This window comes from Seriola aureovittata, chromosome 13 (assembly GCF_021018895.1).
Source record: "Seriola aureovittata isolate HTS-2021-v1 ecotype China chromosome 13, ASM2101889v1, whole genome shotgun sequence".
In the NCBI taxonomy this organism is placed as follows: domain Eukaryota; kingdom Metazoa; phylum Chordata; class Actinopteri; order Carangiformes; family Carangidae; genus Seriola; species Seriola aureovittata.
In genome coordinates this window covers 26,016,028-26,088,116 of record NC_079376.1, presented here as the reverse complement: position 1 = coordinate 26,088,116, position 72,089 = coordinate 26,016,028, and the positions used below count along the sequence as shown (strand labels likewise).

At 40.4% G+C, this 72,089-nt stretch overlaps 3 protein-coding genes and 1 non-coding gene across 9 annotated transcripts in view; 1 reads left to right on the top strand and 3 right to left on the bottom strand.

Moving 5' to 3' along the window:
• Positions 1-18,645: 18,645 nt before the first annotated feature.
• trnat-ugu (transfer RNA threonine (anticodon UGU)) lies at positions 18,646-18,718 on the bottom strand. Its single transcript has one exon. It is a non-coding gene; the product is annotated as a tRNA-Thr (tRNA).
• A 1,201-nt stretch (positions 18,719-19,919) lies between these two features.
• On the bottom strand, positions 19,920-28,381 carry hhipl1 (HHIP-like 1). Its single transcript, XM_056393727.1, has 9 exons — positions 27,906-28,381; positions 25,859-26,505; positions 25,578-25,721; positions 25,022-25,350; positions 24,013-24,139; positions 22,465-22,610; positions 22,277-22,358; positions 21,051-21,133; positions 19,920-20,941 (listed from the first exon to the last, which is right to left on the bottom strand). Exons 1-9 carry the CDS (start codon positions 28,197-28,199, stop codon positions 20,373-20,375), a joined length of 2,421 nt encoding a protein of 806 aa, XP_056249702.1. The 5' UTR covers positions 28,200-28,381; the 3' UTR covers positions 19,920-20,372.
• Positions 28,382-29,089: 708 nt separating this feature from the next.
• On the top strand, positions 29,090-66,005 carry ccdc85ca (coiled-coil domain containing 85C, a). Of its 6 annotated transcripts, none has more exons than XM_056393730.1 (6): positions 29,090-30,855; positions 51,297-51,376; positions 51,817-51,903; positions 55,113-55,211; positions 58,480-58,549; positions 65,660-66,005. In XM_056393730.1, exons 1-6 carry the CDS (start codon positions 30,177-30,179, stop codon positions 65,707-65,709), a joined length of 1,065 nt encoding a protein of 354 aa, XP_056249705.1. In that variant the 5' UTR covers positions 29,090-30,176; the 3' UTR covers positions 65,710-66,005. The 6 variants fall into 6 exon arrangements, with proteins under 6 accessions (XP_056249705.1, XP_056249704.1, XP_056249708.1 ...); XM_056393734.1 differs by lacking the exon at positions 65,660-66,005 and adding an exon at positions 57,866-57,889 and having other exon boundaries at positions 29,094-30,855; positions 58,480-58,566; XM_056393729.1 differs by lacking the exon at positions 65,660-66,005 and having other exon boundaries at positions 58,480-62,617.
• Positions 66,006-71,476: 5,471 nt separating this feature from the next.
• Positions 71,477-72,089, bottom strand: part of LOC130180418 (cyclin-K-like) — a 9,304-nt gene continuing 8,691 nt past the window's right edge. The window contains exon 11 of the mRNA XM_056393926.1: positions 71,477-72,089. This exon is cut by the window's right edge and continues 484 nt beyond it. The gene's annotated coding sequence lies outside the window, so the exon portion shown is untranslated.

The window sequence follows — 72,089 nt, the reverse complement described above, 5'->3', positions numbered from 1 at the left end:
AGTTGTAAGTTAGATGGCATTGAACATGCTGACTGTGTGTGTGTGTGTGTGTGTGTGGTTGTGTGTGTGTGTGTTTATACACGTCCTCATGTGTCTTTTGCGTTTACATGCAATCATGCTACATCAGTTTCCTAACTTGCTTGGCAGCTAACTGGCTGTTGGCAGCACACACTCAGAGATTTGGATCTGAACTGGAGGCTGGAGTTGGACTCTGAATCAAAGCTTCTGGTTCAGGAGTTAAAGGGAAACATTTCCTGACTCTTGTTATTCCGCGGTCTCACTTGTCAAACAGGTGTAATTAAAACCTAAAGACTGAAGTCGTTTCAAATTTGTGAAATATTTAAAGCTTATCAACCACAAATCAACACTCTTTTAGCACTTTGTGTTAATCTAGTCTGGTGTAAAGTAGGTACATTTCATTTGTTGCCGAGGAGTTTAGAGTGATCTGTGCAGAAGGAGGGGGGTGGGGGGCTTCAGGCCAGTGCTCAGGGGCAACAGTTAGGAATGTGTCTTTTCACTTTCCCAGTAGTGAGTGTGAGTAATCCAACCCGTGTATAAAGAGTGATGCAAAACCAGAGCAAAGCCAGGTAAATGAGACAAACAAAAGTTATTGTTTCTCTGATACCAGATCAGCATTAAAAAAAAACATCTGTTTTAGAGTTCACTTGTTTGCACTGCAATGTGTTCTGCGTTAAACTGCTGGCACAACATTTCATTGCCAATTTAGCCCTGGCATTGACTTCAGTTCTGTTTCTCAGTTACATGCTTTGTGAGTGTATCTTCCAAACCTTTAATATCCATACAACCATCAGGAGTTTGTTTTCTAAGGAAAATTTGTTTTTTTATACAAACATATATAAAACATAAAATGATATGTGGAGAAATATGTTGCTGAAAATGTCAGTGAAGATCTGGTTTTGTCTGTGAGCAGGAATTTATAATGCATCAGAACTGCTGTATTACTTATGCATTTTGTTTTGTACCCTTACTATAAAATGTTACATGTTTTTTAAATTCATTTTTAAAGGATAGTGAAGTAAAACAAATAAATCTGCATGGGTTTTATTGTGTATGTAACTGAGATAAAGAAGTAACTAGTAGCGTTATTATGAAATGATTGTGTAAAATGAACGGTTATGGAGGCACAGTGTATGTGTCAGTTTCAAGTAAATTACAATATTGTTCATCCCTAAAGCAACATGACTGAGCTGTTCAACTCCCATCCAGCCCCTGGGTTCACAAAGAGGAGAAGCACGCTGTCAGTGTTTTACACCTCTGATGTGGACTTCAAAGTCTGCAGTGGGGAGGACGTGGGCTTAGGTTCAAGATAACCATACCTGCATGGTCATCTGTTTGGACTCAAAATAAAGCACTGTGGGAACACAAGCAGGGGCGGTGTTGGAAGCATTTGCTTTACCTCCTGCCGGGAGATCAAATGAAAAAACAGTAGTGAGAGTCGGTCAGCGGGGCTGAGTACGAGGAGATCTGCTCCTGCAAACAGAAAAACAAAGAGAGGCATTACAGAGCGGCTTCATGGCTGTTTGTGTGTTCTCATGAATTACTGCTGTGCTGGTCTTCAGGGTCCCCAGTGAAAACATCTACCAGTCAAGTTTGATGCTAAACTCACAATTCTTCTAGAGTGGTAAGTAAACAGCTGTTAATGCTAATTTTGGCTATGTAGCAATAGCAAAAACTAGATAGCACACACATGCTGGTGATATTTAACCACTTAAAGGTAAGCTAACACACCGTGAGTGAGTTGAAAGCCCAGTTATCACAGTGTATCTCACTGATTTATTGGCCTCCCCTCTGAAACTTCTGCCTATAAATGCTGTTGTTGTGTTTACAGGACTGGAGAGCAGGGATATATCTTTCTCAGGGAATTCTCTGGGGACAGATGATCAGAGACTGGAGGGAGGAGAGAGATGGAGAGAAGTGATTAAAGAGAGAGAAAAGCAAACAGGAGCTCTGCTGATAAAAGCTTTTTGAACTGACCTTTTGTGTGTGTGTGTGTGTGTGTGTGTGTGTGTGTGGTGTGTGTGTGTGTGTGTGCGTGCGTGCGTGTGTGCGTGCACGTGCGCGTGTGTGCGTGTGTCAGTGTTGTCTCTCTCTTGGCTCAAAGCCAGGCCATAGTGGTAATTATGCATCATACATTTTTCAAAGATTGATAGAAAAAACTATTTGCTTACTGATTCCTTGGGTGACCTCTCCCTCAAAGTACATCCACACCAAACATGTCTTTATTCAACAAATTCTAAAGATCAGGGCCTGTATTCGCAAAGCATCTTTAAAGTATCTCCTAACTTGCTGATTTAGAAGAAACTCCTTAAAGACAATGGGCTTTTTTTGACTAAGAGTAATTCACAAAGCCACTAAAAGTAACTCCTACGTCTGGGAGAACTTAGAAGTAGTCGAGAGGACTCATTACTCATTAAGACCAAAGAATCTTAATCTTAAAGGGCTGATGTCATTCTAAATTGCAATGTTCTTCAAACCTTAAAAGATGCTGAATTACTTAAAAGATACAACTCAGTAATGAGGGAATAATGATAATTGTGGAGTGTGCGAGGGATGCGATAACATCTGTTACCAACTGAAAAAACACAATCAGTGCGGAAATGAAGTGTTTGGCAACGCTGCTATTTGGCAACAGAGAAAAGCTGATGTGTTCACCAAACAATAAATGCGCTCTGACCCGACATCATACGACAATTCATACGATTTCTTTTAGATGTTCAACAACTACAGAGAAATAAAGCAGCTTCATGGCCGGTCAACCAGGTGTGATCGGTGCCACAGATGGAACGCATGTAAAAATGATTGCATCACCAAAGGAGGAGGAGGTAATTGTAAACATAAAAACAAAATCACACCATCAACACACAGGTTGTATTCGATGCTGCCTATACAGTTGTAGACATTGTTGTACAGTGTCCGGGATCTACACAAGATTCATATGGATCTGAATGGGGGGTGACCTGAGGCAGCTGTTTGAAAGGATCATATTCCAGCTGGATGTTACCTGGTGGAAGACAGGGGAAATCTTCTCACACTTCAACCAAAAGCCGGGACCACAGTTACATTAGAAAAGGTGCAGCTACAACAGGCTGTGGCTACTAAACTGCCAGTTAGCTTTAGTTAGGTAGTTCATGACAGGAGAGCTTTTTTTTCACTCTAGAGAATTGAATGCAAGTTTTTACAACAAAATTAAATGTTCCCAGGTCGACACAAACCTGATCATATGGATGTATTTTGGAGAATGCACTACTTTTATAAACAGCACCTAATCTGTTACTATTTAATTTGTATTCGTTTATGTCTCACTGTTTTTTTATTATTACTGTGGGATGTTGCGTAGGTTTAGGGTTAGTGGTGTGTTTTCACCAGCACAGATGGTTTTTCATCAACCAATCGCTGTGCTTCCTGTAAACAAGCTTGTTCATGTAAATTGACATCAGCCATAGCAACGCAGTCACACTCTTAGCTCAGGAGTTTTCGCTCTCTCACAAGTTGGTCTCAGCAGCTTTGTGAAGAGAATTTAATAGAAAACTTTAGTTAGAAACTTTTAGTGCGATTTAGGAGAACTCTTAGTGGTAAGATAAAATGCTTTGTGAATACAGGCCCAGATGTGTCTTGTGTTGTTACTTCTGTCAGCCTGAAACAGTGAATAACTTATTTTGGATTGACTAGTTATCTGCATTGAGAATTAAACCTTCTCACCCCACAAGAACGAACTCCCTCCTTGAGGGTCTGGGAGGTCCAGGTTAGGAGACAGGGGCTTGTCACTGGTGGTCTGCCTCCTCCCTAGGGTCTGGACCATGACCTCTGTAAGGGGTATATTTATATTCTTCTTTTCTCGTTTTTTGTTCTTTCTATCTCTCAATAAGTCAAAATATAAATCTATGATAATACTAATACATCCCTGTTTGTCCAGAGTCATTTCTGAGGTTAACATGACCTTGACCTTTGACCTTTAGCCACCAAAATCTAACCAGTTCGTCCTTTAGTCCAAGTGAATGTTTGTACCAGATTTGAATAAAGTTCCTTCAAGGCGTTACTGATATTGCATTCACAAAGCCAAAATGATGTTTTGTGAGTTCACCCCACCTTTGACCCCCAAAATCTAATCACTTCATCTTTGAGTCCAACTGAATATTTGTGCCAAATTTTAAGAACTGATTCAATTTTGGTGGTCAAGGGTCAAGGTCATTGTGACCTCACAAAACACGGCTTTGGAAAATATCTCAAGGACTCCTCAAGTGAACCCTGTTCAAATTTGGCACAAATGTCCACTGGGACTCAGAAACACCTTGAAGGAATTTCTTCATAATTTGATACAAACATTCACTTGAACTCAAGGATGGATTAGTGATGGTAGGTAAAAGTGGCGGTGGCAAAATGGATACCCCAAACCCGAGGCCTGTACTACAAAGCATGTTCAACATGTCCAGCATAACTTTTAGTTATCTAGGTTAACTAACATTGGCCATCCTGGATAACTGGTACTATGAAGCTGGTTATCAACGGCAACATCGTCAGAACAATGAATCAAGTACTTAATATGATCTGAGAAGAAACGCTGATTACTTTAGATAGATAGATAGATAGATAGATAGATAGATAGATAGATAGATAGATACTTTATTTATCCCCTAGGGCAGCGGTTTTCAAAGTGTGAGGTGCGCCTCCCCAGGGGGGCGCCAGAGGACTTCAGGGGAGTCCCGAAAAGAAAGGAAAAAAAGTGTATCATCTGGTTAGCTAACTACAGCAAATGGATCGATTTTTAGTGCCTCAGGTGAAAGTGAGAGTGGGCACAGAGGCGAGCAGAAAACGGAGGAAGTATGACCCTGATTATTTAAGGTTTGGTTTTTCATGCATTGGTCCTGACGATGCTCCGCTGCCACAGTGTGTTATTTGCAAAGAGGTGCTAGCTAACGACAGTATGCGACCATGTAAACTCCGGCGCCACATTTTAACAACCAAGCCGCGGGAGTTTTTTGATAGGAGGCTTAATGAATTGCAGTCCCAGAAGAAAGCCATCCAGACATTTGGTACTGTAAATACCAGGGCAACCGAGGCATCATACCATACACATACACATACGATTAAAAGCAAGTACCGGTCACGGCTGCGGGTAAAAGACGATCTGCGTTTATTCCTTTCTACAGCGCATCAAAGACACAGACTCACTGTTCCCACTAAAATAAAGGTGAGCAAATGTGTTGCGTGCGGTGTTTCAGGTATGGTAGGATAACGACGGATGAGTGAAAATGTGTTTAAAAAAATCAGTTGAAAAGTTAAATTGTAAATTGTAATTTATTTTTTTTTAAGCAAGGCACATCCCAAGGAAAGGCGACTGCTCAAGATCTTCAGGGTCGGGATCAACAGGAAGCAAGATCAATATTTGCTGTGAGTTAAATTTACATTTACCAACATAAACATAAGGTGCTGCCTCTGTCCCTGCACAGTTTATGGTCCATGTTGTCGTGTTTTACGAGTATTTCATGTTGAAAGAATCAATCTAATACAAAACACAGTGTTCATTTCTTTGCAGTATCTCATCCACATCCACCTGACAGTTAGTCAGGAGTTATCTGCAGCTTTACTATTCCTCATCAGGCCAGTATACACAGCATATGTGTTTTTGTGTGAGCTGCCAGAGACGAGCACTCATCCTGAACACAGCTCCCTCTCATTCAGGCTCAGGTCCGGCCATGAATTATGCCATTAGATGTGTTTACTCCTGAGCCACTTCCCAGAACTTATCTAATTTATTCACTGACCCGCCACACTCAACCCTCATGCATGAAACCAGAGCTTTGAACAACACTATGTCTGTGTGTTTGGCTCTGACATGGAGACCCAAACAGATGTTAAGATATGTGTAAGCAAATATTACTAAGGTAAACAGAGCTCCCCATGCACAGCCAGCATTAGAGATCAGCTGCTGGTTGGTTGAAGATCAAAAGGAACCACTGCGCACTGTTATCATCACTGTGGCTTTAATAAGAGCACACAACATGTTTTACCTGTGGCTTCTTTTACATGAGGGTCACATGATCAATTATTATCACAATCTTTTTCTTGTGTCAGCATATTTTCAAAGGTAAACATTTATCAAAAAACCTGAAAATAATATTAAAACAAGATTCATTTATCACATCAATCAGTCAATCAGACTTTGTATAGCATTTTTCATACAGTGTAACACAAAGTGCTTTACAGCATCAGTAAAAAACATCCTCACCCCCTAACACACACACACACACACACACACAAACACACACACACACACACACACACACAAACGCACACACACACACACAAACGCACACACACACACACGCACACACACACACACACACACACACACACAAACACACACTAAATGCAACACAACAACAATAATTGACCAAGTAATAAATAAAAACAATAAAAACAATACAATAATAACAGGAACTGTGGAAACACAGAGAGCAAAGATAGAGAGAGAGAAAGATAAAATAATGAAATACTAACATAGAGGACATATATTACAGTTTTTTTCAACTGCTAACAAGCATTGGTCAATACTGAAGCCACTTTTTCAAAACATGCATCTTGGCCAAACAGTTACTCTCACCTCAAAAACTCACTCAAACCACCAAAACACTTTATACATGTGTAAATATAAGAGCTAGTTCAACCACAACACTGACAACACTTCTCATTCAGAGAGCATCCACTGTCACTCATACCACACTGACTTAAAAAAAACAAAGGGTACAGTATACAACTGCTTCAAATTGAAATATTGAAAATATTCTGCTGAGATTTTCTATATATTTCAATATGGTTCCTGCAGAAATGCATGAGATTTGCCACCATTCTGTTTTGCATGTGTTTTTAACAGTTTTGAAAACAGTATGTTAGCATTTGAAACGTGTTGTAAATATATAGTGTTTTGATAGTTGTGGAGAATGAATGAGAGAAGAGATCATGGATTTTGGAAAATGTGGTCATTGAATGCATTTTGTGTGAAAGCAATGAAAAATTAGTCACAGTTCGGTCCACATAAAGGTCTCTTTTCAACTCTTTCACTGACTGAAGCGTTTTGACAATGTGACTTCAGTTTTGACAGATGCATGTTAACAATAATAATAAAATGCTAAAAGAGAGGAGATGTTAGGAAAAAATAAAAAACAGAATAACCAGAAATAAAAGTAGGGTATTAAAAGGAAAACAATCCAGAAAGTAATCAAATAATAAAAGGACAGTAAAACAGCTTAAAATATATAAATGAATAGAAAGATAAATAAATAAAATTCAATTAAAAGCCAGACTAAATAGGTAGGTCTTGAATTTGCTTTTAAAAATGGACATGCCTAATTAATATTACACAGAATTACAAGAATGACAAAATTTTACATAATTTTAACATTTAAAAAAATGAATACGATATACAACTGACTGCATAGGAAGAGCTATATTTCTTTAGAAAATAAAGTTACTTGCATATTTATTCATTTGAATACCCATACAATGGTCTTTAGCATCGACTATTTCTACATTCATCAGAAGAACAGGGACCACACTGTCCATGCTTTAGAGTGTGTTCACACACAGAGTTTGTTTGCTCATGGTCTATAAAATAATAATTCATGAACAGAATTGTAGCATACGCAGTCTTTGGTGAAGGTGCACAAGGAGGGTTAACTGTGCATTGATAGTAGTAAGGCCAAGCTGAGGTCAGTTTACAGATGTTGTCAGTCTTACAGTATGTGCTATAGACTGCCTCTACTCCAGATGTCTGGCCAACCCTCTCCCCAGGTTCATTCTTACATCATGAGTCTCCAGTGTGAATAATGTACTTCATGCATGAAAGGCTCTGTGGCCAAGGTAAGGGGAGGGGAATGTGACTTTGTTTGTCTTGTGCTTCAAGTGACTATTGATTTTTTTCAATATTCTGATAAGTTTCCCAACCTTAACCAGGTCATCAGCTGCTACAGGCAGATGGGGAAAACGAATGAAACAAACAAACACAGTCACAATCAACAGTTGTCTTTGCAGATGTGTCATGATCTGCCACTTTTTGTTACTTCTGTTTTATTTTGAAATTACTTTACTTAACTCAGCAGAAATAACTTAATTTACTTAATAACTAACCCTATGCTCCTGTATTGTGAATGGAAAAGAGACCTTTAAACACCCAGTCAGTTAGCCTTTAGCTTCAGGCCTGCTAGCTGCTAGCATGCTAGCCTTGAGCCAGCAGCTTCCTGTTGATCCCGACCCTGAAGATCTTGAGCAGTCCCCTTTCCTTGGGATGTGCCTTGCTTTAAAGGGGTCAGGGTCAGACAAAGGACTTAAGCAGTAAAATAAAACTCACAGACCAAAAGGGCCTTCTCCTTCAAAAGTATTGTGGTGAGCTTGTGCAGTAGAATGTCAGCTGGGACAGAGTTTTGATAATCAACAACCCCAGCATCTCTCACACTGCACGGCAGCAGGTGGTGCTATTTATGTGGTATCAAAATTGTCACACATACATATGAACACTGGCTGGATGTCATCAAACACACCACAAGTCTCAGTCATGGTGACTACATCACTCGTAAAACTACACACTTCACATAAATGTCTTAACACTTAACACTTGTCTGTTGTGTTTGTTGTGTTGGATTAATTGACCTGGTCTTAATTAATCCACTGGTCCATGATATTGTCTCTTGTTCATGTTTGATATTTAAAGGTAAACCATGTTGTTTCCATGTTTGATCGGTAAACATTTCTTTCAAAATGTAACATGTAAAGAAAGCGTAGAGAAGAGTGCTGAAAATGTCTCAGCCCTCAAAACCAGATCAAAAGCAGAAGTCAGCAGACAGGTGTCTGTCTTTGTAATGTTGATGCTCAATTTTGATTTTTAAGTTGCAAATAACTAAAATAATTCTAGTGAGTTAGTGAGTCTGTCTCTATTTGCTGTCTGAATTGTCCGTCTGCTTGTTTTGACGACTTCTTAAATAATAGAAAATCCAATTAAATAAAATTTAAAGAAATGAAGATTCAATAAATCCAATTCTGACATTGTTCTTGTGAGCTAAGAATGACAATGAAAACAACAAAAGTGCTTTTCATTTTCTCTAGAAGGTGACTTCATTACTAATTCATGATTGATGTAGCCTGCATGGTCATTTTAATGTCTGAGCGACACTGGCCATCTGGCTTTCTGCATGACAGCTCTTGAAATGTAAAGCTTAAGACCCTGTGGGCCAGGCGTGGTGAAGCAATTACTAATTTATAAGTGACTCAGCTGGGGGGGGGGGGCAACATGGCCAAACACATGTAGACCACATTCGATCCACACAGTGTGTGCGGGGAGGAAGGGCTACGTGGGACAGATGTGTGTACAGTCCACAGAGGGAGGATCAAGAACATCAGCTGCCAGATGGGGAGGTCTGTACCTCAGCTTCTATTGTATCAGTCTAAAGAAAGCTGTGTGGGTCTGCTGAGAGGACACACAGGTATGTGTTTTAACATGAACACATGTAGGTCTTAGTTTTTAGGGCTGAAAATGCAGAGAACTATTATCCTGCATTAATTAATTAATGAGCTGCAGAATATGCTTTATAAACAGTAATAAACTTATTAAGGCAACTATGTGAGCAAACAGTTGCCTGTTTCCACATCCAGCAGTTAGAGAGCAACATGATGACTCGTGGTGTTTGGTCGCCTGATGAATCTCAGTCCAGTGTTTCCTCTCTTGTAGCTCTGTGTTTGGTCTCCACCAGCTCCTGAGAGAAACATCTGACGGTTTAGCTGCTAAACGCTCCATGTTGTCTACAAACAGCTGTGTACTGCTGCATATGGAATCAAGGCTGGTAAGAATAGTGTGACTGAACCATACAGTAATGAAGTGGGACGGAAAAACAACACAGAGCGGGAAGATATCTGTGTCTATGAACGCTAAAACTAAGCCAAGAAAAGAAAGTGATATAACACAACTTAAAGCAACATAACATAACATAACATAACATGGGTCATGTTTGGTTTGGTTTTGTATTGTTGGTGAACAGTCATACGGGGATGCTCCTCACAGTGTTCCTGCTCCTGACCGCGTCCCGTATTCATTCAATACAGGAAGAAGCTTTTTATTTTCAAATACGGGACGATCCCGTATTATACGTGACGCGTGACCCGAGCCACTCCAGCTGTTGTGGTCCTTTATGTTTTGAAGTCCTGTTTCAGTTTCCTTACTTCCTCCCGGACCCGTTTCACGCTGTGGAAAATATGTCTGCTCACTTGGTGCTCGTTCACTGCAGACTTTTAAACAGGCGGGTGAAATAAAATGCAGCGAGTACTCGACCAGTCAGAAATGTTCAGCACTGCAGACCACACCCCCCAAAGTTCCTGAACCTTTGGAAAGTACTACCCCCCCCGACCAGGGACTTTTTTGGGGGTCGCTCAATTACCCAGGAACTAAATTTAGACCCTGGTTCCTGCGGTGGAAACGCGCAAAAGGTTCCTGGTTCCTGGGGAAAGTTCCTATGGTGGAAATGCAGCTATTGTCTGGTAACTGTATCCAAGTCCAAGCACAACTTTCAAAGCCATGAAAAATAGCCTATCCAATACGTCTGTCTTTCAAACTTTTCAATGCTGGTTCCTGCGTTGGTCTCTAAAAAGCGTATGCGGCATAACAGGCCTACTGGTGTCAAACAATTGCTAAATTAATCCAAAAGATTGTGATTATGATACGAAAACAAAACAAATTCCAGAGCGCTTGAACTGCTTGGTTACACTGCATATACTATATTTATATAACATTAATTCTATTCATGTACAGTAATATACAAATGCGTACTATAAATAGTGCAATAGACCTATTGCATTTTTACCAGTTAACTAATCAAATACAACTATTTTACTGCAGTATATTACTATACATTGTGTTATACAGTATATACCATTATATCTGTCACTATCCCATGGTGCTCAGGAATATCAGCACTGTTGGTTCAAATCTGCACAAATTCTTTGTACAGACATGAAAATAATGCACATAAAAACACATGATGACATTTTAAAGATGACATTTTACTCAGATAATTAGATGGGAATTTGAAATGCACATCAATAATAAATAATACATATCTAAAATACCTGATGTATCATATGTGATACACAGATTTTCAACATATTACCAAAAAATAATTATAGGTTAAATGATTTGTCTTAAATGATTAATAAAAAATAATATTTTACATATATATTTTTCTTATCATAATTTTCTCAAAATTAGCAAAATTAGTCGCCACAACCGGGGAGCATCCATCTTAAATTTGGTAGATCAGGGGCCGTACTTGGGGCATTGCACAGGGCAGTTAACATGTGCCTGATTGATTACAGATTTTCCTGGTGTTGTAGAGATCTCACACACTAGTGGATCAAATGTCATTTGTTGTCTTTTTTCACTTTTCCTAGAGTTTAGAACCTTTCACATCAGCTCTCCTCAGCCACAGCTCCTGTCTTCAAGAAAATTCAAGAAAATGCTGTGAAGTTTGCTCCAATGAACCTGGCTGATTAGACTAATGAAAAAATTCATCTTTCCTAATGGCCGCTCTTGAACAGTAGAAGCTGATTGGAAAGCACAGCAACATTAGACAAAAGCAGAGGTTAAAAATAAAAAATGACGAAAAGGTGACTTTTTGAAAAAGTGCGTCGACTCTAAAACTCTTGCAGAACATTTCAGTTTCTCAAATTTTCCAGTTCTTGAATGTTTAAATTCCTCAAATGTCCAGATGTACCCGGGAATCATTAGGGGAAGCTGACCTCCCTCTGCTCTCAGACAACTTGTGTTTACCCTCCATTGTGTTCCTGCACTGACAACTGACGTCTCCACAGCTGGACCTCGTCCACGGAAGGTTAGCTTATTGTCCTGTGGACTATTGACTTCATAAAACCTTGTTTTCTCTAGAGGTTATCAGTGAGGCCACACATTCACCCAGTCTGTCAGCTCACTCTATCACACACACACACACAGTTACCTGGCTGTAGAGAGACAGCAGACTTTGTCTCTTGCTTTGAAGCTGCGACCACTTAGTCCAGACTGAATTACACTGAGATCCGCACTGAGAGTCTATGAGCATGCACACACACACTCACAGAGAGTGCCTTTGCTGTTTACTCTCATTATCTTTGCTGAGTTCCTGTGTTTGTGCAGCTTTTATGCCGGTCAAGTGTCATTGGAGTACAACATGCCTGAATAGAAAACCAAGGCTTTGCAAAGCGAGGTTGTAATGTTCTGTCAGAGAGTAAAGTCTGGTTGTTGAAGTCAACTAAGAACTGTTTGCCATCTGAGGCATATTAAGGTGACGTAGGGAGAACACAGGGGAGAAGTGTTAGTTTTTGCAGAAATAGGTCAGTCATGCCTTCGCCTGTGGTGACTGAGTTTACATGTGCTTGTAAAGCGACTGATCAAAGATGCCTGGAAATGAAGCTACCAGCAAACTCCACGGCTCTCATCTTTCTTTTGTTACTTGCATGTGATTCATCCACCAAAATAACTGCACAGAGTGAATCAAAAGGCAGGTGTTTGGACTGAGAGTTGCACGCTGTCGATCGTGGCCCTGAAAAAGAAAGTACATCCGACTTTTATGTCCAAAACAGGCTGAGAGGGGCTAAAGGAGGAGAAGGGCTTCACTTTACATATCCTGCCAAAAAAGGTTAGACATCTAAAAATACTTGTTAAATCAGAGCAGAAGGTGTTTTCTTGCTGCGGTCATTTTCCTTTCCTGTTGCATCTATGGTTTAAAACGATGCAGTGGTGTTCACACCCTTCAGGGGAACGCTTGGAGGGGTATAAGTTGGTTGGTTTGAGTAACCATAGCTGGTGTTGAGCATTATATGGCTTCCCTTTGCACTTGGAGGCCTTCACACAGGAAATTGCAACTCTAATTATAATATAGCCCAAGTGACGGAGGGGAATCCACAAAAAGACAATGACGTTGTTATATTAAAGATATTTCTTCAGTTTTTAAGAGTAAAGGAGTATGATTGAAGATGATCGTATATTCGTGCCTAAGTGTTGATCTGGATGTTGGTGTGAGTCAGAGACCCCAAGCTGTGAGGCGGTGGTGGGAGGGGGAGTAGAAGATCATCTCTCCTCAATGACCCGATGGTGTCAGTCACAGCGTCACCGCTCCGCCTATAAATAGATGGTTCCTGTCTGTGTGAATGAAAAAGAGACCATCGTGAAAATGTGTGTTTAAGGCCAAGGGTCTAATACATGAGACTACCTACGACTCCATTGATGGCTGCTCTCTCTAGTCATTATGCCAACTTATCATATTTTATTGAATTTTAGTGAATTTTTTTGTTGCAGTGCATTTACTTTGAAAAGTTCCACATAGTGTAGCATCCACATATATACAGCAAATTAAACATGTTGAGCAGTATAAAACAACGTACAACACTATGGCAGCATGGGCCTCGTTATTACAGCATGTTTTTATCAGTGTGTATCAATGTGTATTTATCATGTTTTCTTCTTGTGCAGACTCAAACCAACACTGATTGTCTCCTACTAACGAGTACTGTGTATGAGCTCTGATATATCTTATTCCACTATATCCAAAAACTATTAAAACACATCAGTGACATGTTCCTTCAACAGCATGAACAAACACACTGTAGTTTATTTTGACTCAGTCTCACACACACTATCTTGCTGCCTGAAACACTCACTATAACACCAAATGTCGTTCAATCCGCTGCTGAAAATAGACCCCAACAAATAAACTATTTCCTCCTGCTTGATTATTGTTTGATTAAAACTACAGTGAGCTGCTGAACACGACTAATATCCTGTGTACACAGACGGATACAGACTCGAGCAGCTCGCTTAGTGAGCGCAGCTGTGTGTCAGAGGAAAGACAGCACACATCACTGAAGTTGTAATAAACATCACAATCCTCTACACTGAAGTTACAACAACAGCACACTCTGATGAACAAGTTCATCTGTTGATCCAAGACACACCGAGCAAGAGAGAGAGAGGCCAGCACTAACTGGCTGCTAAGCTAACTAGCATCTGAACAGCAGGTTAACGACTGCTGAATCAGTGAAAGTCACTAAAAGGAGCTGAGAGCTCTGAGTGCTGGAGAAGAACTAGTGTAAGTTTAAATGTACAGCAGGTAGTTAGACACTGTGATGAAGAAAACAGCAACATTAACTGTGCTCAGACAGAGCAGCAATAATCTCTACCAGTAACAGAAACTGACTGGAGATGAGACGCCACACTGACGTCAGCACGTCAACACGTGAATGTCACTAACTGTTGTTAATAAAAAGACATTTTACCACAGCAGAAGTAAAATTATTGTGTAAAAATGTTCTCTGATAAAAGTACAATGATAAAAGTACAATGTAAGAGAGAGATTATTATTATTATTATTTGATGATAATAATAATATATGATAAAACTATTACACAGCATGTTTTGGCTGCCTGGTGTATCAGTTTCTAGATGAATCAGGCGCTTTGCAGTCTGTGAACTGATAATTACTAGTATACACTCAGTTGGCAATTCATTAGGAACATGTAACTAAAACTTATGTAGTCTAATACAACAGTCCGGCAGTAAATCCTCCTGCATGAAGGTTATAATGATTTTATTAAGATTGTTTCAGATGGTTGTTGATTCAACTGTATGATCATTTTGGAGGATATATATATTGCATTATACAGAGGTGTTTCTGTTATTTAGCCTACACCTTTATTGATATAATGGACAAAATATGTTGCTTTGGATCCGTAAATAGACAAGTCAAGCACGTTCCCAAATACGCTCAACAACAACATCCCTTAATACTTGTTAGAATTAAACTAGACACACAGAAAAAGCAATATAACACTACTATTTATATGCAATGAACACAAGATGTTAATGTACTTTGTAATGTATAGTTAAATGGCACATTCTTACACTGCATGTCATGTAAATACATCCATATGATAACAGTGGAACAATAAACTCATTTTCTGTGAAGTCTAACATTGTATGAAATCTACAAAACATGGCATCATCAGAAGAGATGAAACACATAACCACTGTCTGTTCATATGCACATGAACACAGAACACAATGTCAATTATTTAACTATATTCATTCATTCTGGTTGATTATTTTCACATAGGAAGGTATGTTAACACCGAGAGTGGCAGTATGTTTGTAGGGAGTATGTACTAGGTTGAAACACACTCTTTCTCATACACACACGCACGCAAGCATGCACGCACATGCACACACACAAACACACACACACACACACACACACACACACACACACACACACACACACACACACACTTTGATGACTCCACTGATCATCAGCCCTGACAGGAGGAGGTGTAAATTCCTGGTGTTCCCTGTGGAGCCGGGATGCCACTCCAGTGGCCTCAGGCGGAGAGAGAGGGGTGGGGCGTGAAAGCTAATATTTGGGAGGAGAGAGAAGATGACGTGCAGGAGGTTTGGACCCCTGCAGGGTGAACTTCACATTTCTGGGAGCAGCATCTGTGGTCATTTGTTTTACTTTTCAAAACATCCAAGTCTCGCCAATACTTGAGCTGAATCATTTTTCTCTAACATAGAACAACTACACAGTCCAACACATTCTATTTCATTCAAATGTTTTAAAATAGAGGCAGAGTAGAAAATTCAGTCCATGCTCGTCATGGAAGTTCAACTGCACATAGAAGACACAAATAGAGGGGCGTCGTGTGGCGTAGTGGTCTAAGCAGACGTAGAGGCTACACTCCTCGCTGCAGTCGGCCCCGGCTCGAGTCCCGCATCGGACGGCCCTTTGCTGCATGTCGTTCCCCCTCTCTGCCTCCCCACTTCCTGTCTCTCTCTACTATCCTGTCCAATAAAGGCACAAAAGCCCCCCCCCCAAAAAAAAGAAGACACAAATTGAAAAGAGATAAAACATCTTGCAGACCTGCAGCAGCAGTATTAAAGAACCACACCATTAATTTTGCATGTTGGTAGAAATAACTATAACTTCCTATTATTGGCTAAACATTTACTAAATTTCATATACATTTTTGGATAATCAGAGGGAAAATAACATCTGCTCTTAATGTTTTATAGTGCAGACCTTTTAGCCCTCATCACTATGCATAATGACTTTTTCTTTTCTCACTTAAAATGATCTAATTAACTAGCTGCGGAGCTATAGACCATAGTTGTATGCCAAACTATAGGTTAGCGCCCCTAGTATGTCAGCATAACCACATCTTAAAAATTAATTTGTGTCTGTTAACAAAGCAACAACAGCATCAAAAAAGTGACATGAAACCACAACACCATCATCACTATTGGCATAGTTTAATCTAACTGCAAATGTAATACCTACAACAGATTTATTTTCCTTCATTTTAATTTCATTTACAAGAGAACTTTATTTTATTTTAAATAAAATATCTTCATTTTTGAATTGTGTCTTTTCCTCACACAGTGGATCGTGTGGTTAACAACAACTACCACATCACATAAATTATTAATAAAAGATTCTCTCAAGCATCTGCCTCCTAGTTTGTCTTTTTGTGGAGCAGAAAACAATCAAACGTAGCAACTGTTCGGTATTCACTTAGTACACAATGCAAATTACAAACTGGATGAAAAGCTGAGTGCTGAAGCAGTGGAGATGTAAACTGGGATGACACCACACCGCCATCTAGTGGGTGCTCACACTAACTGTATCCGATTGTAAGGCAGTGATACCTTGTTCAAGGCTGGCTGTTCGCCTTGTTTGTCTACTAGTGGGCATGCTGAGATTTGGTAATGTGTCATGGTAGCTACTTCGACCCAAAGACAATAACCTTGGTTTTCCACAGCCAGGGACAAGCAGACACGCCTTATCTTTTAGACTAGAAGAAAGAATAGGAATTCATGTCCTCCATCAAAAATGTCAAGGTTGGGGCTTTGGAATAAATGTTAAATAAATAAATAAATGGAGATGCAACAGGAACTGACTCATATGCTATATGAATGTAGATGGTTCATAACTTCTGATTAGACATAGTTAATTGTATTAATAACATACTAGAGACAGATCTCAGTGTGAATCCAGCATTATGCATGTTGGGTATTTTGCATAATGTAAAATGTCTGACACCAGCCTCAATAACAGGGAGTAGAATAGTGTTAAGACATTGGAAGTCAGAAGAGCATGTCAGTGCTAATGAATGGAGAGACATGCTTCTTATGAGCAGCTTGTCCACAGAATTAATAACAGTCTAGATGTATTCAGGAAGACAGGGTCCCTTTTGCTATAGGTAGAGATGATTGCCAAGGCAAGTGATATTCATCTATCCCATCGCTGATCTTTATGTATCATATAAAAAAGTCACTGAGGAATGTGCATGTTGTGTTCTTATTATCTTATTTTATTTTTTATTACCTTATATTTTATATGTGTGAATCTTTTATGTCTTAAATACACGTTTGTAAACTGAAAAAAGCTATAATAAGGTTTAATCACAAAAAAAAGCAAAGGGTGCATTCTGGACATTTTGTAATGTTCACACAAAAACTGAGCTCTGCCCATGTATTTCATTTGATATGCTGGATGAAGCCAGAGAGATACGGGAAGCTTGTTAGCTTGTAGGCTATGTAATAATTTGGAGTGATCTTATTGCAAATTACATGATATTAATTGTGTCAATAACTGTGTAATTGTGTTGTGTGTGGTTTGTTAGTAGGGTGATGTCACCTAGACTTGCACTTGTTAGCATCTTATTTCAACAATGGAAACAAGTCTTAGACGTTTATCATCCTTGACATTTCTGTTGTTGTGATTAAACAAGGGAGAGAAGGAACAATTCAGAATTCATCATATACAGTATAATAGATATATAAATAAAGTTATTTGTTATTAAACTATACCTCAAGATTATATTCCTACTAAATATATTTATCTATGAACAACTAGTGTGAGAAAGTAAAAGGGAACAAAACACAATGGATGCACATTGAAACATAGCCATTAATAGTCATTAAAACAGTGGTTTGGTAGAGACAGTCACTGCCTGACTTATATTTATCAGGGAGCATTTGAGTTCAGGTTGTGTCAGGAGATTCAGGACTGATATGGTACAGGGAACCTGGCTGAGAGGCAGAGCCACATATTGGCAGAGTGTAGGGTGGTCAGCCTGGCTCCAGTTCGTGAGAGCTAGTGCGCAGCATATCAATGAACTTCACAACACAGAAGAAAGTTCCCTAAAATAAACACTGACTGGCTGCTATTAAACGCCTGTCATTTAGACTTTGTCTCAGTGCTTAGGCCTACTCCACATCCTGCAACTATGTTTAAGGGTATGTTTTGATTATATATTACGACTTGAATTACCATGCAATAGTCAAACAAAAGAAGAAGAAAAATCTATATTTTCAACATTTAACTCATTATTATGATTGATGTTGCTCTGTGTGTCTACTCCACTTCATGCAACTCTTTTAAAGACCACAGGGTGTCAGTGTGGAGCTATGGTTGTTTAGTGTACTGTGGGCGTGTTTGCAAACCTTTAACATTTGCGGAGTACAGATCATGCTACGTATTATGCCAACAAAAGGTAGCCCGAAACGTGGCGATTGGGAAAAGTGAACAAGTAACACCCAGGCCCCAGCGAGGATCGAACTCGCGACCCCTGGTTTACAAGACCAGTGCTCTAACCACTGAGCTATGGAGCCAATACAACCGGGCTCGGTGTTTCTCATCAATTCATTGCTGATACTGTGTACCATTGTGCGTTTGACTTAATCTTAGCTGACCACGTAGCTTAGCAACTAACAAACGAAAGCCTGAGTCAAACAATCTGTGCGCTACATCGTATGACAGTTGGTTCATGTCATTTGAACGTAACTAAATAAAATGTAGCACTGCATCACCGACATCTGCCGATCTTGTATCTTAAACCCCTTTTACACTGGACAAAATACCAGTTATAACATCGAGCTTCGGTCTGTTCCCCCTTCAGATACTGTTTCGCTGGGCTCAGGTTAAGGTGATGGTTCACGCACATCAACGGGGAAACAGTAGGACATTTAACCACAACAATTCGCGGGATAGCTCTGAAACAGTGCTCTCATGTCCAGTTGTATCAAACTTAGTGTCAGGAGAAAGCCAGCAGCCTGCAGTCAGCTGGCAACTAACATGTAGCAGGTATTTGGTTGATGTTTCAATTCAGAGCCAGGACAATATCTAATGCTAGCATCAATTTCACGTACAAAACTACAGCAGCTGACGTTGATATTGATGTTGGTTTCTAGTCTTGAAGTATGGTGAAAGATACTCTGTAGCCCAACTCTGCTAAACGTCACAATTGACATTGTACAACAATTATTTCCGACCAAGTAATCTGAGGCATTCCTAGAGTGCTGATATGGAGTACATTAACGCGTGTGGTCGATCTTTGATTGTAGCAAACGTTGTACCGTAACGATTATTTCCAGATATAGTAATGGTGTATTAAATGGTGTATGGTCGTCAGTAAAGGATGAAGGGAAGGAAAGAAGAATGGATACTTAGGGCACACCTCCAGGTGTGCTCATATGACATCCAATATCATATCAGTGATATGACAGAGAAGCAGCTACAGCTGCAGCCAACTATCTAACTGCGCTGCAGAACAGAGAGGTTCAGGATAACCTTCGTCCCCACTGCCATCAGGCTGTATAACACCTCAGCCAAGGGAAGTGGATCATGAACTGGACTAATTTAACTATTATTATTATTATTATTATTATTATTATTATTATACGACCCTGACTGTGATGTTTCTTAATGAACCAACACTGGATTTTGACGTCAACCCGATTTTCATTTCCAACCAAAGGTTAATGTCTGTCTAACGTCTTTCTGACGTTACATTGACGCCTGGTACCAGCTGGGTAGATTCTAGAAAGAGTTTATTGAAATCATTTTACCAACATGGTAACATCAGGATACAACCATACATTCATTCAGTGGGGAATAAACATTCAACACATTAGAAAATCTGACATTCAGACACTTATTATTATCAAACATGTTATTGTAACAAATCACTGAGAAGCCAAACATACATTCAAATTACAACATTCAAATCTGTGATGAAAAATTAAAAATAAACTCTCATATAAACATTTACCTTTGAGTAAAATTAGCAAAGTGCCACTGTTGACATTAGCGAAGGAAAAGCTTGGACACAGTTACAGTGTTGGAATGTGACAGCCTACATCATTTCCTGCTCTAGATTTTGCTTCACCTGTGGGTTTTATAAAAAGAAAAAAAATGTACCATATACCTTATTCAAAACACATTGTACCGTGACTGCACTACTCTGACTTCATAGTAGTCCCACTTTTAGACTTGCACAACGTAGTCCGAGTTGCCACAGATCACCCCGGCATCTTCATAGTGGGCACAGTTATGTGTCCCGACGCCGGCGTGTTTACATTCCAGCAGGCTGGACTCTGTGCCTTCACACTGAACATCATCCAGAAGAATCCGGATATCTTTCCCCTCACCAAACTCTGAGTTCTTGGCTGCTTTCAGAGCGTACCGGAAGCCTAACTGCCGGCAAACCACTGCAGCATTCTTGGTGGTCCATAGGTCATCACACACGGTGCCCCACTCCCCGTTAATGTAGATCTCCACTCGTCCACGGTCACTGCGGCCTTCTTCGTCTCCAGACAGCCTCACCCTTCCACTCTGGAGCTCGGGTCCAGGTTCCATTCTGGATTTTCCCTTTCTGCGCCGACCTTTCCGCCTTGACTGTCTGGGTGGTTTGGTGGTAGTAGTGGTTGGTAAAGGGGTGGCCAGGTCTGGTCCTAGTTCACCGAGACGGTCAATGAGCTCTTGGAGCCAGTCGTATGATTCTGTGGGTTGTGGCTCAGGCTGGTTATTGCTTGATAGCTCAACGCCAATCAATGCTAATGGAAGAACAATGGTAAAACATGTGACCAAATATTAACATAAACAATTAAAGTCACATATTTGAGTAGTTCTAGTCAGTGACAAGTGCTTTGTAAGTCGACTCACTTTCCTGCGGAACAAACGTTATGAGATTACTTTTAACTCTGACAGGAAGAGGGTCATAGTGACACTGCCTCGGTGGAGCACGTCTGAAAAACAACAGAAAAACAACACAGAACAAAAACGAATCACTCTTTTTTCTGAAACTTTGAATACTTTTAATTGTCGCTTTAAGTGATAGCCACAGTTCGACAATCTGGTTTAGAAGATCCAATCATCACTAAAGTGTATGTCATGAGGAGAGCTAACAAAATCAAATGAAATTGTCAAGGTTGTCATATTGACATTTAAGGTGTTAATCAAGCATTAAGTAACACAAAAGAAAACATTCCACCTTAAAAGATGCCGGTAGTTGCAGGTAGCCTCTGAGCTAATTCAATTGTTAATTAGTAAAGATGAAAGGACAGAAAACATCCTTTCATTCATCATTCACTCTTCTTTATCTGTGATGCCTTTACACAGAAACATGACAAAGTCAGTCTGTTACACTTGGACAGCTTGTGCTGCTTCCATAGAAAGCTAGCTTAACTAGGTTTTCACAGCCTAACCTGTTAGCTTAGCTTGACCTCTGCCTGCACTGCAGCTTCTCTTCTGAACGGATGTTTCCAATGTGGCTTATTTCATTTACTGACACAAGTCAGTAAATGAAGTCATTCAAAAACACAAACTACTTCTGTTTATTCACCTGCTGCTTAATGCTATGCTAATCATAACCTGCTACATCCATGGTATGGTCTGATGTTACTGAGCTGGATGTTTGTCTGATGATGCGTCATATTCTCAACATGATCAAACTGTACATAGAGTAAGTGTAACATTTGATCATGTGATCTAGTTGACTGTTCTATGTAAACTACTAACCGTAGGAACAGTGGTTTACATAATCTTCAAGACGGGCCACAACTTAACTGCACGCGTGCACCATAGGTGTGATTCAGTACTTAAATGGACAGCACTGCACCGACACCAAAGAAATGTGTGAGAAAGTTGTCCCACCAATGCTAAGAAAACACAGAGCTAAACTCACATCCAAGCCAAGTATGATCATGATACTGCACGTCCCTCAAGCTAATGCAGCAGAAAGAGATTTGTAATTATGAACAGATGTGTGTCTTATATATCCATGTCCAACAGAACTGCACATACTCACTTCACAGTGAGCAGTTACTGGACATTTTATATGTAATGAAGGCAAAGTAAGGAAATAGCAAAGTAATTATTATATTAGTCACCTTGAGGGATCCACCAATTTATAAACGACTCCTGAAGGTGACGTAGCACTCGGTACTCCAGTGGACATGAAGTACAGCTCGCCTGATGGAAAGAAAAACAGAACAGAACATCAGGAAGACATTACACTAGTTACAGCTGGTGTAGACAGCATCGTAGGTTGCTTCGAGGTCGTGTGTTTATGAATTACCAGCTTCATCCTCAGCAAAAGAGATGATGTACTGGTGGTAGTTGTTGATGAGTCCAGGGAAGGCGCAGGTCAGGCCCATCCCCATACAGATCTCATTATAATCCCATTGCCCAGTGTTTCTGTCCTCCTGCAGACTCATCAAACGCCTGGTACAGGAACAAAGCAAAACATTCCCAGTCTCTAATGTGCAGTGCAGTCCATGTTATTTTGAGACAGGGTGTTGTGTGAACTTTTATGCAATATTGTCTATTTTTACTTCCCAGAGTACTTTTTAACAACCTTAGGGAGCATGAACAATTATTGAAGTGCTAATTATATATTGAACAAATATGCCTGTTCCAGGATCTCCATTGTGAGTATTTTCTGTTTCCCTGTGTTGTATTTCACTGTGAATTTAAGATCTTTGAATTTGAAGACATCACTTTGTGCTCTGGGACACTCTGAGGGGAGATTTTCACTGTTTTTGTGACATTTTATAGTAGACTAAAGTATTCATGTATTCAGCAAAAAAAAGATTTTAATAGATTAATTGATTGATTGATTGAAAATGGTCAGTTGCAGTTCCATCAAAAGCCTCCCAAATATGGAAGATGTGTGTGGACTATATTTGCTGGTTTAATGGGTTTTTCTGTAAAGGACAAAAATAGCCTAAAGGGTATTGTGAAAGTTTGCTCAAAGATAATTGGAGTCCAGTAAAGTGGCTTGTGCTCCCTTTGTCCAGAGAGTTTACTGTAGTGCCCTCAGGTTGGCATTACTGGTATGTGCCCCTTAGGAGAACAAACCACTACTCCAAGTCTGTCATTCCTCCTGCTATCACACTACTAAACGCCTACAGCTGTCATTTTAATGTATATGTTATACTGTATATTTATATACAAATATATATATATATATATATATACTGTATATATAAATATGTATATATATATAGATATAGATGGATATATATAAATAATATATACAAATATTTAAAATTTTAAATTCAGTCATTCATGTATATTACACATCTGCTATAGGAACTGTAACATAATGTATTATTTCTTATGTATTTTATATGTTTTATTTTTATTTGTTTTACTTTTTGCTCCTTGCATTGATCCACACTGTATGTTGATCTGTGGCCTCTGACAGGGAACTTGTGTGTATGGACTGGGAAAGCTGCAAAGGAACTGCCCTTTTTAGCATTAATAAAGTTGTCTGGATCTGAATCTGAATGTAAATATATTCTGTTTTACTGAAGCTACAGTTGGTGGAAAACATGACAACGGTAGAGGGCCTGTAGAAAAAGGAGCTGTTAAAAGAAGTGCTTCGTGTTTGACAAGAACTTGAACTTCCCCTCTCTTTGCTTGTCCAAACTAGTTCACAGACTCCATGTCATCTGTGAAAGTGAGGTATCAAACAAACATCTACTAAATTTATCTTCAGGCTTAGGTCTGATATCATATTGTTTCCATTCCTCAAAATCTTTTCACTGCTGTTGTTAACACCAACATAAATGTTGGTGTTATTTTGCAAACAAAACATGCTATTTACAAGATTAAATCTTACCCGCTCATGAAGTCTCCAAATATGTACATCCCGTTCAAGTTGGGGTATTCACAGCCTCGGTACACATAGCCACCAGTCACTGACTTGCCCATCTTGTGGGGGTATGCATAAATTGGCAGGACATCATCTGTGAACAAATCTAAAGGTCATTCTTGGTTTTCCTGAGCTTGTCTTTAATCTGGACCACCCATTTCTTTTCCGTGAAGCCAGTCATTTTATATTCAGAAAGTTTTTTCTGTGACACTGTCAATTTTACAGTTCAATAAAAATGTATCTTTCAGGGATAAGTCTCATTTCATTTTTCTTTTTTTTTTCATTTAAACTTAGCCACTTCAGCACAATATATGTTCTAATTTAGAAATCATTTGAAGCGAATATTGGAAGCACATGTATCTCATTAAACCACCATGATGACATTGATAATGCAGGTCCAACAAGGCACATTGTAACTGCTCGGCTAGGCTGACAATGTAAACTATCAGTGATTTCATGACGATTTTGCACATTTCAGTGTGAATTACGGTTGTTCAGGTAAGTCGCTTAAAAAGTTCTAATGGTCTACTGACGACATGATAATCCACATTCTAACAACAAGATGTAGGTTCCATGTGGTAGCTGCTGGTTAAATGTTGCTTTCAGTTTTCCATCTAACTGATGGCGGTTTGCGTTAGTTATATTGGTATAATGTAATAATGAGTTTACATTTACATTGACTCATTTGGCAGACGCTTTTATCCAAAGCGAGTTTATTTCCTTGGCAGCAGTAAAAAAAAAGTGGGTCATCATTTCTGCAAAGAGCCAAGAGCCTGCAGCCTTTCATTCAGACAAAACACTACAGAAGCTGATTTCATCCAGACAGGAAAAGCTACACTATTTGTGCAGAGAGTTGGAGAGGTGCTGGTGCGTGAATGAAAAACCGCAGTCTTGGCCCTCCAATTCAACACAGTTAAGACCACTGCTGTCTGCTGCTGAACAAGGGTGACCATGGCTGTGTCCAGACGAAACCTACCTAGTGAGCTGTTGGCACAAAGCTTCTTATCATAGCAGGAGAAGCCCTCTTTAGCTCTCCAGCCGTAGTTCCGCCCTTTCTCGATGATGTCAATCTCTTCAAACTTGTTCTGGCCCACGTCCCCACAGAAGATGCGTCCTTTGCCCTCTTTGCTGTGAAAGTCGCCCCGGTCTACCGAGCACCTCCACATATTGCGGACACCATAGGCGTAAATCTCAGGTCGAGCTCCTCGCTCATGTATGAATGGGTTATCTGGAGGGACTCTGTACAGTGGACCTCTCTCGTTGTCATCCACATCAATACGAAGAACTTTACCCAACAGAGCTGACCTGATATAGATGTGGCAATATGGGAAATGAGTAGTAACTGGAATATTATGTCACATGAAGAGTAACAAATATTGTTCCTGCAGATATTATTTACATATTTACATATATACTTTCTGAGAAAAACATTCATCTAAGATTTCTCTAAACATGATTCTTTGGTACATTTGTTGCAATTAGATTGGTTCTTTGAAAGATACTTGGTTACTTAAGATCAAATATTTTCTCACTTGTTCTGAGCATTCCCAAATTTCCCAAATGGGTCTCCTGCCATTCCACCATCACCTGTGAAAATGTACAAGTAACCATCATCGGCGAAGAGCAGCTGCCCTCCATTGTGGTTTGATGCAGGCTCATCGATCTCCAAAATAACCCTGGAAGGACAGTGGACACGACAAATACAACACAGAAACTCCTTGTTTATCTGTAGGGTACATGTAGAGTTCTAAATGTTGAAGATCTCTAAAAACCCATTGCTGTTACCAAACCTGGATGGACTGTCCATACCTACCGCTCAGAGGTGTGATCCACCACATTCATGTCGTTGGCTGACACATGGAACTCACTGATCCTGATCCTCTCATCAAAACCCACCTCCACTGAGTAATACACATACAGCTTCCCATTGTACTTGTACATGGGGTGAAAGGTGAGTCCTAGAAAGCCTCTCTCATCACCTTCCCATGATGATGTCAAGACCGCCTTAGTGATGTTCAAAAATGGTTTCTGTAGTTTGGACCGGTCAGGAAGGTAGGTCCACACCAAGCCCACCTGTTCGGCCACAAAGAACCGATGTGTGCCATCATTGGCGTGGACCATGGCTAGTGGGTTCTGCAGACCGTTGGCCACTTCTTCTAGACACAGCTGCAGACAACCATCTGTGTCTGACTGAACCCGGCCCAGGTTCTGTGTTAGCTTCTGGTTGCTGAGGAGGTGTGGGTAGCAGTAGTCCACGTCATCTAGCGCCAGGTACTGGCAGACGCGAGTCTGGTCTGCTTTGACTTTGGCAATGTGTGGGTCATCAGTCAGGAGAGGGATGGTGGAACTGCACTTATTCCAAAACTGGGAGCAGTAATCCGGACAGAGGCCAGGGATGGTCCGGTCCGGGGTGCTCGGGTCCTCGGCATCAAAGAGGTGAGCTGCATAGGGAGAACACTCCTGAACAGATGCAGAGGAGAGGTGAGCAGAGCAGGAGAGGCAGTAAGGAGGAGGGCTGTACACACAACGCTGACAAAAGTTGATACGGCAAACGTGTTAGCTCATTTACACATCAAGCCCTAAAACTAAAACAATGAGTGGAAAGACGCTGAGTAGAGTCAGGCTATGTCCACACTAAAACTAATCTCTTTTCCTATGTTTCCTCCTCCATCCAAGCCCCGGAAACTGAGTTTTGGAAACTCTGCTGGACCTGTTTTATTTTGAAAACTCTGGGGTTGTGTTGTAGCCTGGACGGACAGAAACTGTGACCTTTGGAAACGATGATGTAGACACCCACCTCGCTCCCTGATTGGCTCTCATCAGTCTGGATTACCAGTGGTGAATATAACATGATAATGAATTACAGTGTTACTGACCTTGTTGTCTTTGCCAGCAGCTGTTGTTCAGTTAAATTCTGTATTTTAATGCTAAAGCATAATAGTGTGAACATTGTTAGCATGAAAACACTGAATATATAAGCTTGAATGAAAGACGATCTTAGTAGCCTAACAATTAAAGATTTGAGTGTTTTGCTAATTGGTCATTGAATCTGTCTTATAGTTTCTCCAGTATTATCATAGCATAATAGGAGGGGACAGCATTCATGATAGCCTGTAGGGAAGTGCTGTCATTAAGGAAATCATAACTTTGAGCTTTCAGAGCATGCTGTTTTTGTTGACAATGAAATTAGTTTTCTTTTACATTATTGTTTTCAATACATTTGACATTGTAACATATCTTTTCAATCTTGAAATAAGAAAAATAATACTGTACTAATAATAGCCTACAGAATACTAAGTTAGGGGCATTGTAGAATGAAGGTTTCATGTGCCTGCAAATAAAACCAGTAATGTAATTTATTCAAATAACTGCTTATGTAAGATTTAAGGCATATTTATAGCAAATCTTTATGTTACACAATGGACACACTAAGAGGAAGTGAACCATCTGCACACAAGAAGCTGAATCAGCAACAGAAAAGAGATATGTCCACCAATTGCCAATCATGACTAATTGGTGTTTCTGCGCATCAAGAACAAATAAAATGTTCATAAATATAGAGTCAACGAAGATCCCAATCTACAGCATGTCAGCGAGCCTGAAACACATCAACATCTCAGGGAGCTTCAGACCCTCCTCGGGGTTTACTTTACTTAGCTCAGTCTACTTCATTAAAAGCCTAATGTTTAGTCATTTACTGTGAGACCATATTATTAGGCTACGTTTAGCTGTTTTTATACACATGGCGGATCGTCCTCTGCTTGTTTAACAGTCGCTGATTTTGCTGTCTGCTCAGACTCTTTGCGCATGATGGAGACGTTCTGGACTGAGCCAAGCGACCTTTGTCCGTGCATGCCTACCTGGCAGAGCAGCTCCAGGACGAAGCCCGCACAGTTGGCATATCCATGATAATCAAAATTGTCCATAATCTGGTAGTACTTAGACATCAGCTCCTGGTCTTTCTGATAATCACAGCAGCCAAACTCCTTGTACATTACGCAAAACTCGAGCTCCCTGGGCGGTCGGAAAGGCGGCTTAAAATCCAGACACTGTGGGTGTAACATTACAGGTGCGACCCAGAGTGTCGAAAAACACAAGATGCCAAACGGCGAGAGCCATGGAAGACAGAAGGCTTTGCCGTAACACCGCCGCATTATGGCGTAGGTTGGAGACTATGGAAGAGAAAGTTGTGCAGAGGTGGCTTCCTGTGTGCACTTTGCTCTAACTCCAGTCATCTGACGTGGTGAACCGCAGAGTGAACCAGGGCTCTGTGGACCTGAAGCCAGCTGCTGTCCCGGTGCATGTGCACACACAGTGCGAGGAAATCAGCTGTCTGTCGTCGCCCCCCCCCCCCCCCCACACACACACACACACACACACACACACACACACACACACACAATAAGAAAAAAAAAAAAGAAAAGACATCTATCATTGAGATCCCAGCTCGCAATGCATCCTGGGGCTTCTCTGTTATTGTAGTTTCTTGGGTTAAACTGTCATTTTTTTCCCCCATTACTCACACCTGTAATCTCCTGCTGCCCAGCAGAGGGCGACCTTATCTTTATAATAATAATGATAATAATAATAGTTATTGTTATAATGATAGAAGAGGGAGTGAAAGAGTCAAGCAAAGATTTTTTCCACAATCTACATTGTCCATATTCAGTTCAGGAGACGGGGGGGGGGGGGGGGGGGGGGGGGGGGTGACTGTATTTGAAATGATGTAATGAACATACAGAGCTAATGAAGGTCTTTGTGAGTCTGACAATGTCATCAAACTAGTTCCAGTCATGGAGAAAACATATCTACAGACATTTATACTGTGAGCAAGAAAATAAACTGCAATCTGCTTCCTGTTCATACTGGCTGCCACATGCTCAGTGTACATGATTACTCATGTAAATATGCATTTTCAGGTGCGTTAATCTGGACGGAGATAGATTTAGTTTGTTTCACCTTGTCTGTCTGTCTGTCTGTCTGTCTGTCTGTCTGTCTGTCTGTCGGTCTGTCTGTTTGTTACAACCTGAAAGGTACAATCATGAAACTTTATAGGAGTGTAGTTGAGATCAAGATGAAGGCTGAGGACTCCTAATAATCAGTGTTGGGGAGTAAATTCCATGTAATGGGATAACATTGCCTAATTAAATTACAAAATAAATGTAATTGTAATCTGTTACAATTACTGAGAAAGAATGTGTTATGAAATCACAGACACTAATTAAAATGTTAGATCAGAATATATTGTTTTCAGTAAAATGTTGATATGTAGAATCTAAAACTGAGCAGGAACTCCCGTTGGTGTACATGTGGGTCAGCAGGTGACAGGTGTGAGATCTCACACTCTTCATTCAGCAATGTGTTTTCATTAGATATTCAACACCAACAGATGGTTCACAGTGGTACTGAAAAGTAATCAAAAAGTAATCAAATGTAATAAATACATTACTTTGATGAAGTAATTAAACGTTACATTATTCATTACATTTTAATCTGTAACCTATTCCATTTCAAAAGCAACCTTCCCAACCCTGGGCTCAGGTGTACAGCTGCTTAAAGGCAAATAAGCTTCTGTTATCTGTTACCTGTGATGGTACTGAATACTGAGCTGACCTGCAGTCAGTCTCATACTGTCACCCTGACAGACCACAACGAGCTGCTTTGTTCCAGAGGCTCTGTGACTCTACAGGTCTGTGCTGCTGCCTACAGAGGACACTGTGGTACTTCCTGTGAGGTGTGAGGTGGATAAGCGCTCTGTCTCTCTCTCTCTCTCCCTCCCTCCCTCTCTCTCTCTCTCTCTCTCTCTCTCTCTCTCTGCGTCTCCTTCCATGCTCCTTCACTTCCACCCCAACCGGCTCCGGTCTCCGGTCTTAAGACAGCGTCTCCACCATGAACGTACCCCGTTCATAGAGAAGGCTTGTTCTGCTTTGTGGTTCGTGGTTTCCTCTGCCGGTGGATTAAGAGCGGTGCGGTGTGATCTGGGTCACCGGGGCCCGTGTAGGATAAGGATCTGTCTCCGAAGCCCGGTGTGTAATCCATCATGGATCTGGTTTTCATAACAGCCTAAGTGTCGTCCTACAGCTGTGAGAGGACCCCCGGTTTATTAGGGCAACATTAGAAACAGCTGGGACATGGAAGGTCACGGAGCGGATTTGAGCCAGCGGCCCGACGAGGAGCTGCTGATGCTGGGGAAGGAAGATCTGATCCGGAGACTGAGGAGGCTGGAGAGCCGCAACATGGCCCTGATGCTGGAGCACGGGAACATGATGAAAGACGTGAACCGGAGACTGCAGGTCCACCTCCACGAGATCCGGAGTCTGAAAGAGGTCAACCAGAAACTGCAGGACGACAACCAGGAGCTGAGAGAGCTGTGCTGCTTCCTGGACGACGACCGGCAGAAGGGGAAGAAGGTGTCCCGGGAGTGGCAGCGGTTCGGCCGCTACACGGCCGGCGTCCTGTGGAAAGACGTCGGACTTTACCAACAGAAGCTGACGGAGCTGGAGGCCGGTCAGGAAGCGCTGAGGACGGAGAACACGGAGCTGAAGGAGATCGTCCTGATGCTGGATGAGGAGAGGAGCGGAGCCGGCTCCCGGAGCTCCATCGACAGCCAGTCCAGCAGCCTGAGCAACCTGAACGGCTCGGTGTCGGCTCGGGACGTGGGGGATGGTAGTAGCACATCCAGTACTGGGAGCGTCGGTAGTCCTGACCACCACTCCCACAACCACTTCCACAAAGCACCCGAGGGAAAGACAGCACCTCAGAGGAGGTCTATGCATGACCTGTCCGCCGACCACTTCCAGCGAGGAGCCGGTGAGTGATCGTCATGATGCAGATCAGGATCAGACTGTAACCTGCTCAGCTGCATCAGGTCTGTGCTGGAAAACTTTGGAAAGTTTTTCAAACAGCTTTGGTCTTTGGTGTTAACTGAGTCATTCCATGGAAACTGTTCAGTCTGTGTCTCCAACATTTAGGCTAAAACTAGACTATATATATGTATAAATATGTATAAAATTGCCCATATTGTTTTCAGTGGCTGAAGACATTAATTCAAGAGTCATCTCATGTCTGATCATTTCTCACAACACTCAATAACTGTTACAATGCTTCTTCATGGGAAATGTGTTAGGGGAGAAGAGGATGAATGTTTTAAGTCAAAGAGGAAAACAGGAGGTAAAAAAGGAAAAGGAAAGAGAGCAGGAATTCTGTAATTTTTAGCAATTCACATCTGAATTTCAACAACATTTTCGCGAACTTCTTTTAAAGTATCCAAATAAAATTTAACTATTAACTAAAGAAGACTTCATCCAAATTGGATTGGACTGTATTTTCTTCTGAAAATTGCCATTGAAGTGGTTCACCTATTGCCCTGTGATGATGTGGAACAAACTAACTCTGATATCTGACAACAGTAGCCACAGTCACAGATAAATTAAGTGCGAGGTGGTGATTCTTTAAAAAACAAAATGATGTATTACAGTAGCTTTTGAGAGAAAAAAGGAGAAACAAAATACACAGCATGGTGCTTCACATTGGGATCAACACATTCATTCTTAGCCTGAAAGAGATTCCAGTCCGAGATCTTATCAACCACACCTCCATCTTCACTGTAAAACATCCGTCTCTCCAAGTGTAGTCTGTTTCTCCCAACCACAAATCATATATGGGTACAGAGTCCAATTTCCATATTCCTAAAATTATCTTCTTTGCAGTTACTATTCCAAACAATACAGCCATTTTCTTAAATTTAGTGGCATGAAATAAAGAGTTAGTCACCACAAAAATCGCTATCTGGCACCCAATATTTCCCAAAAGCCTCTGAAAAACAATGAAAATTGCTTTTCCAATAGGTGTTAAGTTTATTGCAAGACCAGAAAGAGTGTGTTAGATTACCAATCCTAGATCTACACCGATCACAAAAAGGTGAAACATCAGGTAAAAAACGGTGTGGCTCTTCTTTAGAGTAATAAAGTCTATATAATGTTTTAAACTGTATGAGATTATGCCTGACATTGACTGAACAGTCACGTATGCTCTTTAAACACTCATCCCAGACCTTATCTTGTAATTCTACATTCAGTTTATTCACTCATGCCTGCTTAAGTCCTTCTGTATTCAATAGAGTTTTCTTATGTAGGATCTGATGGAAAAAGGAAACCCCTCCATGAGAGACAGGATCAAATGCGTTAACTGCCTCCAAGGACTCATGTTTGCCCAGAATTTCAAAATTATGCATATGCTTCCTGACACAGTCTTGAATTTGTAGATATCTGAAAAAACTTGATGCAGGCAAGGCAAGGCAAAGTTCCCATAAATATAAAGCTCATCTACAATACTTAAACCATTTTGTTTCCAAGTGGAAAAATCATTATCGTCTAGAGCAGGTATAAAGGAATGATTTGCACAGATGGAGGTATCATTATAGATTTTTGGAACCCTTAATATATAATTCTATCTTCTTCCAGATTTTTAAAGTATTGCCAACTACAAAGCTGTTACTAAAATATGACTTATTAACTGTAGAAGGGCTATTGAGAAGAGCAGGCAGGGAGGTTTTCTTACATAGTGATCTTTCAATGAATAACCTGGCAATTAAGTCGGAGGAGGTGATTTGGATTTTTTGTTACAATCACGCCAAAGTAGGAAAAGTTGTTATAGGCTTTTTTTTTTTTTTTTAAAAAGGAATGGACTATAAATAAGTCATATTAATCACTGCAGAAACTGGCATTAATTCACTTTTGACCAAATTGTCAAAATGGGAAGAGACTGCCAAAGTTATTAATTAGAGCCAGAAGGGAGGTACAGATAATGGGGATTGAAGTATGTCATCTGCGTAAAGAGAAAGGTGATGTTTATAACCTTACGTCAGTGGGAGATATTAGAGGGTTCTGTCTGATGCTGGCTGCCAATGGCTCAATGATAACTGCAAAATGGAAAGGAGAGAGAGGGCAGCCTTGTTGGGTCCCACGATGAATTGCAAAAGGGAGAGAAATATTCTGATAATAACTGAAGCAGTTGAGTGTGGGTAGATGATCTCAATCCATTTTATGAAAGAGGGTCCAAATCCAAATGTGTTGATTGTTAGCATCAAATAGGGCCGCTCCAGTTGTGCATCTAATGAGATAGCAACAGTCTTCTGTGTCCTTTGCGTACAAGATATTTAAAAGGCGGCACAGATTGAAGTCTATATGTCTGCCTGGCATAGAGCCAGTTTGGTCGGGATGTATAATACTACATACGCATTCTTTTGTTGGTGTGCTTATGTGTTTATGGGCTTGTGTGCTCGTGCATTTATTCTCATGGCACCGTGTACAGCAACACATCGCTCTGTCGGTCGGCTTTCCTAACTGGGAGCTCGCTGAACAGAATATACTGTGTGTAATGTACTGAGTATTCATGACTACCTCACACAACCTAAAGCTAGACCCAGAAGCCAGCATGTGGCCCAGACTAGCTGAATAACTCCCCTCTACACTCCAAGCAAGGGAGACATTCAACTTAGATAAGTAACGTGATTTAAAGAGAAAACAACAATGTGTCCTCACCCAAAACTTGGAGTAATTGTCATTTTTGGCCCATCATTTGCTAAACATAACAAACAAACATGCACAAACATGCACACACATGCTTGGTGGGCATGGTCTGCTAAGATTGGTCGGTCAAAATGATCCCCTCCCAGTAGTGTTGGCAGCGATCTGGCAACAAACTCAGTCGGCCTACTGTTTTCGGCCTTTACTTTGACCCCAATTATGCAAATGTTTTGCCCGCGGGAGCGAGCGGCAAGGTCATTGAGCTTGGCTTGTTGTTGCATGTATTGAGATGCTAAACTATCACGCCGTTTCTCCAGCTCCTTGATACGCCTCTCGTGCGATTCGATGGTGGCCTCACTTATAGACATCCATTCACTGACATTATGTACAGCTGCTTTGAGGCTCGTGAGGGAACCTCTTATCAACAGTGCCATTCAGCATATTTATCGCAACTAGGACATCTTCATTGGTAACTGGAGTCATGGCACAAGCAGCGTTAGCTTTAGCTTCTTCCAGGCCTGTTAACTTCGTCGAAGTCTCAGAATATTCTTCTCCAACTCCCTTTTCTTGTCTCTTTCCTTTACCTTGTTTTGCCTTTTTTTTTTTTTTTTAGAACATAACAATTTATTTCAGACACCAGAAATGGAAGTTGAATGTCTCTTGGGTGAGGTAAAATGTGAAGTTGAGGTGGAGCTCCCCTGAGACACATCTACTCCATACCGAAGCAAACCAGAAAGTGCCCCAGAAAATGTTTCTTGCAGTAAAAAGTGTTTTTTTTTCAGACACAGATAAATCTCACAAATGAGATCATAATGTTAACACCTCAGTCATTAAGGTCAGTTCTTGACCTTTCGAATAAAAGAAAACGCCACTTTTATTCCCCTGACTTTCAATTGCAAAGTAATTATAAACCGAACGAGTTTCCTCAGTCACCATGGAGATGGATCTGTTTAAATATGAGCAGGAGCGGCTAGTTTCTTGTTTGCCTTGGCCACATGGTAAAGGTTAGTAGGTGGGCATTGAGCTGTGGTTGGTGTGTCAACCAGTTGCTATGTTGACACACATTAAGTTTCTTTTATTATTTGATAGAATCAGTTGCCAAATATGTTCATCCTGTTGTGATTAATAAGGATATATTTGAATATGAAAGGTGGTGATTACTAGTTGACATCATGGTAATAATCAGAATCAAAATCAGATTTATTGTAAATTCCATAGTATAACATTGAATACTTGGGAGCAAGATATTGTTCTCGTCTGTGCTGTGGTGTCAGCAGGAGGGGAGGGGCAGCATCCAAAAGGGTGTTCAAAGTCCTGATGTCTTGCTGTTGCTGTTGCTCAGTCTGGCAGACTTTGCTCTGGAGCCTCCTTCCAGAGGGCAAAAGTGCAAAAAGGTGGTGGGAGGGGTCAGTCATTATGTTTGTGGCCTTCCTAACACACCAGTCTTGGTATATATTGGTTATGCTGGGGAGAGACACACCCATGATTTTTGCTGCTGCTCTCACTGTTCTCAGCATCTGTACAGTTCCCATACCAGACAGTTAGGATGCTCTCTATGGTTCCTCTGCAGAATGTTGTCATTTTGGATTGGGGGGGGGTGTTCACTTTTCTCAGTGTCTGCAGGAAGTGGAGGCATTGCTGGGCTTTCTTGGTGGGAGCCATGGTGTTGGTGGATCAGTTGAGGTCATCTGTAATGTGCACCCCCAGGAATAATTTATATAATATGCATTCATTCTCAGGCAGTGAACACTAATGTCCAGTTATACAGAGGAAAAAGAACATGTTGTTTGGGTTTCTTAAAAGATATCATCACCTCAGTGAACACTGCAGAAGGTCACTCTCAGCTCATGCCAGGAGATGGTTCATATAAACACAAGAATAGTGTCCTGTGATAGACTGGTAACTTATCCAGTGTCTATTACTGCCTACCAGCCCATTGCATTCACAGTGTATTTTGGGATAAGAAGCAGCGTTTGACTGAACATGGTCCACTGAACCCATAACCTCCAGACCTCAGAGTAAAGACCAGAAAGCCCCATGAAATCGATGACAGAATTCAGTACAGTTCAGTCAACACACATCTTCTTATCCAAGAGTCAGGTAGTGCGTCATCATCACCTTGCTGTTTGCTCATCCTCAGGCTGAATGACGCTCTGTCTGGCCCGGCTCGGCTCGGCACAGATGGTCTCGGCCTAATTACGCCAGCGCTTTACAGATGAAGTCAGATCTAATGAGGTTTTAGCACCTCAGTCTCTCCAGCAGTGTGATACTGAGCGGAATCAACAGGTCGTGGTTCACAGCTCAGCTGACTCCTGTCTCTGACACATTTCAGCCGCTCTCAGTTTATGTTTCATGCAGAGATGAAGAGCTTGGCAACACTCATGCTACGACATGCTTGTTGAACAGGTCTGGCTACCTGAAGCCAAACCCTGCTGACTGAAAGTGAAAGTCTAAGAAATGGAACTGACTCATCATCCTTATACTTACAAAGAAAAACTTGGTACCACTTTACAATAAGACTACCCTTATAAAGGATTTATAAATGGTTTATAATTAGGTTATTCATTTGGTTGTTAACACAATCATTAATAAATTATTATAACCAAATTACAACACAGTTTTCATACAGTGATGCAGGCTCACTATTTGGCAAACAACAGGTCAGTTGCCCTTTTTATCTAATTTGTTGTAACAGCTTATAAATGATTTATAAAGTGTTAACAAGCTAATTAATAAAATGGTTTATAACTAGTTTAATGATTAGCTTGTTAACACTTTATAAATCATCATAACAGCTGTTCTTCATCCTTTACTTTATTATACAGCCTTGGCACGCATTTGTCGGCGAAATGCTGTCGACTTGGTATCTCGTACCAGCGCTCCAACGTAATTATCATGTCCCGAAAGCCCTCATTCTCCACAACGCCGTACGGTCTCAGGTCTTTCACAATTGAAGAAGTCATTACCTTCGCTCTAGCCGAGTTGTGGCTAAGTTTTGGTTGAAAGAAGTCTTGAATGTCTGTATCTTTGTCTTGCCGTGTCTTTGTGCTAGCTGTACTACTAGCCTCCTCATCGCCTGTTTCCCCATGTCGTCTCGCTAAGTGAGTGTTGAGATTAGTCGTGCTACCGCAGTATTTGAGTGCTGTTTTACGCTACTCACATATTGTAATGGTTTTATCTAGTATTACGTTCTTCCCGTAAAATCGAATTCTCTTCCAAACTTTGGTTTTCATTCTTGACGGTGCATTATAAATCATGTCGGTGTTGTCAGACATGTTTGTCTTTCCCTCGCATCAGAGCGCTATCTTAATGTTATGTCACCAACGCTCCTGCCAACGTGCTTCGAGATATGCTCAACTACTTCGTCTTCGTCAACCTCGACAACATCCTTATCTTCTCCAAGACCCGGGAGGAACACGTCCATCACGTCCAGTCAGTGCTCCAGCGTTTCCTTGAGAACTCCCCGTTCGTCAAAGCTGAGAAGTGGGAGTTTCATGCTTCATCCGTCTCCTTCCTGGGGTACATCGTGGCGCAAGGCAGCATGCAGATGGAACCGGCAAAGGTCTCCGCCTTTACGTTGTGGCCCATTCCTGACTCCCGCAAACAAGTGCAGTGCTTCCTGTGGTTCACCAACTTCTACCGCCGTTTCGTCCGCAACTACAGCTCTGTGGCCGCCCCTCTCACCGCCCTCACCTCCTCCAAAGTGCCATTCCAGTGGACCTCTGCTGCCGACGAGGCCTTAGAGACCCTCAAGTCCAGGTTCACTTCGGCGCCCATCCTCCAGATGCCTGATCCCAACGACACTTCGTGGTGGAGGTGGACGCCTCCGATATACGGGTGGGAGCTGTTCTGTACCAAAGATCTGGCACTGACCAGAAGCTTCACTAACACTAACATATCTAAACATATCTCTGGTATATTTGGTGTAGTTATATAATGTGGTGTAAAGAAGGGAATGCTTGTACAGACAGTTACAGTGGTAGTTCACTGTGAAACAGATTCACCGTGACACAGATGCAGATCTCACACTCATATTTGTATCCTGAGACTTGCTCAAATATCTCAAATTTCCTTCTTCATCATGTGTACCTCTGTACATCTTTCACATGATGATTCCCCTGACTGAGAGGGGGCCTGGGCAGCAGTGTCTCCAGGCAGCAGTGGTCTCCAGGCAGCAGTGTCTCCAGGCAGCAGTGGTCTCTAGCTGTTGGGTTGCACTTTGATGCCTGTAGATGAGTGTATATATAGGAAGAAGAAGAGCACAGCAGTGACCCAGTTTTCTAGAACCCATCAGGTCAGATGAACTCCCCACTTGTAATGGTAATCTGCCATGTCATTGCTTAGTTAGTCATGCATTTTTGGGGTGGGGGTGGGGGGGTGGGGGATTAGTAACGTGAAACAGTAACACAGGTCAACATGGCATATAATACTCTGGAACAACCTGGAAGCAGATGCCTTCCAGATCTCTTCCATGTCAGTCTCAGTGTCTCCATTAATTCTTCATTCCATCAGATTTTTGGAAAGTCGTAGAAACGACTTTTTTATAATAATAATGCAAAGTGATGGAAAGTGTAATCACTGCCTGGATTGTGTTCACAGGATGATTTCTTGAGTAAAGGAAGTCTACATTTTTGTACTGTTCAGAAGTCGTAGAGTGCACATCCTGAGCCCTGCATGTGGTTAGGTTTAGGCTAGGGTTAGCATTAGCAAAATATCACAGTTTGGGTAAATTCTTTCAAAGTGAACATAATGTCTTATGCTTCAAATCACTTGTTTTCCCAGCCTTAACCAACAACTGCTTCATTCAAATCATGCTTCAGTGATATTGTATTGCAGGAGTAGATATTGAACATTTTACTTATACTTCCATATCAACATTTTGCAACTCGTCGGATATGTTAATAAACAACATATAAAAACTTAATCCTGGCAGCATTACATTTGAGTATATAGACAGGAGTGTCCACATACTTATGTCTCATTATGTTTCCCTTCTCCTTTACCCGCACACTCACCTTTACCTTTTGACTTCCTCCATGACGGTTGTTGTTTATGAGACGCCGACAGGTGCTCCAAAAAATCTTTCTTAGTGTTTATCCAGATGTTTGCATTGGAGGAAAGGCCAGGTGTTTTTTTTATCTTAAATTACCTGTGTGGTTGTGCAGCTCATCAAAGCCACTGTTATCTTTGTTCCTACTCAGCATTGCTGCTGTTAACTGCTGAAGGGTCCTGTAATTGGGGCTATCCAGTGTCTCATTGACAGCGTCTCAGTGGTCCTGTGGGGACCATTAATCTCTGCTGTTGTGTGGTGGAGGAGAAGAGAAAACCATGTGCTGCTGGTTTGTAGGAAAATAAATGACATCCTAGTGACTCAAGTTAGATACAACCAACTTGGTTTTTTTTTTCATTTGAGTCATAACTTTTAAAGTCCAAATTTGAACTGTTTCATGTGGTTCATTGTAATGAACAGGTTTTGTCCTCAGCCTATCCAAACCGTGTTCCCTACATACACTGTTTAAATTGCCCAGAACTGATGTATTTATTTTGTCTGGAATCAGCTCATATGTGTGAAGCTGTGTGTTTGTGTTGAGCTGAATAAAAGGCTGAATCTGCGTAGGCATTTCTCAGTGTGTGTGTGTGTGTGTGTGTGTGTGTGTGTGTGTGTGTGTGTTGTGATGATAATGAGGCAGCATGTGAAGGTCTTTGTGTGTGTGTGTGTGCAGCTATGAAAAGGTTTGAACACACCGTGGGAGAATGAGGCTGTTTCTACGCAGCGTTCACTGTCTGCTGATGGAGAAGCAAAGTAAGTGGCTGAATCAGTTCATGTGGAACCCAGAGTAGATATGAGCGACTGCATTATAATACTCATAAAGGACTATATTTTTATAGGTTTATATGTTTGTGGACTGTGGTCATCTTTGTCTTCATTTGCTGCATCATGAACTGTCGAACAGTTGTTTTTCCACAAGCTACACAAAAAGCGGTGAAGACAACGTTAAGCAATTGTGTTTGCAAGATGGTTTCCGCAGTCCTAGGTCTAGCAAAAACTAAACTTAAACTATGATGATTAGCAGACTGAGTTAGCCAAATGCAGCATGTTTTTGGTCTGGCAGTTGTGTAGGTTTGAGCGTGGCATGGCGGCTGACATCGCTGAAACGCTGCGAATCACGCCTGCATGTTCACACGGGCTGAGTGTTGCTGATGCATGGCTGCTGCTTCAGCTCGCTCTCTCTACATAGAATTTGGACAATGGTTAATTTTTTTTTTTTTCATGTCAGATTCAGACTAGAGAGAGACAACTGTAGTGGAAGCTCTTAGGTTTATGTGATGTTGTGCTGGTATGATGTCACTATGACATCAACAGGTCTTTTCTTTATCTATCTTTACTAGGAGATATGTTAAGACTGAAAAATAAATGAGAGACCAATTTCTCACGTGGATGCGTCACGTCAGACATGTGTTTCACGCATCCAGTGTGTTCCTGGCCTTAGAACTCAGCTGTGGCGCCATCTCTTCACTCTGGGTTTTGCTTTGTCAGATTAATATTAACATAACATAAAGTTCCAGGTTTTATTGTCTGCATTTCCACCGCAAAGTTATTACTTGACATTACATTTATGTCTTATTATACGTATTATACGTATTATACGTATTATACGTGACGGATGGCAACCCGAGTCACTCCAGTTGTTGTGGTCCTTTATGTTTTGAAGTCAGTTTTGTTTATTTACTTCCTCCCAGACCTGTTTCGTGGTGTTCGCTCGCTCACTGCTTAAACATCGCAGGTGAAATAAAATGCAGCGAGTACTCGACCAGCCAGAAATGTTTAGCACTGCAGACCACCCCCCCCCCCAAAGTTCCTGAACCTTTGGAAGGTACACTACATCTTCAGGCCACAAGAAGTCGTCTAATTTTAAAACCTAAATATAGGTTGTAATAAGCTGCCAGCCACACAAGCTATTGGGTCGTTTGTCTAATTGATTCAGAGTCAGTCCGGAGACGAGGAATACTGTAATAACTTTTAAAAACATATAGAGGCTGAGTGTTAAGATAGACTTTTTAAAAAAACTAAACCTATTGTTTAATCATTTAAATAAGCCATAGATCTATCGGGGTCTGATTTGGCATAATAGTAATTTATCGTCTGGCTCGACAATGCTTTCAAAGTGAGGAGTCATTTTATGTCTTTCCGTCATATTACAATGATGAGAATCAGTATCAGAAACACAGTGAGTTCTTTCTTTAATCATTTGACTCCCATTAACTCTAAATAAAACCTCTCCTGCTGATTTGTTTTCATCTGAAAACATTACACAGCAGCAGACCAGCACACATCCCAGTACAATCAGAAGAGAAAGGTCCAGCTGTGAGGATGAGCCCTGGCCCTGCATCACAAGAGAAAAGCCGCCTGGTCAGGAATTCCCACATTCCAGCACACATAATGGACTGAGAGCAGTGTGGGAAAAAAGCGTGTTGAGGAAACAATAATAGTGCACTGTTTTGTCCATTGTCACTGGGAGAGCAGGTGACCTGCTGGGATGGCTGTTTGCATTATACAGTCTATGGTTTTCACATATACAGTCGAGGTCAGTAGCATTTGGACAGTTGCACATGTTCGACCTTCAGGCTCTGAGCTGCTGCACATAACTACGTTAAAATGCCAAGTCTCTCGCTTTTGAATCAGAGCAGGTTTCCACCAACATAGAAAAACTGTGTGGGAGATGCAGCGAGTTTCGGGGTTTACAGAAATAATTGGGCAGATACACATGTGAGTACATTAAAATCCCTTACAATAACTGCCTGAATTCTTTGAACCACGGACATAAACAGATGCTTTGTATCTTTACTTTTCAAATGAATCAGAAAACATCTTCACATGTGCTGTAAATACTCCCAACACGACGGACCGGTTTCCAGGGGACACTAAAAAGTGATGAACCTGGCTGGGACGCATTTGTCGCAATTGTGACTTTGTTTAAAGTTGAAGTTAAGTTAAGCTAGCTAAGCATTTAAGCGTGCAAGTGTGTTTCAGTACTTTTTGTCCAGGCCTGCTGTATGTCCTGTTCACTCAGTTTGCTGTCTGTTGCTCACAGCACAGCAAAGAGCCATGCTACCAGCCAACAGCCACACAAAGAGCATGTGAGAGGTTTCCACAGTACAAACCACAGCTGAGCCTGTTCGGTGTCTCGTGGTTCAGTTTAGTTTTATAACGTATGAAATGACACAGAATTGTGGTTATTTTACTGCATTTGTCAACCACTATTACATACAAGAATACAACATAAAAACACCCTCAGAATAAGATGTAATCTAACAGCCCTGCAGTAAACACTGCTTTCATCAAGCTTTACATCGAAAGAGGTGGAAACAACCACAGACTGTAAATAAAAAGCAATGTTTTTGTTTCAGTCAGCCAGCTCAGGAGGAATGGATTAATAATGTATGTGACTGTTGTGTCTTGGGACATCATCTTTCCCCAAAAAGAAAAGAGCAGGGAGTTGGGATGATAATAACTTCAGGGAGAAACAGACTGGAGCTTGAAGATTGTGTTTATTGCAGTTATTGCGGATTATGTTGTTGGTTTGTTTGACTAATTGATTCACTATTTATTACAATACATTTCAGACTGATGAATATTGTGGAATAATCCTCAAGTTGGTAAACCACACAAATGTCACAACAGATTGCATCAGAAAAGAAACACTATTTGTCCAGTTTTACAAAACCCTGAATGTAGAGTCAAATCCGTCAGAAGGTTTTAATGTGTTTTACACGGCTTTAAGTTGTTCTCCCTCACTGTGCCGGAATTCCGGTGCAGGGCCGTTTTAGATTCGAAAATAGATAATTATATGTCTATCGCAAATATTCTTACATGTCACTTGGCAAGACTATGGCTATATGAATACAGTCATAAGGAACCTTATATTTCGTATTAATGAAATAGACCTCAGTGTTTCCCATAGGTCTGAAATGTAGTTGTGGTGGTAGCCGGCGATTAGGGCCGGTATCACCTGCTGGCACAAAAATGGTCTATTACATGTGTCAAACAACAACAAAAATGTGACCCTTAACACAATATTTTTGACTTATTGAATATTTCTATTTAGAGATCCAACTCCCCAACCCTCCCCTCCATCTACTTATATGGGAAATTAATAGGTACACATCTGCATATTTCCCCTTATATTTAGCCACTTAGCTATATGTGTAGCTACCATCGCAGCAAAGTTGCCTCTTTCTTTCATAGAATTCGAAGCCAGAGTCAGAAAACAATACACAATAAGGAGAAAATCTGGCCCGTACACTCTCCCCCTACCCACTCTCACTCCGTTTGCGCATTCATGCCACATTGAGTGTTGTTCCAAACTAACAACCCTTATGTAGGAGTAGGTTATAAAGCCCTCCAACACCAATGCAGACTTACAAACCACCCTCCCAAACGAGTGCAGCATCGCTTTGAGTCCAGGATGGATGAAATGCCATATACCTAATAATGTGAGTTCTGTGTGTTTATTTCCAAAGGAAACGTCATAAATTGCAAATTTGCAAAGACAATTTGACATCTGTTGAAAAAATAAGGATAGAATTAGATTAAGACGACAAATAAAAACATGTTCAGCAAAAATGAAATGCGGCTAAAGAAGCATGTGAGTGAATTTTTGTTTATTCAATTCATAATTTTCCTTTCACAAGCTCACTAAGCCATGAATGTGATGAGGGCCATGTCACTGTCCACACACGTACATCTTTGTTAATGCTGTGTTAGATTATCTTTTAGATTAATATTGATTTAATCACAATATTTTGGGTAACAATGAATTTCCTGTTTTCATCGGAGAAAGGTGAGGGCCTCACAAAGCATATCTTATCTCCGGATTGGGACCACTATATCAGAATATTTAAGATATTTTTCCGATATGACTGATGCTGTATTTTGAATGCAACACTCATCGCATTTCTGGTGTCAACATATCACGATACTACCAAAATGTCTCACCTCTTACATGTTAACACCTGGAAAACGATATATATGTGTGGTGTCCAGGCAGGAAACTTCAAAATTTAATTTGTAGCTTTATGTCGGATGTTCAAAGATATGATTCAAATCTGATCAAGTGACTGTGGATACTCATGTTTATCACTTATGTCTGGATCATATCAATCTCCACATCGGGACCACTTTGATGCAAACAGAATATGGCGTTACGATATTTTTCAGATATGACTGAAGCATAGTTTTGCTTACTACTTACATTTTGGTCAACATATTATATGATACCACCGAAATGTTTCACCTCATATTTTAATATCCAGGAAGTGATTTACAATAAGTTTGGTATCAGTGGATGGAAGCTGAGATGTAACTCATGTTTTGGATATTCTTGGATGTGATTCTTTGAAATTATTGTAAATACTCCCTGGTTTTAACTCATGTTCAGATTACATCTCTATCTCTCTATTAAAACTAAATGTTAATATCCAGAAAGGAGTATATGTAAGATTGTAAAAGATATACTGGAATACCAGTAATGAAAATGACTGAGGATGCTCACTGTTTCTGACTCATATCCTCATCATATCTATCTCCAGATTCTTTGATACATTGATATGACTTTGCTAAAAACGTCTGTTGACATCATTAATCATACATTTATGCCACTTGAAGTGTTTTTTCTGTACGGTTTGTCATTTTTGAGTTAGACCTGGATACTGTTTAACCTGGTTTTCCAGATCGCCAGTTCATCCAGTCCAGATGGAAATTTAATTAAAACAGGAATTGTACCTTGACCGAAACAAAATAAGTGAGAATTGAACTGTAAGGCTTGGTGCCAGTGCTCTAACAGCAGAACAGTCCTGGCAGCCTGAGCACAGAAAGACAGAGGGAGCAAAAAAGGGAGATAGTTGGAGATCAGACACAACAGCACTAAAGAAAAATGGAGCAAAGAGTGAGACTGTTATATATATATAGATATATGTGTGTGTGTGTTTGTGTGTGTATATGAGTCAAAATATCACCTAGTGTTATATTAGTACAGTATATTCCACCATATATGTTTCAATGACAAAGAATGAGGACATGCCAAAGATTCTGACATATTCTAGCCAAATACTGAGTCCAAATATTTCAGTATATGGCATGAGGGCATATTCAGATATCATATTTTATATGTATGCAACACTAGATGTATCTGGATACAGTATACTATATTAGGCAAATGCTGGCTCAGTAGTTGACCTGGCATAAAGCATATCAAGAAATCGGCAGATATGCTCCAGGTATGATTCAGATTCTTGCAAGAAGAAAGCGTATCTCCGGATTCTTGGTGTTTTAGCGCAGTGTATGCGCCACAGCTGTCATCCATCAAGCTGGTAAGCTACATTTTGCTAGGTTTTGTTTTTATCATCTGATACAACCAAAGGAACTCTAATATATGTATATATATATATATATATATTCCATTTTGTGTTTTGTTTGTGCGTATATTTTGTTTGTTTTGAGTGTATAACAGCAGCCTAGGTATCCAAGGTGAGGAATGGAAACCAAACCCTTTTAAACTCTAACCCTATCCATTCTTTTTTGCAACCCCCGAACATATTTCAGGCACAGACATTTTCCTCACTTTAAGTCCTGGTTTTAGAATAAAGCTGAAAACAATTCTAGATGATCAACCAATTAATTCTTTCAGTCATTTTTCAAGCAGAAATGCAAAACCCCTGCCGGCCCCAAATTCTGACATGAGGATGTGTTTTTCTGTTATCTATGACAGTAAATGGAGCAGGTTTAGGTTTTGGACTGTTGGTCACACAGAAGAGAAACAAAATCGTAATTTCTGGGAAACTTACTTGACATTGTACAGCCCAAAGATTAATCACTTAATTGAGAAAATAATACAGATAAGTTTTAGCCCTATTTGTCGTGTATTCTTCATTGTTTTCATTGCTGTATTTAGCTTCTCTGGATTAACTTGGCTTTACCCATTTACTTATTTTATCTGTATCAGAGCAGCAGAGTCAAAAAATAGTTTGTTATATTAATCATATGTAAAACATCATATATAGACTCCAAAGACGTCAGACTTAATGCGAGGCTATTCCAAAGTTAAAGAGCTGCTCACTGGACAGCAGTATCACCCTGAGTCTTAACACCTGTCCAAGGTGCACTTGAAAAACTCTGGGTAGAGGATCCAAGAGTTTGGCTTGTGGAGTGGAGATGTAGATGGTCAGTAATGCACTGTGGAGCTTGGACATTTAAGGCTATAAAAAAGGAGCATGCTGGGGGTGGGTAATATGTGACCGTCGTGTTGGAGCGTGGACATCCAGCTCCTGCGTTGAAACAGTCAGTACAGAAGGCGTATGTCACTCTGAGGTTTTAAATGTCATGTCGTCAGGATTGTACCATGAATCCTCGCTGAAATTTCTGTCGGGATCATTTTCAAATTCCTACAGACTCGTTTTGCACTTGTCGAACCAACCAGTTACTGGTCTCTTTATTTAATCGAATGCAGTCTCTTAATCCTCCTAGCTTACTGTAATGTCATGTTGTGTCTTATCTTCATGCTTCACTCTGCAGTAAGAGAAGATGCTGAATGTGATGTAGATACAGAACAACAGGCTTTAAATGTCATTCTCTATGGGAACTTCATCTTGAACATCAAGCCATGTGATGGTTATTTTCATTTGTTCATTTGTTACATGGTTGTGTGCTGGTCTCATCCCAGACAGAGCAAGTGTGTGTGTGTGTGTGTGTGTGTGTGTGTGTGTGTGTGTGTGTGTGTGTGTGTGAGAGAGAGACTTGCCCTGAGGTCAACACTGTCTGTACCAGTGTCTTTATCTTGTGTCCAGTTGAAGTGTAGACAGCTGTCTTCCTGTTAACAAATCATCTGTCAGGAAACATGTCACTGGTTCTTCTGGTTCGTTGTGACAGTTTCTATCTACTGATTCTTTGCATGGACAAATTGACAGTAAAGTGACAAACAGCCTGACAGAGTGTGTGTATCACTGTGTATCATAGACATAGACATTTAACTTCAGTGATACACATTTCCAATAACACAGTCTTGATATATATACACACAGATATATCTTCCGCTAAGACCTGGTTGCCCAGAAAGCCTAGCTGCTGTTTTAGACTGTCTCAGCAACATTAACTGTTGGATGGCACAAAATTTCCTACAACTCAGCAATTCAAAATCAGAAATTATACTGTTTAATCTACCAAACTCCATCAGTTCCTTTCAGAATGCCCTTGGTCCCTGGTCTGTTCAACCAATCGCCACAAATACTGTTTGATTCTAACCTGACCTTTGATCACCACATCAAAAAAGTTGTCCAGTCATGCTTCCTCCGAATAAGATCCATCTCCAAAATCAAACACATTCATTTTCTCAAAATTGGATGACTATAACTCCCCCCTCTGAGGCATAGGTCAAAGGTCACTCTCCCACCTCCAACTAGTTCAGAATAGCAGCTCAGCCTCTGGTTTTAACAGATGATATCACATCAGCCTGATCCTTGCTTTCTTTCATTGGCTCCCTGTCTGTTTTAGAATTGATCTTAAGATTCTAGTGATCACTCGTAAATAGTGTTGTTTTTGGCGGCCTGTTTTAATTTTAGTTTTAGTCTAGTCTTTGTGTCAAGCTGTCATTTTAGTTTTTATTAGTTTTAGTCACGTTCATACTCTTTTTAGTCTAGTCAAGTTTTAGTCGACTAAAAGTCTGAACATTTTAGTCTTATTTTAGTCAGAATCATCCATGACTATTTTAGTCTAGTTTTAGTCAATGAAAATTTTATTTTAGTCTCTTTCTAGTAATGCATATCATTTAACCCAGTTATAGTATAAGTACCTAGTAGTATAGACAAAACCAAAATTTTCTTTTAGCCAAACCCACAACACGTTCAACCGCAGCTGCAACTTCTAAATGCCGCCCGCGAGTGGGGATTGAGGAAGTGAAGTCGCGTGCGTCGGCGCAGTGCGACCTGATGAAGTGAGACACAGGAAACAGAAATACTGCAAAATAATAATAACTCGACTAAACAAGTCGAAATGACGTTATAACATTTCGTCTCGTCTCGTTTTAGTCAATGAAAATGAAGAGACATTTTAGCAGAGTTTTTATTTTGTAAACCACATTTAGTCTCGTCTTTATTCGTCAACAATATTGCATTATATATTTAATTATAGTTATCGTCACATGACCAGCATTTACGTTGCGTCTAGTCTCGTTTTCGTCACGTGATAAAGGTTCGTTGAGGAAGATATTTAGTCATAATTTTCGTTGACGAAAGCAACACTACTTGTAAAGCACGCTAGGGCCTGGCCCAAAGCTACATTACATAATTATTAACCACATACGAGCCAGTATGCAGCCTTAGATCCTTGGGCAGGGCCCCTCTGGCCCATTTCGAAGTTGAGGCTTAAATCTAAAGGTGGCTGCGCTTTTGTCATCAGGACCCCTCGACTTTGGAACGACCCGCTCGAGGAGACGAGGCAGAATCAGTGACTTCTTTTAAATCACCTCTTAAAACTTATTTTTATAGACTTGCTCTTTATCGTCTTTATTTTAATCATCCTTTTATCGTCTTCATATCACCCTTTTACTGTGTTTGTGTGTGTGTGTGTTTCTATATGGCATCTGCTCCCTGTAATTGTCGTCTGCGTGTAAAAGTGTAGTGCTTCTTGTTTATTTGAAAAAGGAAAGTGCATTGATGCAGAGGCAGCCTTTGCTCCAAGACATTGCTGTTGTCTAATAGTAATTTGTTTTGCTAATTACATTTTCAAAGACATATTTGCTGTCTGGAGGATGTTGCCTGGAGAGGTTTTGTTTGGTGTCGGAAGAAGTTGGGGTGAAGGTCATTTCTAGAAGACAGGGTTGAAAGAAATCTACTGAATAACTGTGTTTGTATACTGTCATTTGTGGTATAAAATTAGCAGTCTTCCAGTTCTCTAACAACAATTTCATCGAGACAAGCAAATGTCAGGTACATGATAATTTGACCAGGGATCCACTGGATCATTATCCGACATTATTAAAGAAACTGGTGTCGGCCAGATGTGACTGGTCAACACTAAGTACAGTTTCTTTGCTAGGCCCATTATAAAATACCAACAATGCAATAATAAACACAAGTTGTAGAGTGGTTAAATGAAACAACGCTGACAGTCGGTTTCTGATGGGAAACAAACAGTCTGTCAAAGTCCTGTGTCCTCTTGAATCATCCATCCATCCACGCCAATGTCCTCCTAACGTGGACTCTATTGCTCTTTATATAACGTCACCTGACATCCTCATTAGCTGCTGTCATAATAACCTTCTACAGCTCACTAAAATTAGTAACAAGTGTATGCATGGCTATCTTTGATAAGAGGAGCTGTTTTTGTTTTAGACCTTGAAAGTGAGGACAGTTTGGTTGGGCCTCACAACTCAAAACAAAAGGGTTGTTTGAGGGTCTGGACTTGGTTTTAGGGATCAGGTTTTGGTTAAGGTTAGGTATGGGTTGGAGTTGCAATGGTTGAGGTTAGTGCAAAGGACTGGAGAATTTTGTTAAGTGTCCTCATGTCCTTATGTTTGAGGACCTGAGACCCTCTTGCTCTGACAGTGGGCTGATCCTGTTTCTCTGGCTGGTCTGTCACTGACCAGTCTAAGGGTGCAATGACATGACTCACAAGTTCACATGTCAGGTTTTGGGTGACCTGTCTTCCAGTCAGCTTAGCTGTTTTTGACTCCAGCACCTTAATTTTCACAACTTTATTGATATAAAAGTTAAAATGATCCTAGACTGGTTGGCTGTGTCTAATGAACAAGCCATGTGAAGAAACTTGTTATATTGGAGGCCTGCTGCTAGTTAAGAAGTTACAAACTCAGGTCTTTTGAGCATTTGCTGACCTTAAGAAAGATTCACTATAAAAACAAATAAATGAATACAAGAAATACAATACACTCAGAATGCACTAGCAGTTCCTGGTGTTAGTCACGTTGATCAGTGACTGCTTTGTTGTGACATCACAAAGTTCCAGAAGTCCTGACGGCTGGTTTTTAAGGCTCAGTTTCTGAATACAGGCTGTGTGCATTCCTTTGCGGACTGAGGCTTTGATACTTTCACAATATTAATATAGAACCTAGACCTGATCTATAATCAAACAAAACATGGACATCTACCTTTAGATTATATGGACCTTTACACAAACTGCAGCCTGTCTGTGTACTGTACTGCATGTCCACAGCTCAAACTGCCATCATTGATAGCGCTCTGAAAGCAGCTCTTACATTCACATACAGTGGCAAGAAAAAGTATGTGAACCTTTTGGAATTTCATGGTTTTCTGAGTAAATTTGTCATAAAATGTGATCTGATATTCATCTAAGTCAAGGGTATTGACAAATATAATGTGTCTTAAATAATACCTCAAAAAAAATTGATCTTTCATGTCTTTATTGAGAATAACCAAAAAATCCTCATAGTGCTTGTGGAAAAAGTATGTATTCCTTGAATTAATGACCTCAAAAAAGCTAATTGGTGTCAGGTTTTAGCACATCTGGAGTCTCGTTGAGACAATGAGTTTGGGGTTGTGGACTAAAGCTACTTTGACTGATAAAAACCCCTCAAACTTTTGGAGTTTGCTTTGCAAAAGAAGAACACGTTTATGTCGAGCCATGCCTCGCCAAAAATCTTTCAGAGGATCTACGATCAAGAATTGTTGATTTACATAAAGCTGGCAAGGGTTACAAAGTGATTTCAAAGACTTTGGAAATTCACCAGGCTACAGTTAGACAAACAATCTACAAATGGAGACACTTTGGGACAGTTGCTACTCTACCAAGAAGTGGACGCCAAGTCAAAATGACACCAAGAGCCGTCATGAAAACATCATCCCAATCATAAAGTATGGTGGAGGAAACCTCATGATTTGGGCCAGCTTGCAATCATTGAGGGGAAGATGAATTCCCAAGTTTATCAGAGAATTCTTCAGGATAATCTGAGAATGTCTGTACATCAGCTGAAACTCTCTGGAAAGTGGATGATGCAGGACAACGACCCAAAACACCGGAGCAAGTCCACAACAGAATAGTTCCAGAAAAACAAAATCAGAGCTTAAACAGTTCTGCCAGGAAGAATGGGCAAAAATTCCTCAACGATGTGCAGTTCTGATCCAGAGCTACAGGAAACGCCTGGTTGAGGTTATTGCTGCTAAGGGGGGGTCAAGCAGTTATTAATTCTAAAGGTTCACTTACTTTTTCCACTGCCATTTTGAATGTTGAATGAGTATATTCAATAAAGACATGAAAGATCAGATTTTTTCTTGTGTTATTATTTTAGACACATTATATTTGTCAATACCCTTGACTTAGATGAAGATCAGATCAGATTTTATGACATATTTATTCAGAAAACCATGACATTCCAAAAGGTTCACATACTTTCTCTTGCCACTGTATGTTTGGGAATCGGTGAGTACAACAATGCAATATTAGGATTAGTTAACTTAACTAGAATCTGTTTGGGAAAATCAACAACGGGCCTCTCAGCCTCATGTGGAGACTAACTAAGCTGCCTCATGTGGCAGCTGGCTGATTTGGGAGAAGGTTCCACACTGCTCATCGTGTGCTCATGTCCAATCATGAAGAAGAATGCCCTAATATTATGTACTTGGCTATACTTGTATTGACATTTGCTCAGACCAAGATGTCATCAGATGTGATGTTTTCTTTTGTTGTTTCTCGTCCAGACGCATCAGCCAGCTACATCAGACAGCTGGAGAACAAGGTGAGGACACTCGAGGATGAAAACAAGCAGCTGCTATCACAGGTAACTTGACGCTGTCATCACTTTACACACCACAAACCACATCAATGTGCTCGACTTATTTTAGCCGCAGGCCTCAACTGCAGACTCCACAGACTGTGGAAAGTGTTGACACAGTATTGCGCTCTGTATACTCTGTAGGGATTTTTAATAAATGGGATGAAACAGAGGTTTTCACAGTCTGACACTTGTAATAAAAAACATTAAGTAAATTTTTTTGTCAATAAAAAATAACTTCCTGAATGAAACTCATCAAATGTTTAAATCTAGTTTTAGAAAAAAGTCCAGGAACTGCAGCATGTTTGATTTCCCAGTAGCAGTAGTAAGTCCTACCACTGCCTCCTTCTCCATCTTCCATCATTTCCCTGTGTTCACTTACAGTTAATTCAGGGTGATGTCTCTCTCTCTCTCTCTCTCTCTCTCTCTCTCTCTCTGTCCCTCAGGCTAATGGATGGGACATAACAACTCTGAGGAAGGGTTTGTCTCTCTGTCATTCAGACACTCAGCACTCACAGGACAACATGCACAATGTACGTATACTATAACACTGACAACCATGCGTATGTGTATGTTTGTGTATGTGTCTACGTTTTTGACTGACTCTTAACAATAACAAACAAGCAATAAGAACTTGGCCTCAAAATATTAAAAGCTCATATCTGGTCTTGTTCACCCTCATTCTTCTGCTCTCCCTCCATCTTTCAGGTGGTTCATTTGAATCACATCTGCAGCAAAACAATAACAATATTATCAGATGAGAATACATTCAATATTCATTTCCTTTTATGAGTGATAACAGTGAGCACATGTCCCAGCTGAAATGACAAGACTCTGCTCATAAAAACGGCGAGTATGAAGACTGAAGTGTATTTGAGTTATTTATTAAAAAGCGTCCACAGTGGAAGATGCAATAACAGTATCACGTGACAACCCCCTATGACAGGTATGGTGTATTATACTGCATTAGCTTAATCTAGTTGTACCTAATAAATTGGTCAGTGAGTTTATGTGTCACAGCAATCTTTTTTAATTTATGCCCCAGTCATTTCTGATCAGGTATCTGATAAATAGGGTTAATGATAATATAATAGCACAGCAATAATGTGGTAATTAGATGATGATGATCAGATGATTGCATGTAATATTTAAATATTAATGAGATAGCCTGTTGGTTTTGACCGGACACTGCACTGCTGATTCAAACCTTAACCTGCAGCAGACATCCTGTCTGACCAGCTGATTGATCAACTCCTATTTTACTGCAAACACAGCAGGTCGACTGCACCATCTGTCGCCATGAGAACACACTGTATCTGCCTCAGCAGTGCCACTGCTTCCTCTCACCTCCTCTTCCTGTCTAGTGTCATTCTTCTCTTCTCTATACTGCAGTATATTGTCTCAGTGCTCTCCCCTGTCTCTGCTGTTGGTGATGACAATGATCTATCTATCTATCTATCTATCTATCTATCTATCTATCTATCTATCTATCTATCTATCTATCTATCTATCTATCTATCTATCAGCTATAAAAGTACTTCATGTAGTTAAAGTATGACAATAAAAGCACTTAATGTAGTTACAGTATGACAGTAGAAGTACTTCATGTATGTTGGGACTCAGTACATTCAAGATAGTGGAGACCGCATGTTCTTTTGTTCCACAGACAATAGAACTCACCTCCCCACAATTCCTCACTGTTCACACCTGGGGACGAGTCTACCCCAGGGACCTTCAGACCAGTGAGTATTGGTCAGTGTGTGATATGTGACCCCCCAGGATGTCACCAGACAAAACCAGATCCCCTTCTTTGTTCGCCCTCTCTTCTCTCCTCGGCTTGCTCAGGAGCAGCAGCTCCTCTCTTCCCTCTGGGCTCGTCAAGGAGCAACAAGGCTCCCAGCCCAGGTCAGCCCTGCTACCTGAGGCAACAGCTTCCTTGCAGGCCTGCCCCCAGCAGACTGCAATAGTCTTCTCCTCAAAACCAGTGACCTGTTTAAGATTTACTGAGCGTGAACCAAGTTCTCTTCAGAATCAGCAGTTAGCAAGAGATAGTTAACTCTGTGAGAAGAACAAAGAGGAAACCAGCGGCCTCCTCTGCAACACCGAGGCCACACAGCCAGACAGGACTTCACTCCTCTAGGAAGCACGCAAACCCATTGGACTTTACAACAACACTGGAAAGGACCTTTTTCTTTTGTTCCAAGGACTGGGTAGCGTTAACTGACAGGGCGTAACCTAACCTAGCACAGCATAGCACAGCTAAGTAGTAGAACTCTTAACCTTTGTTAATGTACATGTCAGTTAATGTCTTGTTGTTGTAATGTTTGCTTAGGTTGTGGTCAGTCATACAGTTAATCGGGTACTCATATGTTTACACATAACAGTACGTCTCAGTTCTAGAACCTGCATGAAGCTAACCTCCTCCCTCTAACCTGGTACCTTTAGATTACATGAGCTAGGCTAACAAAGAAACTCACACCTTCCCTCCCACACACACCAGGTGTTGAGTAGTTTCTTTGTCTATTGCCAATTTGTGGTAGTCTTCCCTTTTAAGGCCATGTGGTCACAGTGACCATTTTGAATCAGCCATTTTGCCTTTTTCTGTGTCCCTACTGACACTCCCCCAAACACACAAACACTTGACACACACACACACACACACACACACACACCTGTATATACTTTAGATTAGACATTGTATGGTTTACTTTGTTACATTATAAATAAATGTCTTTAAGTATAACTAGTGGTGTCTTTAATGTTGCACAAGTGTGAGTATTGTCAACCTCTACTCACTAGAACTTCGATCCTTCAACATTTACATACTGTTGATATGGTAGTTTGGTTATAGTTATTAAGTTAATTATTTATCAGTTACAGATTAGAAATAATAATTTGAGACTGAATCAATATTGGCTATCCTTGCCTATTTTAGGCTGGTGCCTCCAAGGATTTTACTCATCTAAAGTTATTATTTAATAATATTTTAATATTAATATTTTCATAATCAACGATAGCTGTTAAACTGATAAACAATTAAACAGGCCTAACAACAGTATGACATTAAACGTACTTCATGTAGTTACAGTACGACAGTAAAAGTGCGTCATGTAGTTACTGTATGACAGCAAAGGTACTCAGTGTATTATATTTTATAGGATGATCATATGTTTATTTGCAGCTGACTCTGACTCCAGCTGTCAGATCAATGTAGTGCAGTAGTATACAGTAAAGTAACATGAAACTCAGGTAAAGTACAATATCTCAAATTGATACTTCAGTAAAGTGAATCTACTTCTCATCAGTTGCTTTTCATCACTGTCTGCAGCTCTGATTGGTTGTTCATCATACAGTAACCAGTCACTGATGTCCTCTGTTGAGAGTGAAGACCATTTGATGTCAGTCACAGGACCGACACAGCAATGGGAAAATACTCCAGTACTCAGTACACGGATTAGGAGGTAGACTGATGCTACTTCCACTGACCCAATCCACTAGTTACAGTGACATTTTGATGAAGACATTTTCACTGCTTGAATGCTTAGAGGACCACAACTAAACAATGAGGTTGAAGTGGCAGCATTAAACACTTCCTGCCATCTAGTGGCAAATATAAGCTAAAGCTTTTACTAAGCAGCCTGTGCGGCTCCTTGTGTGTGTGTGTGTGTGTGTGTGTGGGTGTGTGTGTGTCTGTGTGTGTGTATGTGTGTGTGTGTGTGTGTGTGTGTGTGTGCGTGTGTAGGTGCTGGATGTCCATGAGAGGCTGGCCAGGCAGAGCTCACAGGAGTATGATGAAGACCTCAGTGAGAACGAGAAGGTCATTGTCAGAGACATGTGCAACGTAGGTTTAAAAATGAACTTCTGTCTTTCTTTAAACTCTACCTAGCCCTGGAGATTTCATGATACGTGTGGTGGTCAGAACCTGGTTTCATTCTTATTATCTTCTATTTTGTTCAGTATATAGAAACATGTCTGTCTATACAAAACTAACAGTACTACAAATATTAACGAGCCAAGTATCAGGAAATATGGTCACAGTCTCTCCTTCCTGAGTTACAGCATTGAATAATGATCAGAGGTGTTTTTGTAGAAGTGAAACTACATGAAGTACTTTTACTGTGGTAGTGAAGTTGACCTTTGACCTTTTGGATATAAAATGTCATCACTTCATTTTATCCTTATAGACATTTGAGTTAAACTGTGTCATAATTAGTGAATGAATTTGTTGGTTATGGCCAAAAACATGTCTGTCTGTCTGTCTGTCTGTCTGTCTATCTATCTATGGCTCTGGTCTAACTCATGCGTAAGATTTGGAGAAATCTTAGACATCTGCTGCAATTGGAGCTTAATGTAAGAGGAAGCTCACATTAGACACAAGGGACGAGCTTTGTTGTCTAACTTTTGGTATTTTTGGGGAACATAGTGAGAAAGCACGGCTGTACCAGTGAGAGGGACATCAACACTGGGACTGTTGCTAGCACAGCAAAGTTTGTTCTTAGCCTAGCAACTAAGCTAGCCAGTCACTTTTAAGCCAACTATGCCCAGCGATGGCAGCGCAATGCTACTTAAAGCCAATAAAGAGATTGCTGACTTGAAAGAAGACATAGGCTGGCTCTTTGAGGAACTTCAGAAGAAGGACTCCCTACTGTCCAGCTACCTGGATTTGGTGTACGGACAGTCCAAAAAGCTCAGCTCAGCCTTCCAGGGCACAGTGGCGTGGGACCCCACCACCTTCCAGCCATGGGTCAACCTGGGCTGAGGTGGTAGTCTGTGGCTGCAAGAGGGGCTTGTACGGGTTCATCTCTCCCCCTTGCTTGAGCCTCTCCAACCACTTTGCCGCCTTAGCAGATGACAACCCGGTCCACCCATCTGATGCCCCTGCGCCTCTTCCTCTCCTGGACCAGGACACATCCACAGCGCCTACCAACCTCCGCTGGTAGCTGACAGTGCTGACGGTGCCCAGGTGGCTGACAATCCCACTGGAAAGCCAACTTCTCCTGGACCTCAACCTCCTCCACCTGGCGCAGGATTCTGGCCCAGGACACCGGGTGCTAGTCCATGTGGGCTGTAATGACATGGCTAGTCGGCAATCTGAGCTGACAAAAATGGACTTTAATGACCAGTTTAGCCTTTTAAAAAGCTGCGGAAACCTCAACCTCAACACCTGGCTCCAGTCCACTTGCTGTGCTCACAACTTCGGTTTTATTGACAATTTTAATCTGTTTTGGAGCCGTTCTTCTTTTTACAGGACCGATGAGGTCCACACAAACAAACTGGGCAGCTCGGTGCTAGCGCCTAACATCCTCAATTTCTTTGTATTGCTTTTATTTCCTTTTATTTTTTTTATGGCTTTCATTTATCCTTATTATCTCTTTTTTATTCCTTATTGTTCTATCTCTTTACAAATGTTTTTTATCTGTTCTTATTTGTTTTTATTCCCTTTATCGCTTTTTTACCTTATTTTAATGCACTGTTCTTACTGTTTTTACCCCTTTATGCCCTTATTGGTATTAATTATTTTTATCTCATTCTGTTGCTTTATGTTGTTTTAGTGCCTACACCCCCTTTTATTATTCCTCTTCCCTTTAATTGCTTACATCATCCTACATCTTACTTTGGTCCTCCTGGTCTCAGTTTATGTTGTTGGGTTCTTGTGCTTGGGTTGCTTGCTTGGGCTCTTATGGGTTTATATGGCGCTGTTGTTTGGGTTCTTCTGCCCTTGTTCTCTTGTATGTTTGTGCTTTTATGTCAAAGCACTCTGTAAACCCTTGTTTTTAAAGGTGCTATATAAATAAAGGAATTATTATCTATCTATCTATCTATCTATCTATCTATCTATCTATCTATCTATCTATCTATCTATCTATCTATCTATCTATCTATCTATCTATCTATCTATCTATCCATCCATCCATCCATCCATCCATCCATCCACCCACCAACCTACGTACCTACCTACAAGTAAAAAAGGAGAATCAGAAAAAAGTACTTCAAGCTATAAAAGTACTTCATGCAGTTACAGTATGGCGGTAAAAGTACTTCATGTAGTTACAGTAACACAGTAAAAGTACTTCATGTAGTTTCAGTATGACAGTAAGTACTTGTGCATGATGTTCCAAAATTCCCTCTGGGCGTTCCAACAGTGTGAAATCACCCTGACCTTTGCCTACCAAAATCTAATCAGTTAATCTTTGAGTCCAAGGCTGCAGACAAAGTCTGTTTTGCTTAGGAAGGTTCCTAACTGAGTGAAATGACTCGGAAATATCTGAGCAGCAGCCATGATAAGAGCTGGTCCAATTCTCTAATTGATCCTACGTAAGGAAAGGAGAACATGCCATCCCACAATCCCACATTTAAAGTGAGTGTAGTTTCATCACTGCAGACCCACATTGTCAAGTTATAACAGATTTTTTTGTTCAGCTCCTGTTCAAACTTGAAAAAGGCTTGGTGACCATACAAGACAATTCACTTTGCTTTTCTTCCTTTTATTCTCAGTCCAGTTTGTTCTGATACTGAGTGGTGAGTAGAGTTTACAGTACAGTACATTCGTTTAGTTATATTTCATTAACAGTAAACCATACTCTCACATTTTAGCTTGCAGCATTATGCTAAATAATTTTAAATAATATTCACATCCCCATAACTCAATCAGATTAGTGCAACAAACATCCAAAAATGAATCAAATCATTGCCTCCGGTTGATAATGTTCATTTAATCCATACCAGTAGCGTCTTTATGTTGTACCATGAGCTGAACGTCGATGTCTTTCTTTGCCGAGACACCAGGAGTCCAGGTGTTGCACCTTTCTGTGATCCACTGAAAACTGAAAGTGAAACTTAATTACGGATCATTTCCAACTCTCTTACTTCTTTAAAAGAGTTTTTTTTCCCCTTTTCCTTAATCTGAGTTTGAACACCGCACACATAAATGTAGACACAACAGAGCTGCTGATTTATGTTTGTTATACAATCCAAATCCATAAATATACATTTCTTCTCTTTCAAATCTGTCCAGTTAGGAGTCAGTATATATATGTGTGTGTATATGACATGACTGATAATGATAAAGCATGCCTGTTTCTGTCTGACAGTGTTGTTTTCCCTCTCAGGTGGTTTGGAGGAAGCTGGGTGATGCTGCTGGCTCCAGTTCAAAGGGCCCTCTTAGTTGTCAAACACCAGGTGAAGCCACCAATGTTCCCAGCAGACCTACAATCCCAGTTTGGACTGGAAGCTTTTAAACTCAGTGTTTTCTCTTGGCTGATGAATTACAGCGTCCTCAGTCTGAATTAAACTGACGGATGTACGTCTCAGTTCTACCGGGACATAGTCCTGAAATGCCAACAAACCACCAATCTTGGATCTGGATCTCACACATAGACTATAAACGCCGGGTTTGGGTTTACCATCATCTTCGAAAACAGAAAAGGTACAGCAGAAGAGGTACAACACGTGGCAATCACCACAGCTGTGAAAGCACAGTTAGAATTGACAAAGTCTATGAAGGATTGAAGCTTACCTCATCATAACCTGTCTGAGACTTGGGTCACAAACTTCACATGTTGATGAGCCTGTTGAAATACGACTGCTACTTGCAAGTTATCTTATGAACACAAAATCATCAAAAGTCTATTTATCTTCCTCTTTTAATGTTAATACAGAAACAGTAGAAGTATACAAGCATGCACTAACACTGCTCTTGACTCTTGACTCTATAACTTATCATTTCTGTATTTATTAATACTCAGTCACGATCAGACCACAACTCCTACACATGAAGCTGTGAAAATGAGAAATGTCACACTCACTGTGTTGCACACGAATGAACCGAATTCTCGACCATAGTCAGTGTCTCTATTCCGTCGGCATTGGTTTCACTTCTTGGGAGACATGGCTGTGCTGTCTTACCCACAGTGAGACTGATATCAACTTCACAGAGACAGGACATCGTTAGTTCAGCACAGCCCCCATCAAACTGTATTATTTATATGGTGTATCTTGTTAGCTAATAAGCTAGAGCTCCCGGTGTTACTGCCAAGTACCTTTAACATGGCAATTTCCTGAGTCTCTCAGTGTGTGTGGATAAGACAGCTTACAATTGTTCAGGTGAATGAACGCTGCAGTTCCAATAATTTAATTCCTGCCATGGCCATTTTAGGTTAGTAGTCTGTGATGTCCTGTGAGCGAATGTCAAAAATATGGCTGTACAATTTATGAAATGTGGACTGTGCAGGTGCCTACATGTCCTTGTACCATGGGACTCCTGCAGTGAAGGAAACCACTGTAATCATGAGCTGGCACACTGACATGCTCTGCCTATGATTCATGTTCTTCATTCATACGTTCATACATTCTGCCTGTTCGTCTTCTCCGCCAGTTTGGTAGGCTACCACTTTACAATGAGACTACCCTTATAAAACATTTATGAATGGTCTATAAGTAGTTTATTAATTAGCTTGTTAACACTTTATAAATCATTTATAAGCTGTTATAACACAAGATAGAAAGTGCAACAGTGACCAATTGCTTGCCAAATAGTGAGCCCACATGTATCTGTACTGTACAGCCTCATATCTCATTAGTGAGCTTTCTTTGTTTTCTCAACCATCCAGCATTTGCACCTGCTGCTTCATCACATGTTTCCTAAATTTCTAGCAATGAACCACCATCAGGATCTTAATGGTCAGAAAGTTTGATTTGGCGGATCAAATTATGGCAGATCACATGATCATATCAAGTGACCAGATTCATCCTCTAAGGCCTCGGTATTGTTGTTTACCTTGACATGTTCTCAGCAGCCGTCCTCATTCTAATCACAGCTGTTGATCAGCTTGTTGTGCACAGTGGATACTAACATGGAGATGCTTTCTGCTGGTTGGTCTCTTCTTTAGGACTTTAGCATTCCAGGTAGAACACAGGTAATAACCTTCCTTTACTTGTTGAACTGCTCACCCATTCTTCGTCCCACTGTTCACATCTCTGTGGCCTGTTGTTCACTGAGCTGAACCCCCCCCCATTTGTCTTCATTGTTAAAGACACAGTGTGTGTGCCAAACTGGTGTGTTGCAGCTAGATAGTCCTGTCCTTGGTGAGAAAGTGCAGACAACCAACTATGAAGAAATTACTTCCCACAGAATATCCAATTTAACTGTTAAGGCTTTTATTCCCCCTTCAAAGGGTTATACATGGACATGTGAAATGGTATAAGACATAACATAACACATGTTTTATCAGTCAGTGGTGGACAGTGTACTGTTTTATGCTGCAGTCTGCTGGGTCAGCAGCATGTCCGATATGAACACAAAGAGACTGGACAAGCTGGTAAAAAAGGCTGGGTCTGTGCTTGGCAGGAGTCTGGACTCACTCAGGACTGTTGTGGAGAGACACATGCAATGTAAGATGGAGGCCATCTTGGACAATACCAACCATCCTCTCCACAACATTCTTGCAGGACAGAGAAGCAGCTACAGCTGCAGCAAACGTCTCATCTCACTGCGCTGCAGAACAGAGAGGTTCAGGAGATCCTTTGTTCCCACTGCCATCAGGCTATACAACACCTCAGCCAAAGGAAGTGGACTAATCTAATTATTATTGTATATTTATTATTAACTGTTTTTATTATTTTTTTTTTTATCAACAATGAGCTAATGGACACATGAATTTCCCCTAGGGGATAAATAAAGTATCTATCAATCTATCTATCTATCTATCTATCTATCTATCTATCTATCTATCTATCTATCTATCTATCTATCTATCTATCTATCTATCTATCTATCTATCTATAACATTTTATAAGAATAGGGAATTGGTTCTGGAATACAGGTACATACAATACATAAAATACAATACAATACTACAACTAATGATCTATGTCTATGTCCACATAACCATAAAAGACTGCATGTCAAACACACAGGTATTGAGAACACACAAGTATAGTACTGCACATGACCACATTACTGGATCAGGCTGCCTCATGGTCTTCAGTGCTAGCTTGAACGATTAGCTTCACAGGATTCAGCTTTAACAGTGCAACAGAAATGTAATCTCTGGGGCATCATCATACAATAATTCCACTCAAACAAGAACAATAACAGGTGTTAGGTGCCAACTTACATTATTCTGTATGCACACACATGTCCACAATAATACATCGCTTTCAGTTCGTATCCCACAGTCTGTTCAGTGTGGCTCCATCAGCACTAACATGGCCATACAAATAAGGGGAAAAATGGGTTAGTCTTTTACTGCCACTGCAGAGACAGGAGGTTTTATACATTCATGTTTAAACAAACTTTTATTTATCAGTTACAAACATTTATAACTGGTAAAAGGGAGCCTTGTTGTAAAATGTGAAACACAGCATAATTTACTAAGGAGTTACTATAAGGCTGCCTTTTACCAGTTATAAATGGTAGTAACTCATTATTAACATTAATGAGTAGTTGATAGATAGATAGATAGATAGATAGATAGATAGATAGATAGATAGATAGATAGATAGATAGATAGATAGATAGATAGATAGATAGATAGATTGGTAGATAGATAGATAGATAGATAGATAGATAGATAGATAGATAGATAGATAGATAGATAGATAGATAGATAGATAGATAGATAGATAGATAGATAGATAGATAGATAGATAGATAGATAGATAGATACTTAATTTATGCCCTGGGGGAAACTCAGGAGCAATTAATAAGCATTAACTTGATCTTGGGAAATAGTGAGCCTTCAACAATGTATGAAAATTGTGTTATAATTAGTTTATAATTGTTTATTTATGATTTATAAAGTGCTAACAAGCAATTTAATAACCTAATTTTAAACCATTCATAAATCCTTTATAAGAGTAGGCCTAGTCTTATTGTAAAATGGTACTGGCAGTTTACACTATTACCTCAATGTAACACACACTTGTCAGATTGAAATGTTCAAGCCAACTTTTATATTTTTCCAGGATGATGTGCACAGTCATGTATTATAATACATTTGAGAGTCATTGAGATATTCATACATTAATATAATATGATATGATATAATTCATACAGTCTGAAACAAGTTGTTTTATTTTCAAGCAGACTAAAAGAAAGTACAGACTTACCGACTTGTTCAGTCCTTATAAATTTGTAAACTGAGGGTTAGTTGTTTGTTGAAAACCCTTAATCCACAAAACTGCTGACTGCTGACTCTGTTGAAAGCATAACGTTGTGTTTGAAGAATATTGTGACATTCAAATATATTTTGTCATTGAATTACTGACTCTGAAATATTCCTCTGCAACAGTGTATTTTAGAGAAAGACCTGGGGTCTCTTCCAGAAATAGTTTATTAAACTCTGAATTTAACCCTGAACTCTGAGATGGGAAACTCTGAGTTTTCGGTTCCAGAAAAGCTGATCTGAGTTAGTTCAATCAACTCTGAGTATGTTCAGTCTGAGCTCATGAGGAATATAAAGTCATCATCAATGGATCTCCGAATCAACAAATCACCATGGCAAGGGGTAAATAAAGAGTAGAGCCTCCATTTTAATCCAGTGGTGCCAGAAAGATGTGACATTAAATTATTTATAAAAAAAAACAAAACTGTAAAACAGTAGTTAAAAGTCACATTTTATTCAGTGTCGTCCACTAGACTGTTATTTAGCAGACTTTTATTTCTGTACCTACTGTTTGTTAGATTAAATGTTTAAATATGTTTATTTAGATGTAACCTGATGCAGACCAAGTTCTTCTGCAGCAGAAGATGAAAATATAAATGAAACAGATCAGACAGAGGTTCATAGATCTATAATTGTAACCTCAGATTCTGACCCAGGAACAGCCTCATGACTTTGGTGATTTTCAGTTGAAAAAGTGTCGAGGTTAAAGCTGAGTGTAAATTTCCAGATGTCTACTTTACATTTTAAAATCTCGCTCAACAGCATCAATGACTGTATTTGAACATGTAGTAAATTTATATACATTAACTTAAATGCTGTTAAAAGTTTCAGACTATCTGCAGCCGCTAGTCAAAACCTCACTTTTAAACTACATTTAGTCCAGTTTTTAAAAGTATTTTCAGCTGCATTACTGTCACTCAGAAGTATCATCATCTACAGCAGTATATGTCAGCCATGATAGGACTGTTTATCAGTGCGACCAATCAGAACATGAGAAATAATTCCTCATTGACCAGAGTCATGTGTGTCTAAAGCTTTACACCAGTTTGCTTTTGTTTCTTTTACAGTGATGAATGTCTAGTAAATGTTCCAGTGCAGAGGAACTGATTGACAATCTGACAGGCGTCTTAATGTCCACAGAGTCTGACAGTTATAAAGACAGACAGTGCAGATTTTAATTTGATGTGAGGGTGAAGCCTCCATGTTTAATATCTGAGGTCATGTTCGTAAACATGTAAGTGAGCTTTCACTAAATCTGCTTTCTGGAATAGACCCCCACTTTTTGTAATATACCCCTGAAGAAGCTGTTTGTTGATACATATCTTGTGTAGGTTACCGTTGAGTACCATGCCTTTATATTTTTAAATAAGATGCTGAAAATGTATTTTAGCAATATAATAATAATGCCATGAAACATGAAAAAGACTATAGATGATTTTCAAATAAAATTGGAATATTCTTTTTGTATAAGCCTGTGTTGGTGTCAATGGCTGAGTGAACGTTTAGTGCAGAGTGAAGACGTCAAAGACGGATTAGTCACTTTATGGTTCTTTACAGTGTGTAACTAACTGGCCTTCAATACTTTTGTGGTACAACCTTTGTAAAGACATTTTCCAGTTCATCATGTGTCCACGTTTCCAGCTCTGGTCTTTATAATGACAAAGAGTTGCAGCTGTGGCAACAGGTCTTCTTTATGGCACAACACAGAATAATTTAATCGCGGTGTCAGGACACAGCCCTGGGCTCCTGTGCTGAGGGTCAGAAGGTGAGATGAAATCACCTTAGCCCAAGGTCACCTGTCCCACAGGAAGAATCCAGATCCAGTGAATCAGCTGTCTTATTTTTTTCCAATAATAATTCAAATTCAATTTGATGTTTATAATAAAGTGAAAGGGAACAGAATATGGAGCACTTGCAGCTGTTGAATAGCATTCACCAGAGAACACCAGAATTGGTAGGTCTGTTCTCTTCACAGATGAGAGCAGGTTCACCCTGAGCGCATGTGACAGGCATGAAGGAGTCTGGTGGTGAATGCTGCCTGTAACATCATCCAGCATGACTGGTTTGGCGGTGGGTCAGTGATAGTCTGGGGGAGGCATATCCTTGGAGGGTCGCACAGACCCCCATGTCATAGCTAACGGTTCCCTGACTGCTGTTAGGTACCGCCATGAAATCCTCAGAGCGATTGTCAGACCTGACGCTGGTGCAGTGGTCCCTGAGTTCCTCCTGGTGCAGGACAACGCCCGGCCTCATGTGGCCAGAGTGTGTAGGCGGTTCCTGGATGACGAAGGCATTGATGCTTTTGACTGGCCCTCGCGTTCCCCTGACCTAAATCCAACTGGGCCCCTATGGGACGTTATGTATCGGTTCATCCCATGCCGCCAAGTACCACCAAAGACACCATCCGCCCACTCGTCAGGAGCATGCCCAGATGTTGTAGGGAGTTTATACAGGCATGTGGGGTCCATACACACTACTGACAGTTTCGGTGTGATTGTGAATCCAGCCCTCAATGGGTTGATGATTTTGGTTTCCATTGACCCTTGTTATGTCATTTTGTTCTCAACAAATACAATGTACATCAGTAAAGATTTTTAACTTGAGTAATTTGTTTATCAGGATCCGATGTGTGATTCAAGTGTTCCCTTAATTTTTTTGAGCAGTGTATTATACTACTTTATCATATGACTAATCTTGTTTGTGTATATTAGTACGCTATAAGTAAGCTAAAACATACTTGACAAATAAAAAACTCACTAACTAACAAAACATCAGTAAATCATGCCACTTGTCATACGTTGTTTGACATCAGCAGCAAAAGATGTTGATGATCACAACTAATGAAGCTCCATAACTTCAATAATCTCCCAAGGCAATTTCCTGTCCAAACCTATACAGAGGTGTCCAATAAAGGTTGAATCAAGGGCAACTAGACTTGGCTTTAAACACTAGAACAAAGTTCAGAGCTAAAGAGGCCTCTTGGATGAGAGGTGAAACATCTTCAAATATCAACAACTACGTCCACTTTTCTTGGATAACCATGACCTGGATGACTGAGAATCTTCTCAGATGTATGGGTATGTCTAACCTTTTCTCTAACCCTTGTTTTTCCCCTCTTTTTCAGCACAAGAGCCAAAGGGAGATTCAATGGCACCTGAAGATTTCCTGCAATGAGACAACACCCTCAACCTGCGTCTCAACTCCTTGGGTTTTACAAGCCTTTCCCTGTTCCTTATTTCTCATAAACCAAATATTAAGCTCCGTAATGGTGTGTTCTTTGTTTGTGAAAAAGATCAAATACAGTATTCACATATTTTTGGTTGTTAGCATCTTTTTTTTCCTCATTATGGTGCCGACTGTATGTTAAGACAGCACAGCAGAAAGAGCACAACGTACTTGTTATTCATTGTCTGTGTTTATTAGAGATTTATTAAATGATTTTATAACAATCACTGACAGTCTCCTTCTGTCCTACCTGAAAGTCAGAAAAGATTTTATTAGTCATTAACATTGCTTAGCTTTCACCTATCATGGGATTACTGAAACTACAATGAATTAAAGAAATGTTATATGAATTGTATTGATGAAATATTCTTCACTTCCCCAACAATATCATGCTCCTTAACTACTGTAAGGTGAGCCTTAAACCTTAAAGTGTCAACAACGCAGGTAACATTAGCTGTTATCCTGAAACATAGACTGTAAATAAATAGTGCTGTACCAGATCAAATGTGGTGAAGTTGTTAAAACTTGTGAATTTGTCTTGAGAGTTGGAGGCATATAGTAGCAATCCAGCTGGGAGCGAAAAAAAATACTTTAGAGAAGAGGGAGTCTGTACAGGTAAAGAGTCTAAAGCTAAAAAGTGTAAGAGAGAATAAGAAAAGTAAAGCTGGTGTAGCCTCTGCCGATACATCCTGTCGTCATTGTTGCGTCGCAGCTGAGAGCTAAGATTCTCCAGATAAGAGGGAGCCTGAACGGGTAGGGAGCTAAAGAGTCTAAGAAAGACTAAAGATAAAACAGTCAATGTTGATAAAGCTTTTCGTCCCCAAAATATTTCGACTGTTTGCCGGGGTATCCCAGGGAAGGGAAGCTCTGCACTGGCATGGGACTGAGTCTGGGAAAGACTGATAAGAGCTTGCATGCATCGCTAAGGGGCCTACGGGACAGTGAGAGAGTCGCTGCTGTTGAGGGACAGAGGCACTGGCCAGAGAGTGTATATAGTGCTGCTAAGGATAGATGAAATAGTACCTGTGTAGATAATAAAACGATGTTTATAGTGATTTAAACTTTTCATATCCCAAAGGAGACCAATATAGATGAATGAGGGAGATAGTAATAGTGAAGATGAGGTGCTTTTGTTTGAACCTGAAGGAGATATAAAGATACAGGGAATAAAGACACATTTCTGTTTGGAGCGCAGACAATGAGGGCCTTGAGCATTGGTACGACAAACTGCAAATAAATCAAAACCTGTGACAAAGCTTGTTAAATCTAACACAAGTGCAAAAGGAGTTTCCCAGAGTGCAGGAGGAGGAGGTGATAAGCAGATGTACAGCGTAGCGACGTTGGCACGAGTGCTAGAGCAGCTGTGAGGCAGATACTATCTCTCTAAGTCAAGCACTGGGAGTGCTGGAGGGAGTTGGCGGGCAGAACAGGGTAGCAGTGACCCACGGCTGTGTATCACTGTCATTCCCAGTAGAGTGAAGGGGAAGGCAAGCAGATTCCAGTACATTGTTAAAACCCAGGGAGATGTTTGTCAGATGTTGTCATTTTTATAGCATTTTTCAATACAGATAACAAAGAATCACATGAATCAGGTACAAACATCAAAACAAATCAAAGTGAAATGCAAATGGAATTAAAAGATATTACACAATAAAAGCATTTTTATAAAAGTGTGTCTTAAGAAGTGAGATAAAACAGGGAACTGACTCAGCAAATTTAACCCCATAAGGGGAAGAAAATAGGCCTGACAGCAATGCTGGTAAAATACTTGTGTTAATCAGGATAAAAGAGTCAAACAAAGTTCCAGAAATCCCCAGATCACTACCAAACAGCGGATAAGGATATATGGGGGTTAAAGTGATTAATGGAGGTGTGTCAGCACCAGAGGATTTGGTGATAAATAAACACCCAGAACATGAGAAACAGATCCAATTGTGTATGAAAAGGTGGCATAAACGCACTTAAGGAAAATTAGAGTGGCCAAAAGAAGGCACCTGCTGCGATGAAGTGGAAGCCAACATAAAACATTATAAAGCAAAAGATACAAGCAGTAAGAGAGAAGGCAAGCGAGCCAGAGAGAGAGGGAGAGGTGCTGCTGTGGTTTACACAGGAAGGTTACAGACATACACCGACTTATGCCATGCAGACACAGACACAAATGAGAGATGAAGAGAAACAGGAGGAGAAGTGTGAGAAGGAAAAAATGAAAAAAAACTAAAAAGAGCAGCCAACTGCCCCACCGGGTCTGGCAGACCACCACCAACAGAAAGCCGGAGTAGGACAATTTCCAGTGACAAGATTAACAGATGAGTAAATGAGTAACAGAAAATAAAAGGTGAGCTGCAGGGGAAGTTCACAGTGACATGGAATGAACAAGCAAATGACAGGGGGAAAATAAAAATACATTTGAATAAAGACACAAGAGTTAAAGACAAACAAGAAGAAATAATGACAGAAACTGAGAATGATGAGACAGAGGGAGATACATCCCGAGATGAAGAAGAAAGGTCAGAGGGAGACAGAGATGATAGACGACAGTATCAGCAGGTGGTGGAAAGAGCTGAGGTGTCAGAGAATGAGGACTTACAGGACAATACATTCAGGGAAACCAAAATGCAAGAATTGAAAAGAGGTCAAAGGTAAACTAATATTGACAGTAACCCCAAGAAGAAAACAACAGGAAACAGGGAAACACCAGGAACGTCAAGTGGACAATATAGACCTGGAAGCAGATTGGAAATGAACCAGTCTGTAAGAGACATCCTTAGAACAGCACAAGAGGCACAGATGGAAACCACTTGACTTGAGGAGCAGATAAAATCACTTAAGGAGGACCAGAGAAAGATAGACGCTGCATGGAATGAAATTATGGAGGAGATTAAAGGATAAGGCATCAACTGGCCAATCACAGAGAGTGAGGATGCATCTGAACGGCGTCATGATATCAGAAGAATCCCCCACTGAAACAAGTCAACGATTAGACAGTGTTAGGGAAAAACTGTCAGATTTAATAGACCGCCAAACACACCATATAAGAGAAATGTCAGAACCATCACCCATGTACTTGAGAAGTGGAAGACGAGTGGGAGGAGAAATCCCCTTAAAACAATGGCCAGAATAAAGAAGGGAAGAAGGGGAGCAAGAGTACGAACAAGCTTCAACAAACTTAAGTGCCCCATAATAACTAAGGCACAGGGACAGACCCAGTATGTGCCATGGTCATTCATGGATATGGTTGGGCTGGCTAACAAGCTGCTAGACCTCACTGAAGGAGAAAATAAATAGACCAGTGAACATTGAAACAGGCTGAATGTCCATCAAAGTTCCTACATGCTTTTCAACGAAAATGGAGAGATGAAACAGGAAGTGCCTGGAACATCAATAACACCACAGAAGCTCTGTTCAAAGTAATGGCAAAGAAAGCCATGCCACAAGAAGTGGAAAAGCATTTGGAGAATGTTGTGGGCCTCATGAAAATGGACTGGTCTCTGTTCTCTAAGCATGTTGTGCACCATGTGGAAACCTATAGAAAGGAAAAACAGAGGGATGAAGACGCTAACACACACCTGGTCAACAAGCTGACACAGCTACAGCTGAATGAATTAACCAAAGCAAAGAAAGAAAATCACATGAATCACATGAACTCGGTCCAATGGTGAAAGCAGCATTACAAATACAACAGTGGAAACTTACAGAGAGTAAGTACATCCATATCTCACCAGGAAAACAATATATTAGAATATCATTAAGAGCATGTGACGAAGGGGTAGCAGAAAAGGTCATGGTGAATGAAAGAATGCCTACAATGATTCCACTGACACCAAAACATAAAATCCTGTTAGAACAGGTGCCACAAGAAGTGTGGTCAAAACACAAGACTGATTAGATAGGATTAAAGTAGCGCAACCTATACATATCAAGCTTAAACCAGGAGCTATGTTGCCATACAGAAAACAATATCCAGTGAAGCAGCATGCTATAGATAGAATGAAGACCACAATGGGGGAGGCAGGTAAAAACAAAAAGCCCCAGCAATACTTTACTTTACACACTATAATGATTATCGATTAGTGCATAACCTTAGAGCTATCAATTCCATTGTTGATGCTAAGACACCTGTGGTTCCAGACCCCCGTACACTGCTCTCCAACATTCCACCTGATGCACACTGGTATGCAGTTACTGACCTATGTTCAGCCTTTTTCAGTGTGCCACTACATCCAGACTCACAACACTTGTTTGTATTTACTTATCAAGGACAGCAATACACATATGCACATCTACCTTTGTAGAAAGCCCATCAATTTTTACCAGTGCTGGCTCAAGATCTGCAACACTTATCCAAGTACTGTGATCCAGTACGTGGATGATTTGTAGTCTCACCAAACAACAGTGTGAAAAAGACTCAATTGCAGTGCTAATAGTGCTAGCAAAAGGAGGACATAAAGTAATCAAAGATAACGTTAAAGATGCTAGGGATAAAGCAGAAGTCACAGGGAGAAGTAGAACAAGCTAATGGCACTTTAAAAGCAAAGTTGGCTGCCATCCCAGACCAGCAGCAGAGGATATGTCCGGCAGAGTGGGTATACATTAAGGGGTTCAAGTGGGACCAACCCTGGCGTGAAGGCCCCTTTAAGGTCATCTAAGCAACCCCAACAGCCTTAAAAGTTGAAGAATGAAGTCATGGCAGAAGGCCCAGGATTCAGTTAGAAAAGCAACCAACTGCCTCAGCATATGCAGTTCCAGTCCAAGGACCCACTACAGCAACCTTTCCACCATTAACACCACCTCCACCAAAGCCTTCAATACTGCACCAGCTGCTCCAAGGTGAGATGCCAGTTCAACAGCCAGAACCACCACTTCCAGCCAGAAGAGGAGTCCTACTCTCCAACTGCCCCTGATTCCAGTCATATGACTCCATGGCCATGGGTATCACTGATTGATTTTGACCAAGAGCTTCAATCACCTGAGGAACCACTCCCACATCCTTTCACCAGCACTGCTGTTGAAGATCACACTGCCAATGCTACTGCACCCAAGGAAGTTGGAGACCCAAACAAAGTGGTTGACATGATGCCGCAGGAGTTCTGATACATGTTAGCAGATTGCCCACAAGAGGAAACTCAGGCACTGTGCCGTATGAGAAGCAAGGCACTGAAGCACCCTTCTACCAAACGTTACCTGATCCATAAGTACGATGTTTGAACTTCCTTTACGGAATTTCTTCAAATTTGGTGAGAACTTTCACTTGGAATGAAGAATGAAGTAATTAGATTTTCAAGGTCAAAGGTCAAGGTCAGGGTGACCTCACAAAACACTTTTTAGCCATTACTAAAGACTTCACACAGTAATTATGACAAAACTTCACACAAATGGTTCATATTGTATGAGTCTGGATAAACAGGGATGTATCCTGAAACTAGTCTGAGCAGCGGAGGGATACAACCATGAGGAGGTGATTCTAGTTTCTCTTTCATGCAATTTGGACGAAGTTCACTGAGAAATAAAACTATTCATGACATTATCACTTCACTTTTAGTGTCTAAACCTTTTGCACAATGCTATAGTTACTATTGTTAGAACCTTCCAGTTTAAAAGTGTTGAAACAAACACATTCAGTAGATAAAGGAAGCTTCTGATCAGCTGCTTCTGACGGGGCTGTGGGGCTGCATCAGACAGAAACGGTTACTGTTATATAATGTAAAACAACATCATAAACCGAATTCACACGCTTCTTTATTCTTAGTGGTTTATTACACTCTAACAGTAAAAAAGTTCAAATCCAGAGCATTTTAAAGGGTGAACACGTTTACATACAAACTGATAATGGTAAAATAAAAATAAAAAATAAGAAAAACAAAGCAATTCAACAAATGTCATCAAAACCCCTTCAAGAAAAAGTGATGAGGGAAACGCATTTCTGTGATGTCAAACTGTTGTGGATTGTTTTTAAATATAAAGCTGAACAATGTAAAAAAAGAAAAAGTTGCAGTGTGCAGTGCTAAAAACTCCAACAATATCCAGACTGAAAAATATAATACAAAATGCAAAATAACAAATTGGACATGACATGATCTGAGCTGAAGATAAAACACATGTGTCTTTATTATGTGTTGTGCAAAACAGAAGAGAGCTAAAGGAAGACAATCCTCCATGTCTCTGTTAACACTGTGAAGTCAAGTCAAACCCACATCAATGTTTCACATTTGTGTAAAAGTACAGATTTTTTAGCAGCACCTTCTTTCCTCCTGTTACCTGCTCCATGACAACACTGAAATGTTTTCTTTTATCAGAAAAGGTAATAATGTTCAGATTATTAACTATTTTAA

What these genes read in the sequence shown, in the direction of transcription:
- hhipl1 (XM_056393727.1), bottom strand. Translation starts at nt 28,199, where the DNA reads ATGCGGCGGTGTTACGGCAAAGCCTTCTGTCTTCCATGGCTCTCGCCG. An exon ending in TCCTGGAGCTGCTCTGCCAG is followed by an intron (nt 26,506 to 27,905) that starts GTAGGCATGCAC and finishes GCATCTGTTCAG; the next exon opens with GAGTGTTCTCCCTATGCAGC. An exon ending in TTTTGCTGAGGATGAAGCTG is followed by an intron (nt 22,359 to 22,464) that starts GTAATTCATAAA and finishes TCTTTCCATCAG; the next exon opens with GCGAGCTGTACTTCATGTCC.
- ccdc85ca (XM_056393729.1), top strand. Translation starts at nt 30,177, where the DNA reads ATGGAAGGTCACGGAGCGGATTTGAGCCAGCGGCCCGACGAGGAGCTG. An exon ending in CCACTTCCAGCGAGGAGCCG is followed by an intron (nt 30,856 to 51,296) that starts GTGAGTGATCGT and finishes TTTCTCGTCCAG; the next exon opens with ACGCATCAGCCAGCTACATC. An exon ending in CACAGGACAACATGCACAAT is followed by an intron (nt 51,904 to 55,112) that starts GTACGTATACTA and finishes GTGCGTGTGTAG; the next exon opens with GTGCTGGATGTCCATGAGAG.